We start from the raw sequence: 71,424 nt of genomic DNA, 5'->3' as shown, positions 1-71,424 counted from the left end.
CCTTTCGTCCAGGGACAGCAACTGTTACCCTGCACATGCCTGATCTTGTCTGATCTTGGAAGCTAAGCAGGGTCCGGCCTGGTTAGTACTTGGATGGGAGACCACCTGGGAATACCGGGGTGCTGTAGGCTTATACCATGATCTTGGAAGCTAAGCAGGGTCCGGCCTGGTTAGTACTTGGATGGGAGACCGCCTGGGAATACCAGGGTGCTGTAGGCTTGTACCATAGTCTTTCGAGACTGAAGGTTGCCAACCATGATGGTTCTCTCAACTATAAATGTCTGAGTGGGTAGGAAGACTGAGCGACATGGTCTACACTGCTGGGTTTACCACTCTTTCAGGGCCTCCTTGCAGGTGAAATAGGGATGTGGCTGTACCTTGGTGATGTTGTCCAGGAAGCCAGAGGCAATTTAGTCCCAGTTGACTCATGTGGAGGACAATAATTTGGAATAAGAAAATTGCAACCCTATAGTTGAGTGGTTCTCAAAATTTTTTAGAAGCCCTGGAGACTGCTGCCTGATTTATAAATGCCAAGGAGTGTGGCTATAATGGTGATTGGGCAGCAGTGCTCCCCCTTAAGTAGCAGTTTGTTGCACCCTTGAGGGCGCAGTCCTAACCAACTTTTCAGCACCGAGGTAAGTGCAGCTCTGAGGTAAGGCAACAAACATTGTCTTACCTTGAGGAAGCTTCCATGGCTGCCCCCCCTCCCCCGCAACTGCAGAATGCAGAATTTGCCCCTCTGGCACAGCTGCGCCAATACTGGAAAATTGGTTAGGATTGTGCCCTGACGCACATAGCCTAATCTGCCCTGTCAATTTTGCAAACCGCCAAACTTTGGGTCAGGACCCGTTGGTGGATTCTGGACCTGCTGCTTTTTTGGTCATGCAATGAGACATGATAGCATGCTCAGAGATTGATAATACAGATAATTGAATGTTCTGTGGTGTCTCATTGTAGGCCAAAAGCATAAGTGGGGGTGAAGGGCAACAATTTAATATACTCGGGACAGGATAAAGGTACTTCATGCCGGCCTGGCTTTGAGGGAGCTCTGCCCAGGGATCTGAGCGCAACCCCTTGCTATGGAAGCATGTCATAGTAGAACTCTGGGGTTCCAAAGGCCAGGGACAAAAAACCCCTCTTAACAGTTTCTTTGGGGGTTGGATATATAAACATTTCTATAAACATTTTGAACGTTTCTTGTTGTATAAGTTAAAGACCCTTACATGCTGCTTCATAAAATGAGTGTGTGTTTTCCTGCTATTTCAGATGCTGGAGGCCCTGGTTGTGAACTGGCCTGAGCAAAAGCGAACTCTTGGAGGTGCTGGCATGAAGCGACTCTGCAGAGAGGTGAAGCAGGAGGAAGCTCAAGTGCTGGGTAAGGACTTGCCACTTTAGGACACAAAAAGCATGGGCACAAATGTCCAGTACCGGGACATAGTTGTCCTGTCATTTATTAAAACAGCTGTTAAAACTGGCAGCTAAAATCTTTAAAAGACCTGGCAGCAAAAAGTGCTTATAATACAGACCAAGACATTGATGAATTGGTGAGTTTTCATTAGTAGCATCCTGCATGTTTTTTGCTGGAATGGGTCCTGGATGATGTTCTGTTGTTAAGAGTTTTCACTGGCAAGGGATGGTGACAAGGGTAAGAACATAAGAACAGCCCCACTGGATCAGGCCATAGGCCCATCTAGTCCAGCTTCCTGTATCTCACAGCGGCCCACCAAACGCCCCAGGGAGCACACCAGATAACAAGAGACCTGCAAGGCTTCCTGGGAATTGTAGTTAAGAACATAAGAACAGCCCCACTGGATCAAGCCATAGGCCCATCTAGTCCAGCTTCCTGTATCTCACAGTGGCCCACCAAATGCCCCAGGGAGCACACCAGATAACAAGAGACCTGCAAGGCTTCCTGGGAATTGTAGTTAAGAACATAAGAACAGCCCCACTGGATCAGGCCATAGGCCCATCTAGTCCAGCTTCCTGTATCTCACAGCGGCCCACCAAATGCCCCAGGGAGCTCACCAGATAACCTCATTCTGGTGTCCTCCCTTGCATCTGGCCTTCTGACATAGCCCATTTCTAAAATCAGGAGGTTGCGCATACACATCATGGCTTGTACCTCGTAATGGATTTTTCCTCCAGAAACGTGTCCAATCCCCTTTTAAAGGCGTCCAGGCCAGATGCCGTCGCCACATGTTGGCAAGGGATGTGAGGGGTGGGATTCTTATGAAATGGGTAGCAAAATGACACATGTACACAGTCCCATGTGCATGCAAAACGGTGGGATGCAAAGTGAAATGAATAAAATTTCCCGGCCTAGCCCTCTCTTCTCTCAACCTTATTGCACGTGTGTACGTTTCTCTCCAATTGCCCCCCCCCCCAAACTCTTAGCATTCTCTGTAACCAAGGTTGGCTCTCATTGAGGTGGTGAGCATGCTTTTGGACTGTACCACTTCAGATTGCAAAGTGGGGTCACACAATGCTAAATGCCTGTTGATGGCCATAGAAAATACAACCTAGGGGAGAAACACACAGAAAATTAGCATGTCGGAAAGAAGGCTAGACTAATAAGGGGGAATATTTGTCATGTAGATGCATTCAGTCGTGTGAGTCTCCAGCTGTGATCTGAACAGCTATGGCTCAAGTCTGCTCTGTCCCTGAAGTATGGAGTTTCTTGCTGCCCCCCTCTTTTTGAGGCATACCCATCCCCTGTCACTTTCTGTGCATGTCCTGACCATCGCCTCTTTCTTCCTCCTTTCCAGGTATCACCCAGCCTTTTTCACTCTCTGCCTGCCTCACCCTGCTAGAAATGAGAGCTGAGCCAAAGAAGGAGAAGATCACAATGGTGATCATCCATCCTTCAGCCACTTCACTCTGCATTGATTGCTCTTCAGACTCTGGAGAAGATCCTCCAGACAACTGAAGAGACTTCTGGAGTTTCTTCTGTCACTGCAGCCACCATCCTTTTTCCCCGTCCAATTACTTTTCATGTTCTGGAAGTGATTGAGAGGGGGAAGGGATGGAGGTTGTGGCCCACCTGAGGCCAGATGAGAAGCCAGGCAGCTGGCCTAGGGAGATGATGGGTAGATACAGGCTTACATAACCTGCCAGTCGTCTGCTTCCTGAAGTGGCTCCTTCATCCTGCCTCGTGGGCAGGTAGGCCAGACCTGAGTCAAAGTTCAACCAGACGTCCACCCCACTAAGAACTAGGCTGTTGTATAGAGACCTGGTGAGTATTTGGTGTTGGGAGACGGTTCTCAGGCCTGTTTGTTCTATGCTGTGAAAGGGCCCACTGCATGTAAGTATTTTTTGTGTGGTGCATCTTATGAGATGCAAAAGTTGCACTTGGAAACTTCAGTTCTTTTTTCTTCTGTTTCAGACATTGGTAGCTCCAGCAGTGACCATCCCGAGAGTATAGCAAACCGAGGTTCAGAGAATGGGTTGAAGGGTCCTATCAGAAGCCATCCAGGGTACCGGAGCTTCCAGAGTCCTAATAGTAGGAAGAGTTTCCACCCAAGCCAAGTCCTCATTAAACACCAGAAAAACCATGTGACAGAGAGTCCCCATCAGTGTCCCGACTGTGGGAAGCGCTTTACTCAACGCTCAAGCCTCACTATCCACCGGAGAATCCACACAGGAGAGAAGCCTTATCCTTGCCCCCAATGCGGGAAATGCTTCCGCCAGAGTTCAAACCTTCTCAAACATCAGAGAATCCACTCGGGAGAGAAGCCGCACCAGTGCCTGGAGTGCGGGAAATGCTTTGCCCAGCGCTCAAACCTCCTCATCCACCAGAGAACCCACACAGGGGAGATGCCCTACGTGTGCTCCGAGTGCGGGGCATGCTTTAGCCAGCATCGAGGCCTCGTCACTCACCAGAGGATCCACATGGAAGAGATGCCCTATGGATATGGATGCCCAGACTGTGGGAAATGTTTCCAGCAGAACTCAGACCTCACTAAACACCTGCGAGTCCACACAGGCGAGAAGCCATACAGCTGCCCAGAGTGTGGGAAGAGCTTTAGTTACAGCTCAAATCTCAGCAAGCACCAGAGGATCCACACAGGGGAGAAGCCTTACCTCTGCAACGTGTGTGGGAAAAGTTTCAGCCACTTGTCGACCCGGAACACGCATCAGAGAGTCCACACGGGAGAGAGGCCATATGGCTGCTCTGAGTGCGGGAAAAGATTCATTTCGAGCTCCAAACTCACTCGGCACCTGAGAACCCACACAGGACATACCCCTTATATCTGCAATGAGTGTGGGAGGAGCTTCAGCTCCCATGGCACTCTGACGACACATCAGAAGGTCCACTCTGCTGAGAGTTACAGCATGGGAGATTCTTGGGAAATTGCTGAGCAGGGTCCCAGTAGCCTTTTGGGCAGGGTATCACCTTTGTGATTCATGCCTATCCTGGTCATATAGGTCCATTGTGACTCTTACAGGAAGGATGCTGGTCCCTAAAGTGTTCAAATTTGCAGACCTGCACAGTGTAGGCAGGAAGTGAGAACAGGGAAAGATATAGAATTAGTTTGGTGGTTTGGGAAATAGAGGTAGGCTGAAAATAGGATAGTCAGAGGGCTGGAAGGTAAAACTGCAGACTTATATTGCCAATGTAATTGTAGGATCGCATTAAAACCTAGCTCCAAACAGTAATGCCCAGATTTTGTCATAGCCTCTCCGGAGCACAAAAGCAATGGTTTTGAGCCTCCCTTCGCAGAGCATGCCTCACTGACAGTTTAGTGATGTGATCCTTAAATAGAACCTCCAGGTTCAGTGGAAGTTTATCTCAGAGGACTAGGTGCTTGGCGCAAACAGAGTAAAGCTGTTACCTTCAAGTCCTGCTTGTGAGCTTTCTGGAAGTATCAGACTGGTTCTGCTATAAACTGAGTGCTGAGCTGGATAGATGCGATTCGGGAAAGTAACTCTGGTCTCTTCAGGGGAGAGTTGTGCCCAATCCTATCCGACTTTCCAGCACCGACGCAGCCCCAAGGTAAGGGCAGAAATTTTTTTTTACCTTGGAGGGGCCTCCATGACTTCCTTCCCAACTCAGGATACAGTGCATGACCTGTTGGCATTGCTGCATCAGCGCTGGAAAGTTGGATAGGATTAGGCCCACAGTCACAAATGCCCTGAGCAATGTCCAGGAAGTGCTTGTGTCACATGTGTCATCAGTGTATGAGCCGGCAGAGAACTCTTGGAATAAAGTGTGCATTTTTTCTGTGAGTTCTCTGAAGAAAGCTTGTAAGTTCCGAGCCAATTCTGGATAGAACCTTGTGGAATCTGCTAATTATAACCAGGGCAGATTTGCCATTCCTAAACTGCAAATTGTACTGCAAGGGGAAAAGAGCACACTATCCCAGCAACACAAGTGTGTACTTGAGGGAAGCTGTGCAGGCAGACCCATGTGCATTTAGTGTGCACTGAATGTGCACCAGAGGGATCTGGTTGAAAATGTCTGAATGCGCTGGCAGTATGCAGAGGTCTGACAGGAATTCTCCCAGGGTAGTGAGTAAAAGCGGGTTTCCCAGGAGCATATTTGCTGCTCTGCAACACCTGTTTGCATATTCAGCAGAATGAGGTAGTGGAATGGCCCACCTGATCCTTCCCCTAGGTCAGGGGTGTCCAAAGTTTTTGGCAGGAGGGCCACATCATCTCTCTGACACTGTGTCCGGGGCCGGGGAAGAAAAAAATTAATTTACATTTAAAATTTGAATAAATTTACATAAGTTTACATAAATGAATATATTAAAGATGAACTTATATGAATGAATGAAGGTCTTACAATAGCTCAAGGCCTATAAAAGGCCTTGCACAAAGCAAGGCTGGCCTTTCCTTTGCTGCCGATACTGCATCACATATGTGAAACAGCAAGCAGTGGAGGGAGCCCTCATCCCATGCGAGAGGTCAAACAGTCGCCCTCACGCTGAGAGCAGTTGTGTCAGGCCAATGCGGGCTCCAACAAATCTCCAGAGGGCCAGAGGCTCATTGGAGACTGGGGCTCCCTGAGGGCCGCATCGAGAGGCCTTGAGGGGGCCGCAAGTGGCCCCAGGGCTGGGGTTTGGGCACCCCTGCCCTAGGTAAACAGAGCTTACTGTTCCACCCGGGAGCCCCTCCATTTTGCCGCAGATCACCCCCCAATCTTTGCAGTGGCCAGCTGCACATGCTGGCTGCCACAAAGGTCAGGGGTGACTTACGACAGAATAGAGAGGCCCCGGGGCAGAACAGTAATCTCTGTCCATGCTAGAGAAGCCTTTCCTGGCGCACAATGGTCTTCACTTTGGAGACTGCTGGTCCAGCCCATTCCTCACACTTGGGATTTGATCCTCTCACTTGTATACTAGGCCTCTGCTTCTGTTGGAACTGTGGTAACTCTCTTTTTTGGGAGGAGGTAGACACCCTCTCCTACAAGCCTCTTACAGCTGAAGCTTCATGGAAGCAAATGTACAGGATCTAGAGCTTGTCACAGGGCTCGTGCTCACAAGAGTAGTTTTGGCTGAAAATCTTGATTGGGTGCAAAAGGCAGTTTCAGCCCATCCAGAGGCCAGCTGAGGCCGCATAGAAGAGGGTGTCTACCTCCATATGTCCACTTGTCTCTACTATTCTTCCTCCCACTTCCTGTATTGGAACAGGAAGAAGAGGATAGAATGAAAGAGAATGTGTGGATGAGAGTTGTGGGCTAGAGCATCCAGCACTCTGTCCCACCGCTCTCCCTTTCCTTATCTTTTCTCTCCTGTTCTATTCCCTCTTCCTTTTCCAGTCCAAGAAGTAGCCTGTTCTTTATCACTAGGTTTATCACTCGGTTAACAAAGGGGCCATCGTGTATTCTGTTACTGACCACAAATTAAGAACCAAGATTTACAGCAAACTAATCAATGGAGGATAAGTCCATCACTGACTGTGTTCCCCTTTGCCTCACCAGTGAAGGCCTAAACGGAGCCTCCATTCTCCAGCCACAGGCTACTGTTTCCTAGGAAACAACTGCAGAAGTAGGGCTATTGCCTTTCTCTCTAGCTTGTGGGCTTTTCAAAAGCATCTTGATGGCTGCTGTGGGCAATGTGATGCGGGATTAGGTGGGCCTTTAGAGTGTTTCCGGAAGGGCTCTTTCATTCTTAAGATGGGGCTGGGTAGGTGAAGAAGGTTCAATTCTCAGCGATGGGCGGCATCTCTAACTTGACCCTATGGGCTTCTTAAAAAAAAAAAATTGAAGTGATTACTTCTTGGTCCTGAGAGGCAAAATAAACTATTGCATGATGGAGGCACTGTGGAAGGAGGACCAATCCTGTCTTCTGTCCCTGATAATAGGGAATGGCTCACAGAGTGGAGGAGAGCTGACAGGTGTCTGTACACAGAATTGTATTGCTAAGGGTTCTTGCAGTGTCCCAGCTTACCCTTCGCTCCCTCCCACCCATCCATGTACCTTGTCTGTTATACTGACCTACTTTTCTAGTAGTTTATTAATATGACCTATTGAGTTGCAAGGGTTAAGAAGGGTGAAGGATTTAGCTGTAGTGAAGCAGGCTAGTTTTTAAGATTCCTTCCCACAGGAGGGGGTGCCAGTGGGTGAACCTCTGTTCTCTAGTTCTGAACTCCATAGTGACAACCCCTGGATGAAGAGAAGACTGTCGGTTACTTATGTTGTGCTTTGAAAGAAATAAAATGAAATCTGCATCAAGAGCTGGTGGGTGTGAGGCCCTGGTTAAATGATTCAAATTAAGGAAATTAATATACGTGCTTGCTTTGTAGATTTTTATTCTGGTTTTTGCTTGCCCTGGTGAGGAGGCACTGACGTTTTCATTAACCACCTTTGGTTTCTCCCTCTGACACCGGGGGTTTTAGCAGGAATTGCCCACATGCCTCAAACCTTGAAGGCTTGGAGCTTGTTTGGGTTGGGGGAGAATGAAGGTTGATATTCTCAGGACACTGGATCCTATGCCCACTGCCAATCTCTGCAGATGCTTTCAGCACAAATTGCAGAAGGTATGTGGGCAGAGCTCAGATCAAGGCTCACCCAGGATTTAGTCTGGAAATGAGATGCATTTCTGGATCCAGGTATTGTCTCCCTGTAACAGATTCCTGATGGGGTCTGTAGGTTCTCTCTTCTCTATTTTGATAGCATTAAAGCAGGTTTCTGGTGTTGTCCCTCCCCCTTCCTTATGGCGTGGAGTCTTGTAGCACTGAATAAAATGTTTGTGTTTATTTACTTATTTTACGAATTTTCATCTGGTCTTATCTCAATCCTCAAGGTAACCAAGAATCAATATTTATATAGTGTCAATTGTGTACATGGTGCTTTACACAGAATAGAGAACAGATCATAGCAATAGACATCAATGAAACATTAAACATGATTTGAATGATCATGTTTATAATAATGAATGTAAATAATTAACTTTTTAATAATGATAGGGATTATGATTAATATGCATTAATTACTGAAACAGAGACACCTGCGTTGGCTCAGTCATGTTGTGAGAATGGATGATGTCCGGATCCCAAAGGATCTCCTCTATGGAGAACTCGTGCAAGGAAAGCGCCCTACAGGTAGACCACAGCTGCGATACAAGGACATCTGCAAGAGGGATCTGAAGGCCTTAGGAGTGGACCTCAACAGGTGGGAAACCCTGGCCTCTGAGCAGCCCGCTTGGAGGCAGGCTGTGCAGCATGGCCTTTCCCAGTTTGAAGAGACACTTGGCCAACAGTCTGAGGCAGAGGCAAAGAAGGAAGGCCCATAGCCAGGGAGACAGACCAGGGACAGACTGCACTTGCTCCCGGTGTGGAAGGGACTGTCACTCCCGAATCGGCCTTTTCAGCCACACTAGACGCTGTGCCAGAACCACCATTCAGAGCACGATACCATAGTCTTTCGAGACTGAAGGTTGCCAACATGAAATTACTGTATCCCATTTTATTCCAAGTCTGGCATTCCAAGTCTTTGGAGGGGAACAGAGTGCTGAGCTAGAATACTACAGAGTGGGAGGGGCAGAAGCTGGCACATCATTGGGTAAAAATGGTAGCATTAGGCATGCAGCCTGCTATGTCAGAATGCCAGATGCAAGGGAGGGCACGAGGATGCAGGTCTCTTGTTATCTGGGGTGCTCCCTGGGGCATTTGGTGGGCTGCTGTGAGATACAGGAAGCTGGACTAGATGGGCCTATGGCCTGATCCAGTGGGGCTGTTCTTATGTTCTGACCCTGTTCAAAAGTTGCAATACGGTGATATCTGAATATCACGATTAGTGCGTGGGTTGAACCCTGGCAATGAAAAGCTGACCCAGAGCTAAGCTTCAGTAACTCTTGCCTCAAATGAAATCATTTCACAGTAAACGCTTCCATAGAGGAGTGGAGGGGGGCAGTGAAAATAGTGGAACTGAATTCCAGAGGAAGTTATTGGGGTGCAGCATTGAGTTTGGTCACAAGATGGCAGCAGGAAACCAGTTTCAGAAAGCTGTAAGTCTGACTTCATTTCTGTGTTGTACTTTGAGGAGGAACCCACATGGGCATAACGGAAACCTGGTGGAATGCGGAAAATCAGTGGGATACCGCAATCCCGGGCTATAAACTCTACAGGAGGGACAGGCAGGGGCGTGTTGGAGGTGGGGTGGCCCTTTATGTTAAGGAAGGGATAGAATCCAGCAAAGTAGAGATTGAAGGTGGGTCCGACTCCACCGTAGAATCTCTGTGGGTTAAATTACCAGGCTTGTGCAGCAATGTAATACTGGGGGCGTGCTATCGTCCTCCAGACCAGAAATCTGATGGGGACCTTGAAATGAGGAAACAGATCAGGGAGGTGACAAGGAAGGACAGGGTTGTAATCATGGGGGACTTCAATTATCCTCATATTGACTGGGTCAATTTGTGTTCTGGTCACGATAAGGAAACCGGATTTCTTGACATGCTAAATGACTGTGGCTTAGATCAGCTAGTCAAGGAGCCCACCAGAGGACAGGTGACTCTGGATTTAATTTTGTGCGGTACGCAGGACCTGGTTAGAGATGTAAACGTTACTGAGCCATTGGGGAACAGTGATCATGCTGCGATCCGTTTTGACGTGCACGTTGGGGGAAGAATACCAGGCAAATCTCTAACAAAAACCCTTGACTTCCGACGGGCGGACTTCCCTCAAATGAGGAGGCTGGTTAGAAGGAGGTTGAAAGGGAGGGTAAAAAGAGTCCAGTCTCTCCAGAGTGCATGGAGGCTGCTTAAAACAACAGTAATAGAGGCCCAGCAGAGGTGTATACCGCAAAGAAAGAAGGGTTCCACTAAATCCAGGAGAGTGCCCGCATGGCTAACCAGCCAAGTTAGAGAGGCTGTGAAGGGCAAGGAAGCTTCCTTCCGTAAATGGAAGTCTTGCCCTGATGAAGAGAATAAAAAGGAACATAAACTGTGGCAAAAGAAATGTAAGAAGGTGATAGGGGAGGCCAAGCGAGACTATGAGGAACGCATGGCCAGCAACATTAAGGGGAATAATAAAAGCTTCTTCAAATATGTTAGAAGCAGGAAACCCGCCAGAGAAGCGGTTGGCCCTCTGGATGGTGAGGGAGGGAAAGGGGAGATAAAAGGAGACTTAGAGATGGCAGAGAAATTAAATGAGTTCTTTGCATCTGTCTTCACGGCAGAAGACCTCGGGCAGATACCGCTGCCCGAACGGCCCCTCCTAACCGAGGAGTTAAGTCAGATAGAGGTTAAAAGAGAAGATGTTTCAGACCTCATTGATAAATTAAAGATCAATAAGTCACCGGGCCCTGATGGCATACACCCAAGGGTTATTAAGGAATTGAAGAATGAAGTTGCAGATCTCTTGACTAAGGTATGCAACTTGTCCCTCAAAACGGCCACGGTACCAGAAGATTGGAGGATAGCAAATGTCACGCCTATTTTTAAAAAGGGAAAGAGGGGGGACCCGGGAAACTATAGGCCGGTCAGCCTAACATCCATACCGGGTAAGATGGTGGAATGCCTCATCAAAGATAGGATCTCAAAACACATAGATGAACAGGCCTTGCTGAGGGAGAGTCAGCATGGCTTCTGTAAGGGTAAGTCTTGCCTCACAAACCTTATAGAATTCTTTGAAAAGGTCAACAGGCATGTGGATGCGGGAGAACCCGTGGACATTATATATCTGGACTTTCAGAAGGCATTTGACACGGTCCCTCACCAAAGGCTACTGAAAAAACTCCACAGTCAGGGAATTAGAGGACAGGTCCTCTCCTGGATTGAGAACTGGTTGGAGGCCAGGAAGCAGAGAGTGGGTGTCAATGGGCAATTTTCACAATGGAGAGAGGTGAAAAGCGGTGTGCCCCAAGGATCTGTCCTGGGACCGGTGCTTTTCAACCTCTTCATAAATGACCTGGAGACAGGGTTGAGCAGTGAAGTGGCTAAGTTTGCAGACGACACCAAACTTTTCCGAGTGGTGAAGACCAGAAGTGATTGTGAGGAGCTCCAGAAGGATCTCTCCAGACTGGCAGAATGGGCAGCAAAATGGCAGATGCGCTTCAATGTCAGTAAGTGTAAAGTCATGCACATTGGGGCAAAAAATCAAAACTTTAGATATAGGCTGATGGGTTCTGAGCTGTCTGTGACAGATCAGCAGAGAGATCTTGGGGTGGTGGTGGACAGGTCGATGAAAGTGTCGACCCAATGTGCGGCGGCAGTGAAGAAGGCCAATTCTATGCTTGGGATCATTAGGAAGGGTATTGAGAACAAAACGGCTAATATTATAATGCCGTTGTACAAATCGATGGTAAGGCCACACCTGGAGTATTGTGTCCAGTTCTGGTCGCCGCATCTCAAAAAAGACATAGTGGAAATGGAAAAGGTGCAAAAGAGAGCGACTAAGCTGATTACGGGGCTGGGGCACCTTCCTTATGAGGAAAGGCTACGGCGTTTGGGCCTCTTCAGCCTAGAAAAGAGACGCTTGAGGGGGGACATGATTGAGACATACAAAATTATGCAGGGGATGGACAGAGTAGATAGGGAGATGCTCTTTACACTCTCACATAATACCAGAACCAGGGGACATCCACTAAAATTGAGTGTTGGGCGGGTTAGGACAGACAAAAGAAAATATTTCTTTACTCAGCGTGTGGTCAGTCTGTGGAACTCCTTGCCACAGGATGTGGTGCTGGCGTCTAGCCTAGACGCCTTTAAAAGGGGATTGGACGAGTTTCTGGAGGAAAAATCCATTATGGGGTACAAGCCATGATGTGTATGCGCAACCTCCTGATTTTAGGAATGGGTTAAGTCAGAATGCCAGATGTAGGGGAGAGCACCAGGACGAGGTCTCTTGTTATCTGGTGTGCTCCCTGGGGCATTTGGTGGGCCGCTGTGAGATACAGGAAGCTGGACTAGATGGGCCTATGGCCTGATCCAGTGGGGCTGTTCTTATGTTCTTATGTTCTTATGGTGAAGATTCAGGTGGAGGCTGGAGTATGCCAAGTATCTTCCAGCGGGTGGGCTATAAGTTCAATCCTGGATGTCTTCCAACTGGTGGAAGGCATGATTAAAGATAAAATTAGTTAGCATCTGTAGCAGCAATTTTCAATAGCACACAGGAGACAGGCTGTGCAGCATGGCCTTTCCCAGTTTGAAGAGACACTTGGCCAACAATCTGAGGCAAAGAGGCAAAGAAGGAAGGCCCATAGCCAGGGAGACAGACCAGGGACAGACTGCACTTGCTCCCAGTGTGGAAGGGATTGTCACTCCCGAATCGGCCTTTTCAGCCACACTAGACGCTGTGCCAGAACCACCTTTCAGAGCGCAATACCATAGTCTTTCAAGACTGAAGGTTGCCAACATTCACTGAACTCTCTGGTCTTCGCCTCTTGTGATGGCACTTCCTGCTTCCAGGAGACATTTCCAGGTTCTGGTGCTCTTTTTTTAGGGCAACCGTTAGTAGTAACAACCTGTTCTTCTGTGCTAGATCAAGAAGGTACATCTTGTCCAGCATCCGGTTGGTCCATCAGAAGCTTCTAGGAAGCCCATCAGGCAGGCCTCAACTGCTTTTGCTCCCCAGAGTTTATATTCAGAGATACCCTGTCTTTCAGTATAGCTAATACCGGTTGATGATCCATTATTCTGACTAATTTCCTTTTTAAAGTCACCAAATTGCTGCTGTTGTGACACTTCTTACTCCAAGGAGCTCTGAAAGGCACACGAAGGTTTTATTATCTCCTCATCTTCACAACAACCCAGGGAAGAGGACTAGTTCGTGAAATGGCAAGTAGCTCAGGATCACCCCGTGAGCACCCATGGCTGAATGGGGCTTTGAGCCTTCATTGCTTTCATCCTAATCTGACAGTGAATGGCTGCGGTCACCGTCACCACATCTTGTGGCAGTGAGTTCCACCTGTTAATGATGGGCTGTGTGAAGCGGAGCTATTGTCTGTCCTGAATTTACTGCTCCAAGGCAATTAAGTTCCATTGGGTGACGCCAAAGTCAAGAATTATGCAAGAGGAAGAAAAAAATAATCTTTTCTCTTTCTCAGCAGTGTGCCTCATTTTAGAATGCTTTATTCTGGGTGAGTCGTTCCTTTCTAGGTTCTAGTAGCTGCAAGGAGGGAAGAGAGTCGAAGGGCATCCATTTTCTCTAGGCCCCACCCACACTTCATGTGCGTGCTTGTGTGTGTCATTTAGGCAAACATCCTGAATCTGAAACCACCAGTGTGGAGGGCAGAACCATCAGTGATGAGAACCCACTTAGCACATAAATCAAGAACAGCCCTCCTTTTTCCATAAACAGCCTCGTTATCTCAGTAACTGTGTAATTGATGTGGACTGCACAAACGAAAAAAATGACACTAACAAATATGAATGGCTGTTTTTGGAAGGTACTTTCCTTTTTGGAACTGAGATTGCACGCAAAGGCTGGAAGAAAATAACGTACATAAGAACATAAGAACAGCCCCACTGGATCAGGCCATAGGCCCATCTAGTCCAGCTTCCTGTATCTCACAGCGGCCCACCAAATGCCCCAGGGAGCACACCAGATAACAAGAGACCACATCCTGGTGCCCTCCCTTGCATCTGGCATTCTGACATAACCCATTTCTAAAATCAGGAGGTTGCGCATACACATCATGGCTTGTACCCCGTAATGGATTTTTCCTCCAGAAACTTGTCCAATACCCTTTTAAATGCGCCTAGGCTAGACGCCAGCACCACATCCTGTGGCAAGGAGTTCCACAGACCGACCACACGCTGAGTAAAGAAATATTCTCTTTTGTCTGTCCTAACCCACCCAACACTCAATTTTAGTGGATGTCCCCTGGTTCTGGTATTATGTGAGAGTGTAAAGAGCATCTCCCTATCCACTCTGTCCATCCCCTGCATAATTTTGTATGTCTCAATCATGTCCCCCCTCAGGCGTCTCTTTTCTAGGCTGAAGAGGCCCAAACGCCGTAGCCTTTCCTCATAAGGAAGGTGCCCCAGCCCCGTAATCATCTGCAAAAGTAATCATGTCCAATCCCCTTTTAAATGCGCCTAGGCTAGACACCATCAGCACATCCTGTGGCAAGGAGTTCCACAGACCGACCACACGCTGAGTAAAGAAATATTTTCTTTTGTCTGTTCTAACTCTCCCAACACTCAATTTTAGTGGATGTCCCCTGGTTCTGGTGTTATGTGAGAGTGTAAAGAGCATATCTTTACACATAGTACCTTGCATCTAGTTTTCTTTCAAGGCATTCAGTGACAGCTTACATGGGGGGGCGGGGTGAAGTTGCCATCTTATTTTTACAACCACCCTGTGCAATTTGACAGAAAAAGACAAAACGTCCTGTTGAAACAAAAAAGCAAGTTTTGAGTTCTTGTGGCCAGGCTGGGTAAAACCTGAGAATGGAGAATATGATACTATTAAAATTTCAGTTCTTCTCCATCACTGCAGGTCATCTTGGGGGGAAAACTGCACCTGTAGAATTTCTGCCCTCCTATTGAAGGCATTTGATCCCATGAGACTGCCTTATACTAAGAAAAGCCTTTATTCCACCTTACTCTCCAGGGTTTGTTTTTTTCCCCCCAGCCAGCCCTGACCTGATCACCATCCTGGAACCAGGTCTCACTGGTGCTGCAAAGTATGTGCAAAGTATGTCATGAATTGTTTTCCTCTGCCACTCCCTTCCAGCTTATCTCCCTCAGCCACTCTATCCTTCTGCTTCCCATTCTGTACCATCTCAAAGGGACAGAGAAGAAGAGTTTAGTCTGGTAGATTTTTGAAATGGTAGGGAGTGGCAAAGGAGGGTGGCAGCTCTTGCACCACCACAATACCATCAGCTAAGGTGGCCGAGCCCTCAAAAGTATCACTATGGTCTCACTATGGCTCTTGGGGGGGGGGCTGGCCATGTTACCAGGGGAAACCAGGAATTGAACCCGGGACCTTCTGCCTGCCAACCAGATGCTCGGTCCTGAGCTGCAGTCCCTCCCTGGGACTCTGACAATCAAGGCAAGCATACTGTTCCTAGACCTAGACCAAATCGATGGCTCAGATCACAAGAGACCAGATTATGCAAGGCAAGGTGCTCTAGCAGGTAAGCCTGTGTTTGTTGGTCTGATTGTGGAACAGGAGTTTCCTCAGCATCCAGCTGCCCTAGACCCAGGTGATGGACGTCTGGTGAGCGTGGTGAATGAGTGATACACACTCAGGCCTGGCAGGGAACATAGATGTCTAACATCAGCTCCTCTGATAAGCTGGCAGTTTAGAGACTTCTGGATTGGCCAAGCAAGCTATTATTACCACGATTCTGGTTTTCTCTTTTAGCCTGGCCAGTAGAGGCCAAATGTCCTGCCTGCTACTCTGTGGCCTTCCAGTTCTTCAACTTCAGCCAAGCACTTGCAGTCTCAACATGGCCTCAACCTTGTCCAGCCATGATTGTTTTCCTCCAAACCATTTGTTTCCTTTCTACAGGAAATCTGACCTCAAGGTGACACTTGGAAATTAAAAAAATTAGAAAAATGGCAACCAATTTAAAAATGAGAAACAAGCAAAGTGGAGCAGAACCAAGGAGCAGTAGTAACAAAGGAATGTTAGACAGCTCTTGGGACATCCTGCAAGAATGGGCTCGGAACTCCAGGATCTCATAGAGTCTTTCTCAGCCCTCCTTGGCAGAGCAAGTTTTGTAAGACCCTTTGGAGCAGTGGTGGACGTTTTCAAATGCGGTCCTTTGTGGTGGTTCCCTGGACTGTGGAAAAGCAGGATAGGAAAGCAGCTAATGACCTCATGCTGGGACTGTTAAAATGCATCTTCATTACAGAGTCATCAGGAAGGAGTTTTCATTTCTTTCCGACACGCCAGCGAATTGTTTCCCGAAAATGTAAATATTAAGAGACACAGATCGAGTGTGCATCTATCCCACAGTTTTGGGAGCGCATGACGCAAGTCCGGATAATGGATGCAGTTGGCGCTCCTGCCCGGTTGCCGGGCCTTTTGATCTCGGTGCAATGGCCGGGCTGCGGACTGTGTGACACGGCAGTGGGGATTCAGGTGGAATGGCCATCAGCGGTGACTCAGCAAGCATGAGGAGCGACCGTGAGCACCGCAGTGAAGTCATGTTCTGTCAGGATTGGAAGCAGATGTGGGCCGTGAATGGCTGCAGCTGTGCACGAGACGATGGGATCCAGATGTGGCGCCTGGGCCCGGATGGAGGACGGAGACAGCCGAAGGAGACAGACACACCGAGGCTGGAGGCCGGCAGTGCGCTCCTTCTCCTTCTCACCCCTTGACTCCTAGAGTGATACTGTCTGATAGGGGCCTCCTTGTCTAAATAAACTAGACACACAAGAGACACTCCTGTGTTTCTTTCCTTCCAGGCTGAGTAGAGGACATGGCTGGGAAGCCTGGACTGGGTGGGGAGAGTCTAGTGGTTAGAGAAGAGGAGGACTGGAGGCAAAGGCTTTGATTCTTTTGGTGTTTATGAGTGGTTTTCATGACTCTGGGGGGTTCCAACCAATGGGAGGGGGAAACAGCCAGGTCGTAGCAACCCCAGACCCTGTCCCAGGCCTCAGCTGCTGGAGCCTGGGCTTTGGCTCACCACCCAGGAGATCCTGAAGGCAGAGACTCCACAACGAAAGAATCCAGAACTGGCACACTCAGTTCCAGATCTTTTCAAGGAACCAGCCTCACCAGCGATCTTCTGAGTCTGAGCCGGTACCTCAGCACTGGCAGTGGGCTGGAACGAGTTCAGGGCTCCAGGACAGACAGCTGCCCCTTTGGCATTCTCCACAATCCAGCCAGGCAAGGAGGCCAAGAGGTGCTCTGGCAGCACAAGCCAGGGCATGGCTGCTCAGAAGTGTCATATATATTGTTTTCACTCTCTTGCATGGCAATCCTAACCCCCCCTTACCTGGGAGTAAGCCCCTTTGACAACAACGGGGCTTACTTCTGAGTTGACATGCGCAGGATTGGGCTCTTAGGATTGGGCTATTAACAAGAAATAATTTGATATATAGACCTTCATGGATGCTTAAAACCTGGTTTTTTTGTTTCCGCTTTTGATGGGAGGGGGAGTGAGAGTCGTAGGAGTGATGGGGTAACTAGGATGGTCCTCAGTTTGCATTTTTACCTTTACATTCTGTGCTCATGTATGCGTGTAAGGGGGCTTGACAAATTTGCCCCCACCGTGATTCTGAAGTCGTTTTCTTTAGAAATGGCACATTGCTGAGTGAGTGAGTGAGTGAGTGATCAGGATTAGAATTGCAACAAGGCCAAAACACTATTAAAACCCCTAAGTCAGGGCTGGCCCATCCATGGGGCCAATTGAGGCAATTGCCTCAGTAGCACAATGGTGGGGGCACCACCTTCTGTCCATCCACATGCCTCAACTCTTCCTCCTGGACTGGAAAAGGAAGAGGGAACTGGAGCTCTGCCTTCCTTTTCCAGTCCAGGATGTGAGAGTAACTGGCACAGTACTAGCTCAGGGGGGAGGGGGACAGCATTTGGCCTGTCACTTCAGCAGTGGGGTCTCTTGGGCCTGCCTTGCCCCATCCCCTGTCTGGCTTTGGACTGTCACACTGCATGGACAACTTTCTGATTTAAAAATTTAGAAAAACAATATGGAAATAAACTTTACATATAGGCTGATGGGTTCTGAGCTGTCTGTGACAGATCTTGGGGTGGTGGTGGTCGATGAAAGTGTCGACGCAGTGTGCGGCGGCAGTGAAGAGGGCTAATTCCATGCTCGGGATCATTAGAAAAGCTGTTGAAAACAAAACAGCTAATATTATAATGCCGTTGTACAAATCGATGGTAAGGCCACACCTGGAGTATTGAGTCCAGTTCTGATCGCCGCATCTCAAAAAAGACATAGTGGAAATGGAAAAGGTGCAAAAGAGAGCGACTAAGATGATTACTGGGCTGGGGCACCTTCCTTATGAGGAAAGGCTACGGCGTTTGGGCCTCTTCAGCCTAAAAAAGAGGCGCCTGAGGGGGGTCATGATTGAGACATACAAAATTATGTAAGGGATGGACAGAGTGGATAGAGAGATGCTCTTTACACTCTCACATAATACCAGAACCAGGGGACATCCACTAAAATTGAGTGTTGGGAGAGTTAGGACAGAAAAGAGAAAATATTTCTTTACTCCGCGTGTGGTTGGTCTGTGGAACTCCTTGCTGCAGGATGTGGTGATGGCATCTGGCCTGGACGCCTTTAAAAGGGGTTTGGACAAGTTTCTGGAGGAAAAATCCATTACGGGGTACAAGCCATGATGGTATGCACAAGCTCCTGATTTTAGAAATGGGCTATGTCAGAATGCCAATGCAAAGGAGGGCACCAGGATGAGGTCTCTTGTTATCTGGTGTGCTCCCTGGGGCATTTGGTGGGCCGCTGTGAGATACAGGAAGCTGGACTAGATGGGCCTATGGCCTGATCCAGTGGGGCTGTTCTTATGTTCTTATTGTTATAGTTTGGCCCTTAATTTGACCCTTAAGAAAAAGCCCAACTGGGCACACTAGGGCTGACTTCTGGAGCAGGAAGTCTACCAACCAACCAACCTACCAGCAATCCAACTTAAGACTGTTCCAAACTACAAACTTTGAGGTTTCAACTTCAGGCCCAAGTTTTTCTTCTCCATGCCCCGACTTTTTTGCTCAACAGCCAGGACTCCTGGGTTCTCTGGGAGGGGAATGGGGGTTTGACAAATAACAGCCAAGGAGTTCAAACTCACAAGTTTCATTCAGCCCCTCGCTTGTGTCCAGCGCCAGCCCAGTCCAGTGTTACAAAGCGCAGCTGGCGTCCGTGAGGGGATGTTAAGTGGATTGATGAATATTTCAATGGGCAAAGTGTAAGGGGGGGAGACCTTGGGATTTTGTCTTGTTTATTCCTCAGTCGACTCACGTCAGTCCCCCCCCCCACCCACTCAAGCCTTCTTGTTCCTGTCAAAGCACCCTTGAATTTATAGCTTCTTAATAAATACAAGGAATTCTGTGCTGGAAAGGAGTGTGAAAATAAAGGGGAGGGGAACATAGAGAAGCAGAAATCTCCCAGGATTTAGAACGGAGGGGAAAATATGTTTCCAGTGACCTCAGCCTCATCGCATCAGATGAAACTGACCAGCACCTGTTTGTTTCCTAAGACTGTTTGGCAAAGTGGGTCCCTCCAGATCAAAACCCCCCCCACACACACACACATTGATTGCCGTCCTTTGGGGAGAGGGCATATGGGGGCAATGGGTCCACATGGTTTCCTGCTAAACCGATTTGTGAAATTCTTCATTGAAAGGTGAGATATATGTTCAAATGAAAAAAAGAAGTGATCGATGCTGTAAGGGAGGCCCACCTGGCTTTATATTATGATCACGCTGAGTCATTTTAGGCTACTGTCCTATCATGGCCGGCCCATCCATGAGGCCAATTGAAGTGGTTGTCATAGGCAGCAGATTGATGTGGGGTGCCCATCTCTGTCGAGGGCAAAGCCGAATGGGAGACTCCCTACTTCACAGCATGTTGTTGGCAACCTTCAGTCTCGAAAGACTCTGGTATCGCGCTCTGAATGGTGGTTCTGGCACAGCGTCTAGTGTGGCTGAAAAGGCCAATTCGGGAGTGACAATCCCTTCCACACCGGGAGCAAGTGCAGTCTGTCCCTGGTCTGTCTCCCTGGCTATGGGCCTTCCTTCTTTGCCTCTTAGCCTCAGACTGTTGGCCAAGTGTCTCTTCAAACTGGGAAAGGCCATGCTGCACAGCCTGCCTCCAAGCGGGCTGCTCAGAGGCCAGGGTTTCCCACTTGTTGAGGTCCACTCCTAAGGCCTTCAGATCCCTCATGCAGATGTCCTTGCTCTGGTCTACCTGTAGGGTGCTTTCCTTGCACGAGTTCGCCATAGAGGAGATCCTTTGGGATCCGGCCATCATCCATTCTCATGACATGACCGAGCCAATGCAGGCGTCTCTGTTTCAGCACTGCATACATGCTAGGGATTCCAGCACGTTCCAGGACTGTGTTCTTTGGAACTTTGTCCTGCCAGGTGATGCCGAGAATGCGTCGGAGGCAGCGCATGTGGAAAGCGTTCAGTTTCCTCTCCTGTTGTGAGCGAAGAGTCCATGACTCGCTGCAGTACAGAAATGTACTCAGGACACAAGTTCTGTAGACCTGGATCTTGGTATCTCCCATCAGCTTCTTGTTGGACCAGACTCTCTTTGTGAGCCTGGAAAACGTGGTAGCTGCTTTACCGATGCGTTTGTTTAGCTCAGTATCGAGAGAAAGAGTGTCGGAGATCGTTGAGCCAAGGTACACAAAGTCATGGACAATCTCCAGTTCGTGCGCAGAGATTGTAATGCAGGGAGGTGAGTCCACATCCTGAACCATGACCTGTGTTTTCTTCAGGCTGATTGTCAGTCCAAAATCTTGGCAGGCCTTGCTAAAACGATCCATGAGCTGCTTCACAGCATAGATCTCTACTTACACACCCATCCTATTGGGTTGCCCTGCTGGCAGAACCCACCAGTGCTGGCAGCTGTCAAGCACTAGCAACGGAGCAGCAGTGGGAGGCCCACCTGGTCCAGTACACAAACTCCTTGTTTGGTCTTTTTGGCCCCAAATTTTGGCTTACTCCAGCAGGGTTCGTCTTAGGGCAATTTGGCCAAATTGGGCCCCACACCAGGGTGGTAAGCAGAGTGCCTTGTCTGCAGCCACAGCCAGCACCTAGCTCTGTTGGTGATGCTCCAGCATGGAATGTTCCAAGCCAGGTGTCGCGTGAAGAGCATTTCTGTTGGACAGCCCTCCTGCCCGCCCACCCCTGGGGCTGATTGACTTGGAATTGGGCCCCAAGAAGCAGTTGTTGGTGACACAGCTGCCGGGTGCCTCGCCACTGCTGCTCATCCTGGTGAGTAGGGGGGGACCAGTGGGGGTGAGGACGTAGCTCCTAAGGTTGGCCCTGTGTGCAAGCTTCTGCTCCTACCATTCTCCAATGTTCTAGCACAGTACTCTCCACATTTTTTTCTTCCTCTACATTGCCCTCTTCTCAAGGGAGTGGAAGCAGAAGGAGGAGCAGTGGAGACAATTAGGCGGACACACACGGGTGCCCCCACCAGTCTGCGGCCTGCCTGGGCTGAGATGGGCTGGCCCTGATGTATGACTGGGCTCATAGATGGGTCACCCTGTGCACCAGGCAGCAACTGTTACCCTGCACATGCCCGATCTTGTCTGATCTCGGAAGCTAAGCAGGGTCAGGCCTGGTTAGTACTTGGATGGGAGACCGCCTGGGAATACCGGGTGCTGTAGGCTTATACCATAGTCTTTCGAGACTGAAGGTTGCCAACCACTTGAACACAATGAGAGTACAAATTACCCCCTTTACCCCCCTTTCCTAGGTCCTGTCTCCCAGCACCACACTGGTAGCAACTGTTACCCTGCACATGCCCGATCTTGTCTGATCTCGGAAGCTAAGCAGGGTCAGGCCTGGTTAGTACTTGGATGGGAGACCGCCTGGGAATACCAGGTGCTGTAGGCTTATACCATAGTCTTTCGAGACTGAAGGTTGCCAACCAACCTGTGCACCATGATGGAAGAAAGGGAGGATATAGATACAATAGAAGGGAAAAAATCTTTGGGGTTCCAGTGGGAAGGTCACTGAAGATGGCTGCTGGGGATGCTGTGAAAGTGAAAATAACAATTAGGAGAGGGAATTGTAAATAAAGTAGCAAGCATCATCCTGCGATTACATAAACCTGTCATGTGGTCCCGCTGAGAACAGTGCGTGCAGTTCTGGGTGCCCCGTCTCAAGCATGATGTCATCAGGCTGGAGAGCAGGCAAGGGAGGTCAGCAGAGAGGAGTTAAAGGGAGCAAGTCCCTTCCTTACAGGGAGAGAAGCGGTGGCGTTTTTAGCATGGAGGAAAAAACGACCTCGTGAGGTCATGAGCATGAGAGATGTTTACAAAATTAGGAATTGTGTGTGGAGAGAGTGCACAAAGGGATGCTTCTCCCTCTCTTGGATGGCCAGAGCACCGTGTCAGCCAATGGAATTCACTGGCAATCGGTCAGGGATAGGCGAGAAGGAAATTCTTCCTCATCCAAGGCACAAATTAGCTAATGGAATTAATTAGGACAAGATGAAGTGATGGCCTACTAGGTCCGGAAAGGTGTTAGCCAAATTCACGGCGGACTGGCTTCCCCGTTACTTTTATCAAGGACAGTGAATGGATGGCATGAGCCTGAGGGCCAAACTGGACCCGAATGATGTGGGGGATGTGGGAACAGGATGCCGGCTTCTCAGAAGAATGGACGCTGCAGTCACACAAGCTCCTGACTGGGGCCAGAACTGCAACAGCAGGGCTGGGCCAAGACCTCACAGCTCCTGTGGTGAAGGCAAAACATCAGGTGCTCTAGCCCAGGGGTGCTCAAACCCTGGCCCAGGGGCCACATGCGGCCCTCAGGGGCTCCCAATCAGGCCCGCGGGGAGCCCCCAGTCTCCAATGAGCCTCTGGCCCTCTGGAAACTTGCTAGAGCCTGTGCTGACCCAACACAACTGCTTTTAGCATGAGGATGACTGTTCAACCTTTCACCTGAGCTGTGGGATGAGGGCTCCCTCCACTACTTGCTGTTTCACGTCTGTGATGCAGCAGTGGCAGCAAAGGAAAGGCTGGCCTTGCTTTGTGCAAGGCCTTGAGCTACTGCAAGACCTTCATTCATTCATATAAGTTCCATCTCTAATTAATTCATTTATGTACATTTATTCAAATTTAAAAGGTTAATTAATTCTTTTTTCCCCCAGCCCCTGACACAGTGTTAGAGAGATGCTGTGGCCCTCCTGCCAAAATGTTTGGACATCCCTGCTCCAGCCCACCGCTCGCCTCTCCTCCTCACTTTCTCTTCTGCTCTGTCCCCCTCTCCCTGTCTCAGGATAGGGAGTGGGGAAGAGGAGCAACACCAGCAGTGGAGGCATGTAGGCAGATGGAGATGGTGCCCCCAACCAACCTCTTTGCTTGAGGCAGCTGTCTCAGTTGGCCTCATGGACAAGCCACCCTGGGCAACTGTATGCGTTTGTGTGCATTTATATAAACTCTTCTCTCCTGCCTCATTTTCTTGATTAAAGTGGATTCAGAGCTGGCTCCAGATTTGTAGGGTCCCTTGGTGACGAGTCCCTTGTGGCGTCCCCTCCTGTGTGCCCCCAAGTTTATGCTGAAGTTTACCTTAGTAGGAGGAATTGGGGGGGGGGGGGGAGGACAGAAGGACTTTCTCAGTTGAGGGAGTTACTTTTTCCCTACTTACTTCATGTCCACCCAGCCTGTCCACCCAGGCTCCTCAGCATCATCAGATCTTTCCACAAGGACATGAAGGGCACTGTTGTCTTTGATGGCTCCACATCAGACCCTTTTGACATCCGAAGCGGAGTGAAGCAGGGCTGTGTTCTTGCACCAACCTTGTTTGGGATTTTCTTCGCTGTCCTGCTGAAGCAGGCCTTTGGAACTGCAACAGAAGGCATCTATCTCCGGACCAGATCAGACGGAAAGCTCTTCAACCTCTCCAGACTGAGAGCAAAATCCAAAGTCCAGCTGAAATGTCTGCGTGACTTCCTCTTTGCCGACGATGCAGCTGTCACTACCCACTCTGCCAAAGATCTCCAGCAGCTCATGGATCGTTTTAGCAAGGCCTGCCAAGATTTTGGACTGACAATCAGCCTGAAGAAAACACAGGTTATGGTTCAGGATGTGGACTCACCTCCCTGCATTACAATCTCTGAGCATGAACTGGAGGTTGTCCATGACTTTGTGTACCTTGGCTCAACGATCTCCGACACTTTTTCTCTCGATACCGAGCTAAACAAACGCATCGGTAAAGCAGCTACCACGTTTTCCAGACTCACAAAGAGAGTCTGGTCCAACAAGAAGCTGACGGAACATACCAAGATCCAGGTCTACAGAGCTTGCGTCCTGAGTACACTTCTGTACTGCAGCGAGTCATGGACTCTTCACTCACAACAGGAGAGGAAACTGAGCGCTTTCCACATGCGCTGCCTCCGACGCATCCTCGGCATCACCTGGCAGGACAAAGTTCCAAACAACACAGTCCTGGAACGTGCTGGAATCCCTAGCATGTATTCACTGCTGAAACAGAGATGCCTGCGTTGGCTTGGTCATGTCGTGAGAATGGATGATGGCCGGATCCCAAAGGATCTCCTCTATGGAGAACTCGTGCAAGGAAAGCGCCCTACAGGTAGACCACAGCTGCGATACAAGGACATCTGCAAGAGGGATCTGAAGGCCTTAGGGATGGACCTCAACAAGTGGGAAACCCTGGCCTCTGAGCGGCCCGCTTGGAGGCAGGCTGTGCAGCATGGCCTTTCCCAGTTTGAAGAGACACTTGGCCAACAGACCGAGGCAAAGAGGCAGAGAAGGAAGGCCCATAGCCAGGGAGACAGACCAGGGACAGACTGCACTTGCTCCCGGTGTGGAAGGGATTGTCACTCCCGGATTGGCCTTTTCAGCCACACTAGACGCTGTGCCAGAACCACCTTTCAGAGCACGATACCATAGTCTTTCGAGACTGAAGGTTGCCAATACAAATACTTACTTCATGCAGCCTCCCCGCTCCACACCAACCAGTGGGAGCTTTGCCTCTGGAGGAACATAAGAACAGCCCCACTGGATCAGGCCATAGGCCCATCTAGTCCAGCTTCCTGTATCTCACAGCAGCCCACCAAATGCCCCAGGGAGCACACCAGATCACAAGAGACCTGCAAGGCATTCTGGGAATTGTAGTTAAGAACATAAGAACAGCCCCACTGGATCAGGCCATAGGCCCATCTAGTCCAGCTTCCTGTATCTCACAGCGGCCCACCAAATGCCCCAGGAAGATTCCCGAGGAAGATTCCTGATTGAGGATAGGACGGGAGTGGAAAGGCGACGATGGGGAGTGACTCATTCACCACACATAGAGGTTATGGATGGACACAGAGGTGGCCTCAGAGATTGGCAGGGGTGCTTCTAGTGACCCTGGCCACTGGGCTGCAGTTCAACAATGCTGAGTTCTGATGCAGGGGGGAAATGGTTGAACCCCTCCCCTGTTGCTGCAGTCCCAGTCTGAATCCTTCCTCACAGCTGCTGTTCATTTTCTTTGGAAAGGCAGGAGTTCCAATTGATGGAGCTTCCACACTTGGGATAGCCTAGCTTGACCCCACGCGTCAGGTATGCAGAAGATCAGCAACAGGGGGTGGAGATTCCCAGGGAGATCTGGCTGGCCACTGGTGACAAAATCCTGGCGAAGAAGGATCTGTAGATTAAAACAAGTCTTGAGGTCTTTGAGGAGGTCAACTCACAAGTTCAAACTGTAATGATTTTATGCTTTGGGGAATTTCTAGGGCTCTTGGGACAGTTTCCATCTCTCAGATTAAACTACCTCACAGGGCTGTTGTGCAGATACAAGGATGAGGTGAAAGGGCCCTTTGTACACCTCTCTGAGTAAGTCAGTATGGTGTGGTGACTAAATGCTGGACTGGGAGCAGGGGGGAGACGCGTTCAGATTGCCATGATCCTTACTATATTACCCTGAGCCAATCACCACCTCTCAGCCTAGCCCATCTTACAGGGTTGTTGTGAAGATTAAAATTGGGGGGTGGAGGAGAGAACCTTATTATGAAACTAATAACAAAAAGCTGAAAAGCTCAAGCTGTAATGTTTTTTCCCTAGGTTGTATTGCTTCAGGACGCAGGTGGTGATGGTGCTGTGCCCATTTTCATGACCCGCATGAAAATAATTCCAGGGCCATAGAAAACTAGCATGTCAGAGAGAACTTTACAGCTGCCAACTGAGCAGAAAAAAACAGGTCTTGCCTGATCTTGTGTCTTTAAAAGAAGTTTGTTGTGCACAAATCAGCAGTTGACACTTTTTCCCCACCTGGTGATGAATGTGATCTCCTGCAGTGCACATCAAGATGCTGAACCCGGGCAGTTACAGCAGAAATTACTGCCACCTTTTTTCCCTGGCCCTGCTCTTGTATTTTTAATGACAATCCGGCACACAAATGTTTGGGAGGTAAAGCATCTTCCTGGCACAGAGATAAGTGGTGGCAGAACAAACATCATTATGTTTTTAACTGTTTTAACCTTGTTTTGTAAGCCGCCTTGAGTCCCTTCGGGGAGAAAGGCGGGGTAAAAATAAAGTATAATAATAATATTATAATAGTTTACTAAATTTTGATCTAACTGCTATTAAAAGCAGATGAGCTGGGCCAATGAAAAAGGTTCTCTCTCTCTGTCTCTCTGCCACACACCACCCATGAGCCGGAACCATGACAGTTAAAAAAATGTTCAACAAATGAGTTTTCTGCCGCAAAATCAACCTATAACAAAATTAGACTACAGGGCATCTTTGTTCCAACCTGAAATAAATTTGAAGGGGAAAAATTACTTCCAATAGTTAGAATGGACATCATTCAAATTTCATTTTCCCCACGGCATTCTGTGTCTTAGATTCTATTGGCTTATAGAATTTCTTTGTTTGTTTGTTTGTTTGTAGCTGGGACCATTCATGGAGATTACCCCAGCTGTGTTCAACGTGCATTGCTTATCTGTTTGTTTTCGGGCCCAATTCAAGATGCTGGTTCTTAAAAGTAAGGCTGGCTCATCCGTGAGGCCAACTGAGGTAGTCGCCTCAGGCAACAGTTTGAGCCTCTGCCATCTGCCCACTTGCTTCCATTGCTCATCCTTCCCTCGATTCTGAATTGGAGAAGAAAGAAGGGACAGAGTGGAAGCAGGAAGGAGAGGAGAGTGGTGGGCTAGAGCATTGGAGACCCTCTAGCCCACTACTCTCCTTTCTTCTGCACTTCTACTTCAGCTCCATCCCCCCCACCCCCGCTTCCTCTTCCAGGCTAGGGAGTGGGAGGAACAGAGGCTGGTCATTAAGAGGCTGGTCATCATGAAGTAAAGGGGAAAAGGATTTGGCATGCCACCTTGGGGCCTGGGAAATGTAGGACTGACCCTGTTTTAAAGTCCTTCACATTTTGCCATCTGCATAACTGAAGGCAGGACTTTTCAGTTTTGTTTTTGCCTGCAAGTCCCACCTTCTCAGCTTCCTCTCTGCCACTGGAGATGGCAGCTGACTGCAGTAGCAAACAGCTCACCCCATCAGTGTCCCTGCAGCAAGAAGAAGCTTCTCCAGCTGCCTGCTCCTTCTCCTGATCTCCTGACCGGCCCAACCCACAGCTCTTCCAAAAGAGTCAAGCCCCATTTCAAACAACTGAACTAGAAATCATTCTGACCGTTTGCCATTTGGGGAGGAAGGAGATGGGCAATCATTTGTGTGAAATTTTTTTCTCCCTTCCCCAGTACCATTTTGGATTGCACAGGAGGCTCATAAGAGCAGAAAACAAATCAAGTATCACAAGCTGGTTATTATATTAGCAGTATGGGAGAGAAATTTGGAAAGTGCGCTAGAGGGAGCATCCAGTGCAAGATGGAAAAAGCATTTGAAACATGGGAGGTGTGCAGTTTAACCCTTAAGACACTCTTTCACTCTTGTTCACAAGTCATTAAAAGCTGATTCTCACAATGAACTTTTAATCGGAGCCAGCTGGTAGGTACCACCAGATGTGGCATTGGCAACGGGCGAAGGCCAGGCTATATGTGATGTGAGAGACACCTGGAGTGTCCCCTGATACTTTTGTTTTCTTCTTCAATGAAAGCACAGCAGATTTCGGCTTTGATCAGAGCAGAGACCAGGGTACAGGACAGAGACTTTGTGCCAAAATCACCCTCCCTGAGCTGAATTTTGCCTTGCGCCGGAAAAAGCATGAGGACCTGGCACCTTCCTCACTGCAGAAAAAAAAGAAGTTGGAGATGTAAATGCTTTTCTCAGGGAAACATACCATGAGTAAACAGTTGGACAACAAGCACCCCTTCCTGCTGCTACTGCTGTGTTCAATTGGCAGCCATTCCCAGCTGTCATGCAGGAAAAACAACACAGTTGGTAGACCTGGAGTGAAAAATTCTTCCTACGGGCTTCTTCATTGGTAGACTTGGTAGACTCTTCATGTATTTTCTTTATCACACCTACAACCCACAGTAGCTGTTTTAGAGCTGCCACAATGAGTGCTCAGGCAGTGTACAAAACCAGAAGGCCACCAGAGTGGGGAAAGAAGCTGAGTTGGCAGGAGGTGGAATGGGGCAGGGGAGGGTGGAGCTGGGGGGAGTGTGGGAGTTGTGTCAGAGTTTGCATCACTTGGTGCGGGAAGTCACCCCCATGATGGACACCCTTGTCTGAAAAGGTCCCAGAGGGATGAAAGGATTCCATACAAGCCATGATGTGTATGCGCAACCTCCTGATTTTAGAAATGGGTTATGTCAGAATGCCAGATGCAAGGGAGGGCACCAGGATGAGGTCTCTTGTTATCTGGTGTGCTCCCTGGGGCATCTGGTGGGCGCTGTGAGATACATGAAGCTGGACTAGATGGGCCTATGGCCTGATCCAGTGGGGCTGTTCTTATGTTCATACCACACCATCCATTTCATTTTCTCTGCTCTGGTTTGCCCTTCATTTCACTCCTCCTCAACTGCAAGTATAAGCACCAGAATTTATAAAATGAGCTCTGAGACTGTAGTATGTGCAGCCCCCTGCAGCTTTCACTCCTTTTGCATTTTCCTCCCACTCCATGTTATCAAAAATGTGCAAAAAAACTGAAGATTACATCAATGTTCTTTGGAAGAGGTCTTTTACTGGTGCTCCTATGTGTTCTCGCCCATCAGTAAAATGCCACACAAAAAGAATCTAGATACCACCATGTGTATGTACAATCACCAGTTTGCGTTTTTGGCAGTGTTTTATCAACACTTACAATCTGCATACACATCAGTAAAAATGCTTCACAGACAAAAAAAAATCTTCATGCCACCACATTTATCAACTCAAGATGGCTTTTTGGTTGTGTTTTATTGAGTTTATTCACAACATTTATTGTGTTTTATTGAGTATTAAGTGTATGTTTCTTGGTCCTAATACTTGAAATCAATGTACCTCGCTTTCATGGTGGTTGCGTGTAAAGAGTATTTGGTGCATCCGAGGAAAAGGAAGGGGGGTTGTAGGGAAGGCTTTTTGGGGTCCCTGCTCTGCCAACCCCAGTTGCTAACTAAAGATGGGGAGAGAAGGGGAGAGAAAGGGGGAGAGAAGGGAAAGAGTTCCAGTTGCAAGATAGTTACCTTTCCTGTAGAGCCAGTTGAGGGGGGGGGGGAAAGTCCTGGGACACAACACAGATGTGTTGGTCCTTGGAGAGAGAGAGAGCATGTGAGAGGAAGCCCTCACTTAAAAGGGGGTTCGGAGACAGTGCTGAGCTGGATGGTAACTTGATTACTGCTACACAGCAGGATGCTTGGAGTATGTAAAACATTGAAAGATGATCAGGATGTCAGTTATCAGCAAAGTTCAAAGAGGCAGTACATCACACTGGTTATCACCTTTAAAGCCTTCAGTGGTGTGGAACCAGAATATCTGTGAGCGTACATCCCTTTCTATGAATCTCTCCATCTACTGAGGTCTGCTGGAGAGATCCTTACCACCACATGAAGTTTGGTTGGTAGGAAGAAAAGAAGGGACTTCTCGGTCATGGTGCCCCAGTTGCAGAATTTCCCAAGGGATCCATTTGCCCCCTTGGTTAGAATCTTTTTTTTGGGGGGGGGATCATTTTTAGCCGATTATTTTGTTTTGGTCATTGGCCTAGTTGTAGTTTGGTTTCCTTGACTCCTGTTGGAGTTTCTTGTTTGTTTCTCTGCTGATGCTTTTACTGTTTGACAGTGATTAATTGTGTTACTTTTGGTGTAATCTTACTATGTATCCCGCCTTGAGTGCTTCTTTGACATGGAAAGTGCAGGGTAAAAGTCTTAGGAATAAATAAATGTAGATATGGATGACCTCCAGAAGGAGACCCTAATTGGTTGTGGCTGCCTGCCACCTGAATCCATTAGGCTAATGTCTTTGGCCTTACACAGATGAGCACCCCTGGAAGGAAGAGAAAGCCAGGCCTTTGTCTACGAAGCGCCGCTCCATAGGGAAACTTTTGTACCATTTTAGGAAAAAGACGGTCCCATGTTGTTGTCAGCTGTCACAATGGCTTCCTCTACCAGCAGTGTGAGCCAAACCTTGCAACTGGTTGTACAAACAAGCCTGCCAGCAGAAAAGCTGTCAGTTAGAAAACTGAGTTTGCAGAATGGACAATGGAAGTTCTCCAGCTCTTTGAGGAATAGGACTTTGGCACAAACAGTGTAGCTGTCCAGCTGCAGCAGCAATGGCCCTAAGTGCCTGTGCGAAAGACACTTGCTAACAATCTGTCCCACGCTCCCAGCATTCCATCACACTTTAGGGTGACCAAGGGCCAAACTAGATGCAATGGCGGGAAATCCGCGATCAAGTCGTAGGCGCAGCTCCACCACCCTCACCCATTTGGAAGTCTGTTCCCTCAAATGACTCTGTCCTTTCTCTCTTGCATGGATGGCGCTAGAAATAAACAAAGATGTAAATAAAGATATCCTGTGAATTTTTCAAGGAGCATATGTGGCCACCCTAATTAGTATTAGAGATTCCGCACTGGAGGGGGTGTAGTGGTTTGGGAGGCGGACTTAGACCTGGAAGATCTAAGCTCAGATCCCTTAGCCATGAAGCTACCTGGGTGATCTTGGGCCAGTTTCTATCTCTCAGCCTCACCTACCTCACAGGGTTGTTGTAGGAGAAAAGGAGGGGAACAGCTGTGTGCACTGCCCTGACCTCTTTGGAAGAAGAGCGGTATAAAAATGTGAAAAATAAAATAAATTGACCCCTTTCCCCATGGCGTCATATCTGAATTGGATCCTCTCTGAAACTATTTGTCCCACAACAAATAACAAGCACCATTTTCTTCCAAAACAATTAATGACATCCATTCTCGTACATGGGGGAAAGTAAAGAGGTCTATTCATTGGGGTACATGCAAGCGTGTTGGGGGAATACATCTATTCCCCAGCAATGGAGGCAGCAGTCCATCCTATTAACACAGAAGGCCTCTCTGGGCTGTTTCTTGGTTACATCAAAGTGAGTTTGATGGGACAGGATTGGGACAGGATGTCATTTGGGATGGGATGCTAGCCATAGACTTTTATATAGAGACAAATAATTAGATACGTTGCTGCTGCAGCTGCATTAAAGCACATTTGTGCCAAATTTTGATTCCTCAGATGACTGGAGAACATTGTCCAATCTCCAAACTAAATTTATTAACTGACTCTCCATGTCTGCTTGTTTTTGTAACTGCGTTGCAATCATAAATCTTATTTCCATTTGGCTTGCGGCTTTCCTCCTAAAACGATTTGCCTTGAAACACAGTGATAGGAGCTTTCTCAGGAGCAACCAGCACTATTGTGAACATTCCATGACATCACAGATGGTCAGGAATGGCTAGGAAGGGCTGCGGGCAACAAGCAACAAGTAGTTCTTGGCCCCATACCAGAGATCTAGACCAAACAGGATGGTCTATTAAAGGAGTTGGCAACCTACAGCCTGCAGACTGAATCTGGCCCACCAGCCAAAGTCATACAGCCTGCTAGCTGAAGTGTGGCCCATACAAAGCTCGGCTTGGGAGGCTTTGCCCATGTTGCCATGCACTGGAGAAGGAATGGCAGAGCTGCCCACCTAAGTGGGTGGCTCTGCCAGTCCCTTTCCAATGTGTGGCAAACTGGGCAGGAAGCAAAGCCTTCCAAGCTGTGCTCTGTGTGGGCTGCTTCCAAGTGCTTGGCAACCTGGAAGTCTGACGGCGACATGATGAAATCACCGCCAAGTGCCTGGTCCTCCCCCCCTTTTTTTTCTTTTTTCTTTAAAAAGGAAGTTGTCAACCCCTGGTCTAGTAGCTACAATCAGCTAAGTCAGTGGTTCTAGAACTTTCCCGGCTCGTGCCTCCCCTGATCCTTGTAGTCATTGGCCAGGGCTCCCCCATTACAACACCTCACCTCAGTTACCCCCAAAATGGGGATGAAGGTGTTATAATTATACACTAGAAACAAGGCTGCCAGCACTCTGGGAGGCTGCAATCCTAACCACACTTACCTGAGAGTAAGCCCCATTGAACAAAATAGGACTTACTTCTGAGTAGACCTGGTTAGGATTGTGCCCTGAGTTTGATAGCAGCACACCTGGAGGGGAGGGTTTTGGAAAGGGGGGGGAAAGTGATGAATTTGCTGGGGGACGGGAAGACTTTGTTTTGTGTGCATCTGCTAGTTGCAAACTGAGACCAAGAGGCTGTTTGGCTGGAATCCTAACCCCACTTTCCCGGGAGCTGCTCACACACATACACCCAGCATGCAGATGCCACCCCTGTTCCCCCCCCCGGCAAGACGGAGGGATGCAGGCTGGGGCATTTGGACACCCCCCACTAGGAGCAGGCTGGCTCCTTCCTTCCCAAGCAACCTTGACCAATCCCAGGATGCCCAGGTGAGGGGCACACTGGGAAATGCAGTCCTTGGGGTGAGGTTGCACATGGAGAGAGCTCCATGATGAGATGCAGCACCTCCGCTGCTGCCCAGCCAGCCTTGTCTCCCGCCTTCCCCCACCATGTTTCACCGCCCTCCCAGCCTCAGGCTGCCCCACCATCTTGTTCACAGCTGCAGAAAAGCAGCAAGTCAGGAGGCAGCACATGCAGCTGAGCAGAGCAGCCTCGCCTCCCCTCCCCCCGATGCCTGGTGACACCCCTGGAGGCTAGTCCTACCTCCCTAGGGAGGCGGGACGCACAGATTGAATACCGCAGAGCTAAGTGATAGTTTTTAATGTAGTTCACACCACTTCTGTCATGGGTTCATTGCCTTGCCTTGGGCAAATCTTTTAGCCCCCATTGTCCATCTGTAAAATGAAAAAAACTCTTGATATTGTGAAGAGAATCCAGAAAAATGCATTTTGCAAGTATAACCACCATCCACTTTTGTGGAACTCTTTGCCACAGGAAGTAGTGATGGCTTCTTGCCTGGATGCCCTTAAGAGGGGATTGGACAAATTTCTGGAGGAGAAGTTCATTACGGGTTACAAGCCACAGTAGGTATGTGCAAGCTCTTGGTTTTAGAGGCAGGCTGCCTCTGATTGCCAGATGCAGGGGGGACTCTGATTGTGCCTGTTGTCTTGTGTGCTCCCTGGGGCTTTTGGTGGGCCACTGTGAGATACAGGAAGCTGGACTAGATGGGCCTTTGGCCTGATCCAGCAGGGCTCTTCTTATGTTCTTATCCTATTTCCCAAGTTTTGGACTGGAGTTTGTCTCACAAATCCAGTAGAACCCTAAGCAGGGTTGACAAGTTCTGGACTGGTTCCTGTAGCTGTGCTATTGCAAGGTACCTGATGTGTAGATACATAAGAACTGTTCTTATAGGCCACAGGCCCATCTAGTCCAGCTTCCTGTATCTCACAGTGGCCCACCAAATGCCCCAGGGAGCACACCACGTAACAAGAGATCTGCATCCTGGTGCCCTCCCATGTTAGCATTAGCAAGTGGTAATGTTGAACTATGAAAAACTTTTCATGTCAGTTTAAAAACATACATGTCAATTTAAAATCATACAAGGAACCCTGCTAGATTAGACTCATGCAGGCAGCTCAGTATCCTGCTTCCCAAAGCAGCCAGTCAGCTGCCTCTGGGGAACACCGGCATGTCGCCAAATAGCCCTCTCCCATTGCTGCTGCTCAGCCACAGGCCAGCCTATTATTTTCTGATTAGTTGGCAACCACATTCTTCTCTCTCAATGACCCCAACAGTCGTGATTTCACCTTTCTGCACAATGACTCCAGTCTCACGGGGGGGGGGGGGGTTAATTGACCAGGTCTGCTTAACTACCATAATTTGTGCATCCTATGCCTTCAGACCATGCTCAAACAACATGCCAGGCAGTCGTTCAACTGGTAAACCTTTTTCAGTAGGAATGTGCAGAACTGGGCAAAACTTCACCTGTGGAATATCTGCCTGCTGTGTATCCATGAGGCTGGCCAGAGACGTAGGTTGCAACATTCATGTTCACGTCACTCTGACTCGCCTCCCGGAGAGCCTTGGTTCCTCCACTCCTGTCCCACCCTATCCGCCCTCCAATTACTAAACAACTCGGGAATCCTCTTTTTAATTTCTTTTTTAATTTCTGCGGCAGCACTCCTTCGAAGCACATGGAACTTGTCTGTGTTGTTAGAGAAACAACAAACAAGCAATTGAGGATGTGTGTGAAGACTCGGCCAAAGGTTGACTCACTGGGTCCCGCTGCTCCTCTCCACCTCTGTCTCTCTTTCCGTCTGACTATCTCTTTTCCTCTGAGGGTCACAGTAGAAAAATAGTCAGACAGTACAGCCCGTTCTTCCAAGACACATTCGTCCCCTTTGGGGAGGCAACGTTAACACTTCCCCTGGGGGAGATGGGGCCCAAACAGAAGCTGGACGGATAATATTAGACAACCAGCTGGCGAAACTTGTGTCTTCAGGCTAGACTTGTCCGAGGGACTGGTCTATGTCTTTGTCATGTAAAGGTCACAGAGGTTTGGGCCTGGCCTACACAGGCAACAGGATGAGGACGTTGTGGAGGTGGTAGCATGGACTGTACCCCTTCACAATGCAGGAACGGGGTACCATTTTTGCATGCTCCCCATGAACCAAGGTAGCTCCCTGCAAGTAGAACATTGACCTCTAAGGCCAAGAGCTGAGCAAGTACCTTTCTCCCCTAGTTTTCTATCTGCAGGGAGTTTTGGTGTTTCTTTGTTTCAGCATGAGGCAATTATCTGTTATTGTTATCACCTATCTGGTTAGAATAACTAGATGTTCCTTTCATTGTTTGATGGAGTTAGCCAAGGTGTCAAACAAAGTCAGCTGTATTACACAATCAATCTAGGAGTGATATGTGAGTCTTTGGAAAGAAGGCTTTGGAAATGTGGGAAAACATAAAAAGGACTCTGTGCTTTCCCAAGCATTGCGTGTTACTTCTAGGAATTCTATAGGTGGGACTGCTATTACTTATGGTGATGGCATCAATGTTCATGAAAATGCATGTCAAGACAAATTAAACACTCTGCACTAATAATATTTAATGCTATTTTTATTATAGCAACAATTTGTAATTAAATTACAGTTTACCATTTACAATTATAGTGTAATTAAATTACAATTAAATTAAATTTATTTGTGATCATGGCTGAAGCAAAGACTAATATACTATTTGTTGTTGGCAACCTTCAGTCTCGGAAGACAATGGTATCGCGCGTGGTTCTGGAATAACGTCTAGTGTGGCTGAAAAGGCTGATTCGGGAGTGACAATCCCTTCCACACTGGGAGCAAGTGCAGTCTGTCCCTGGTCTGTCTCCCTGGCTATGGGCCTTCCTTCTTTGCCTCTTTGCCTCAGACTGTTGGCCAAGTGTCTCTTCAAACTGGGAAAGGCCATGCTGCACAGCCTGCCTCCAAGCGGGCCGCTCAGAGGCCAGGGTTTCCCACTTGTTGAGGTCCACTCCTAAGGCCTTCAGATCCCTCTTGCAGATGTCCTTGTATCGCAGCTGTGGTCTACCTGTAGGGCGCTTTCCTTGCACGAGTTCTCCATAGAGGAGATCCTTTGGGATCAGGAACCGGACTCTTTGTAGCCCCTTTACAATTTACAAGCAATTAAGGAGTCTGGGTGTGTAACTCAAACACAAAGAGCATGCAGCCTGGGTTGGACTTTAAAATCTTCGCACCCAATCCGGATTGTCCCCCTCCAGCCATTGCCCCCCAATGGCACCACAGGGAGCTTTTCTTTGGGAGCAACTGCAACTGCCTCCACTCTCTAGTCTGTGGAGGCAAAGGGGTAAAGCCCCTCTTTGCTCCCAGGCCTGATTAGGATTGGCCCCTTCTAGAAAATACATGGTATAAAAATCAGGTACAAAGGCCCCAATTATTTGATAGGTGCATATGTTTGGCCCTCAGGCAATAGGATTGTGTAAATCTTAAAGCTGAGAGGACCTGATCTACCCCTGCCCTGAGCTGCTTAGGGAAAAGGAAGGATCTCGATGTGACAGATCGATCCTAGATATTAATGGCAAAAATCACCAGTGGCACCAAAGAGTGTGACGTATTCAGCTGAGAGACCAAACTGGGACAATCCAAGGTTTGTAGTACGAAAAGGGGTCCTGCACCAGACAGCCAAGAGCAAGCGGAGTACAAAGGCACAAGATGCCCATCAGAAAAGCCTTGCTTGGTGGCTCCTGCCACAGAACAATAAGACCCAATGACCAAACTAGAAGTTCCTTATGCTGTCTCGTTGAAACATGTCTTTGGGATGGTGGACTGTTGTTGTTAACCCAATGAAACACATGGGCCAATAGCAGCTTCAGCAGAGTGTGTGTGTGTGTGTGTGTGTAAGGTAATTTTCAGTGGAATATTGTACAGGACAAATGGCTGGCACCCCACTCCCACTACAGTATTTGTACTGGGGCCCCACAGCTCCCCAACTATAAACAAAAGCTGGGAAACCCATGAACAAGATTCTTGGTGCATGTCCAGTGTTTGGGCCATATGAGTCCCTAGAAGACCACTGACAATTGGCTGATGGGTAGTGATGGAGCACTGAATCAATGCCAACAAAATTCTTCATTGGTGGTAGTAGTCTCAGTGATAGACCATGCGCTATCTATACCAGCAAACGTCAACGTTTTTCTTCTCGTGGCACACTGACCTCTATGGTCATATCTCTGGTCTTCACCTTTTGTGATGTCACATCCAGCTTCCAGGGGATTCTTCCAGGGTTCTGCAGCTCTGTTTCTAGGGCAACTGACTGTAACTGGTCTATACAGAAGGTTTCCAGTTAGGGCTGGGAAAGACCTTTGTCCAAATCGCCAGCAAGCTACTGACAATCAGCACAGAAACCCTGAACTTCATGGACCAGAGGTCTGACTATGAGATAGCTTCATTTGTTCATCATAAATAAAGATTATTATTATTAATTATTAATTATTAACAGTATTTATATACCGCTTTTCAACTAAAAGTTCACAAAGCGGTTTATAGAGAAAAATCAAATAACTAAATGGCTCCCTGTCCCAAAAGGGCTCACAATCTAAAAAGATGCAAATGAATACCAGCAGACAGCCACTAGAACAGACACTGCTGGGGTGAGATGGGCCAGTTACTCTCCCCCTGCTAACAAAAGGAGCACCCACTTGAAAAAGTGCCTCTTACCCAATTAGAGATGCTTCTAAAACTATCCTCTTTCAAATTTATCTTGGGATTTTGGAGCTACCTATACTGTTGCCAAAGAATAATGCATTTTGACCCTAGTTGGCATCTTTCAGTCTCGGAAGACTATGGTATTGCGCTCTGAATGGTGGTTCTGGAACAGAGTGTCCTCTCCAGTGTGCAACGCCTGGGTAGAGTAGATATGGAGGATAGACTGTTACCCATGCAGCAAATCCCCCCTCTCCACGCCGCTGAAATGGTCCAATGGAAAGGCGGAAGCCAATACAGTTGGTTCCAGTGGCATCGCAGGAGTTGCCAGAACGTGACTGTGTTCAGCCATGAACTGCCTCAGGGACTCTGGCTCCGGATTTTGCCTCGAGGTTGACCCCTGAAGCCTTTTCCATAACTGGATGTAGCCCCAAGGCAGTGGACGTTTGGGATCAGACTTTTCCTTCTCTCAGATGAGCTGCCTTCCCAGGCTGACGAGTCCCACCTACCCAGTGGCTGTTTAGTTGCCTCTTACAACAAGTACAGCCAAACTGAGGGCCTATTCTTATCCCCCAGCCCCCATTTTGAGCCTATGTACTAAGAATTTTCCATTGCTCTTCAACCTTTTTCATCTCATGGCGCACTGACAAGGCACTAAAATTGTCAAGGCACACCTTCAGTTTTTGGACAATTGACAAGGCACACCGCACTGCTGGTGGGGGGCTCACATCTCCCAATGGCCCTACTAATAACAACTGACCCACCCCCAAACGCTTGTGGCAAACCAGTAGACCGTTCACGGTACACCAATATACTGTGAGGCACTTGTTAAAAATCATTCTGTCTCTTTAAGTGTTTCTGATGCACTCTGATATACATTCTGATGAATGTACGGAAAGCCAGGCCAGACCTATAAAATAACACCCCCTTCCCAACATGCAGCCATTCATTCTATGCAGATGCATTGTGGGAGCAGAGTGAGTGTGCTGGAGGATCTGAGATGTCAGGGTTTGAAGAGTCCCTTCTCAGCTGTGAAGCAGACTGGGTGGCCTTGGATGAGACTTTCTGTCGCCAATCGACCCTGCAGGGTTGCTGTGTATTCCCCCTCAAGCTCTTCAGAAGAAAGGCAGGATAAAAATGCGAGAACTATGCAATTAAATCCCAACCATGTGACTCAACATGCTGTTATTTATGGCAAAAGCTGGAAGGGACGATTCATGTTTGACTAGAGCCAAATACTTGACTGTTTGTTTCCAATGTGAGCCTCTGCCATCTCACACCACCTGGCACTGGGCAGTGTTCATCTCTTGCTCAGCCTCTCCTCCCTTCCCTAGTGCCCGCTCACACAAACTTCCTTTCTCAAACCTCCCCTAATGTTTGTCTCTTCTTTGAGATCTTGTTGATCCTCCAGAGTGCCTCCCTTTCTGTGGACTTCTGCTTAGAATGGAAAAGACCTTGCGTGGTCCCCTGAGCTTCTTGGAGGGAGGGTTGGAGAACTGGTTGGCAACCTTCAGTCTCGAAAGACTATGGCATAAGCCTACAGCACCCAGTATTCCCAGGTGGTCTCCCATCCAAGTACTAACCAGGCCTGACCCTGCTTAGCTTCTGAGAGCAGACGAGATCAGGCATGTGCAGGGTAACAGTTGCTGTAAGGGAATTATAACTACACTTAGCATTTGCATAGCAATTGATTATCTTTTTAAAATCCTTACGACCACCCTGTAAAATGAGAATCATTGTCCCCATATTATAGATGGTGGCTTCCCTAAGGCCACCGAATGAGTTCATGGAAGAAGGAAGATTCAATCCTATGATTCAGTGGCATCACTAGCGTTGGTGTCACCCTCTGCGGTAAATCATGGTGTCACCCCATGCTGCATCAGCCCCAGAGCTCTCGACACACCTGATCTGCCTGGCCAGCCATCTCCTATCCTCTGATGCCACTGCCATGACTTCCTCAGCCAATGCTCAGGTTCTTAGCCGCTGCAGGCAACTCCACCTCTAGGTAGCTGTGTGTCAACACCACCACCAGATATGCAGATGGTTAACTTAGGGCCCAGTACCTAAACTGGCCCAGCGCTGGCACTGAGCCCTACCGCCGGTGCTGCGTGCTGTAAACGTGCCATAAAGCACGTTTACAACACGTGGTGAGCAGGGAGAGCTGGCTCTGGGCCCTGCGCCAGTCGGTTCCTGGGTCTTGGCAGGAAGAGGGGTAAGTGCAAGCGCTGGGTAGTGGTGCAGGCTCTGAGGGGTGGGGGGAGGAGCGGGCTGGGAGGGGTGGGATCGGCCGAGCTCTGGAACTCTATGTTCAAAATAGCTGGCACAGACTTGAGGAGCCCTATGGCAGGGTTTGGGGCTTTCCCCCTGGAGGGGCCTGGAGCAGGCTTGTTCCACCCCCAGGGAGGCCTCAGATTGGCTGGAGGGGAAGAGGGTTCCAGCACCCTTGTCCTCCTCCCTAGCAGAGCTGCCAAACCTGGCCTAGGAGCAGGGGCTGTTGACTTCACAGCTCCCTGCTTCACACTGACTGCCTCTCATCCCTGGCCTCCCTGTTTTATGGAGCAAGCCCACCCCCTTTGGCCCCGCCCCTTCCTCCAGGTGGGGCAGAAAAGGCCTTTCCTGTTCCTGACTTGTTTCCTGTAGTGTTCCTTGTTGGCCCTGCCAGCCCCCACTGGCTGGTTGGGGTGAGCCAACCTGCTTTGCCCCCTTCAAGGGCAGTGAAGCCTCCCCACCCTGGGCATGGGGTGCTTGCTCCAGGGTAATTCGGGGGTCAGGGCATCTGGGAGGGGCCCCGACACCCCCAAAAGTTCCCTTCCCCCAAGGAGACTTTCAGCTGTTTCCTCGCACCTGCTGGATACAGCGGTAGCCACTTTGGCGCTGCTACTCCGAGAAGTTCAGGATTGGGTTGGTACTTAAGTTAACTAAAAGTTACTTTTACAAACGCCCCAATATATAGAGTCAAACCAGTGACTTTATTGTAACCAGAGCAAAGGTTGCCTTGGCACTTGCCCAAACATAATGCACAACAATTTTCAATCAGTCAACAACCTTTAATGGCATCACACAGAATAAATAAATACAATCACATATGGCCCAAGCTACAATTTATTTGTTCGTTTGTTTAATACTCACTTTTCAAGAGAATGCACAAAGCGGCTAAAACTGCAGCACAGTAAATTGACATGATACCAACACCAATGAAACTATAATATAAAAACACAATAAAATTGCTCCAACAATTAATCAGATCAGAACTCCATGCAACACCAGTATAGAACCCCACTCATAAGTGACAGCAGCAAAACATTCACATCTACAAGCAGCAGTCCCGACATTATTCACCAAATCAAAGACAGCACAAATAGAACTCCCCGGGAGTAGCAATAAAAGTATCTCATAAAAATATCACATGAAAGAACCAGTACGCAGACCATAAAAGCCACCAAGCCACAAACTCAACACCCCACCCACCCTGAAATGCTAATCTGAATTTAAAAATATTCAGTCTGTACCAGAATATCTCTCAGGAGGAGGTAGTTCTTAAACCATAAGGGAGTTCTGTAATTGCGGTGCCACTAACAAAAGGCCCTGCTTCTTGCCATTGCTCCCTAAGTTCTAAGAGCAGTGGAATTCTGATAGGGCCCTATCAGATGATCTTAAGGGATGTGTTGGACTATATGGAAGCAGAGAGTCCCTCAAGAACCCTTATCCCAGGCTCTATAAAGCTTTAAAGGTTAGCAACAGCACCTTAAATTGGACCTGGAAACAACCAATGCAGCCGCTGAAAAGCAGCACAAGACAGTCAAACCACTGACTCCTGGGACCACACAAGTGCCCACATTCCACAGTGGTTGCAGTTTCCAGACCTCTTCAGGGGCAGCCCCATGTAAAGCGCATTACAGTTGTTTAATCCAGATGTCACCAAAGGCGTAGATCGCCATGTTCAGTTCTGACTGACTCAGGCCTGGCTGCGGTTGGCACACCAGCCAACGTTGGGCAAAAGCTCTCTGGACTCTCTGGTGCTCCTCCATCACCTGGTGGCAGCTGTGACCTAAGGACATCAACAGACGTGGAATCAAAGTCGTGATGGATGTGAGTGACGGTATCCGTGATGCATCAAGCAAATCTTTATATGACTTTCCCTGATCTGTACCATTTACACAAGTTCCTATGGCAGCGAAAATATTTTTATTTTTGCTCCTCACCCCTCCTCACCCCAGCAGTGGCTAGTGGCTGTCCACCGGTGTTGCATCTTTTCAGAGTGTGAGCCTTTTTGGGACAGGGAGCCGTTAGTTGTTTGATTTTCTCTGTAAACCACTTTGTGAACTTTTGTTGAAAAGCGATATATAAATACTGTTGTTAATAATAATAATAATAATAATAATAATAATAATAATTTAGTTTATGTGAATTTTTACATATGCGCTGATTTTCAAGAAAATGACTACTGCATAATTCAGAGGTGCCTATAGTGGTTATGGATTCAACAGTGTCTGTGTAAACTTAAGTTTTGTAACTTAACACAACTGCTTTATGCCTTGTCATGTTGGCAACCTTCAGTCTCGAAAGACTATGGTATCGCGCTCTGAAAGGTGGTTCTGGAACATCGTCTAGTGTGGCTGAAAAGGCCGATTTGGGAGTGACAATCCCTTCCACACTGGGAGCAAGTGCAGTCTGTCCCTGGTCTGTCTCCCTGGCTGTGGGCCTTCCTTCTCTGCCTCTTTGCCTCGGTCTGTTGGCCAAGTGTCTCTTCAAACTGGGAAAGGCCATGCTGCACAGCCTGCCTCCAAGCGGGCCGCTCAGAGGCCAGGGTTTCCCACTTGTTGAGGTCCATCCCTAAGGCCTTCAGATCCCTCTTGCAGATGTCCTTGTATCGCAGCTGTGGTCTACCTGTAGGGCGCTTTCCTTGCACGAGTTCTCCATAGAGGAGATCCTTTGGGAGCCGGCCATCATCCATTCTCACGACATGACCGAGCCAACGCAGGCGTCTCTGTTTCAGTAGTGCATACATGCTAGGGATTCCAGCACGTTCCAGGACTGTGTTCTTTGGAACTTTGTCCTGCCAGGTGATGCCGAGAATACGTCGGAGGCAGCGCATGTGGAAAGCGCTCAGTTTCCTCTCCTGTTGTGAGCGAAGAGTCCATGTCTCGCTGCAGTACAGAAGTGTACTCAGGATGCAAGCTCTGTAGACCTGGATCTTGGTATGTTCCGTCAGCTTCTTGTTGGACCAGACTCTCTTTGTGAGTCTGGAAAACATGGTAGCTGCTTTACCGATGCGCTTGTTTAGCTCGGTATCGAGAGAAAGAGTGTCGGAGATCGTTGAGCCAAGGTACACAAAGTCATGGACAACCTCCAGTTCACATCCTGAACCATGACCTGTTTATGCATTTATGCCTTAAGAACCAAATAATAATCAGTTCAGTAAGGGGTCATTCAGAACATTCAAAATTGCCTAGTACAGATATTTCCCACCATGTAACAGAGATGCTTATTATTAAAATGGCCAAAGGAATTCATTACTGAGAGAAGTGGTGGGTTCTTCCCAGTGCTTTTTTTGGTAATAAATAAATAAATAAATAAATAAATAAAGGTGCAAGAACTCACAACTTGTTAATCTTTTATTTATTTATTTATTTATTTATTTTCAAACTGAACTTTGAGGAGTTTTGCAGCCTCAACTGGCCCCCCTTTTGGCAACTGGCAACCAACCTTTATATTTTGCAGCCATGGAGCACCTCCCCACCTAAAAAGAAATAAATTTATTCCTCATAGGGATTTGAACCCCCAGCCTCTGTCTCCACAGACCAGCACTTTAGCAATTGAGCCATAGGAGCTCTTAGACTCAAAGTGTTTGGAACTAATACTTGAGGCACTGATGGCCACCAGCTGGGCTCAAGACCTTATATATTAGTTCTGAGTACTTTGACTACAGGTTTTCCTATAGCCCAATGGAGAGAGTGCTGGGCTGTGGAGCACAAGGTCAGAGGTTTGAATTTCTTCCTCCAGCCCACAGTTTAAAAAAAAAAAAAGGTGGAGCACGAGGTCAGATGTTCAAATCCCTCCCTCCGTGATCTTCCTTTCTGGAGGTTCAAGCAGAGGCTTGATAATCACCTTTGGAGATGTTCTAGAGAGGATGTTCCTGCTTCAGGCAGCGGGATGATTAGGGGTGTTAAACATAAGGCCAGCAGGTCCCCAGAACCTTTAGAGCTGGCCCACATGTCATAGACGAACAAGCCTTGCTGAGGGAGAATCAGCCTGGCTTCTGTGAGGGTAAGTCTTGCCTCACAAACCTTTTAGGATTCTTTGAAAAGGTCAACAGGCATGTGGATGCAGGAGAACCTGTGGACATTATATAGCTGGGCTTTCAGAAGGTGTTCGACACGGTCCCTCACCAAAGGCTGCTGAGAAAACTCTATAGTCAGGGAATTAGAGGGCAGGTCCTCTCATGGATTGGGAACTAGCTGACTACCAGGAAACAGAGAGTGGATGTCAATGGGCGTCAATTTTCACAATGGAGAAAGGTGAAAAGTGGTGTGCCCCGAGGATCTGTTTTTGCACCAGTGCTTTTCAACATGTTCATAAATCACCTGGAGTCTGGGATCAGCAGCAGTCAGGCCTCACACTCCAGCATGTTGACTTTTGCACCAGCCAGAAAGCGCCTAGCTCGTTCTGGCAGTGCTAGGTATTGGGGCCTAAGTCTCTGCTGCCCTCGACTAACACTACCCCACAATGGCTCTCCCACACTGGTTTATGTTTTAAAAGATGCTTTTGTAAAAAATGTCAAATGCTGGCCTATTTTGGGTTGGAAACACTCTGCACATTTTCAAAGACATTTTTTTTTTCCTAAAGGCTGCCTCCTGTCAGAAGCGAAATGCATGCTGCACCTGGTCAGTGGCACTTTCTCTTCAGGTATTTTTTAAAAATTGCATGCAAAAATTCTGCACAGGACTAAAAGAGATTTGCACGTGCTCAGAGGCATTCAGTTAAGTGCCAGCATTTGTTGGCATAAAAGGTGGCAACCCCATATTTGTACAAGAGTTTACTGACTGTTTCTGCCATTAGGGAAGAGAAATGGATTTTGTTTGAGGCACTTTGGTGCATTTTTCATTTTCCTGAGAGTTTTACATGCCCTATATTTGTCTTTGCTGTCATCACGGTCTCTGCGTCAGCAACACCTTCTTCAACACGGAGCCCCAACATAGAGTCTCTTGGAGATACCCAAGATCAAAGCACTGGCACCAACTCGACCTGATTCTCACCAGACGCTCCAGCCTTCCCAGCATCAAGATCACACGCAGTTATCAGAGTGCTGCCTGCGACACTGACCACTCCCTGGTGTGCAGCAGAGTGAAACTGCAAACAAAGTGACTGTATCACACGAAAAAGGAAGGAAGACCTCACATTGACACCAGCAAGACCCGGGATCAGGGAAAAGTGGGGGAATTTGCACGAGCGCTTGAGGAATCTCTTCCAGGCCTGGCCGATGCAGATGCATCCAACAGATGGGAACATTTCAAGAATGTCATTTACAACACCGCCTTGTCCATATTCGGTAAGAAGACCAACAAGATGGCAGACTGGTCTGAAGCCCACTCTGAGGAGTTGACACCAGTCATTGAGGAGAAGAGGAGAGCTCTAGCAGCATACAAAGCCTGTCCCAGTGAGTGCAACCTTCAGGTCCTCCAAGCTGCTCAACAGATGGGAAACCTTGGCCTCTGAGCGTTCTGCTTGGAGGCAGGCTGTGCAGCATGGCCTCTTCCAGTTTGAAGAGACACTTGGCCAACAGACTGAGGCAAAGAGGCAAAGAAGGAAGGCCCATAGCTAGGGAGACAGACCAGGGACAGACCACACTTGCTCCCAGTGTGGGAGGGATTGTCACTCCCGAATTGGCCTTTTCAGCCACACTAGACGCTGTTCTAGAACCACCATTCAGAGTGCAATACCATAGTCTTTTGAGACTGAAGGGTTGCCAACATGGTTGGTCAATGTGTGTCTTTTTTTGATCCGGAAAATGCATCCCCTGCCCCTGCCCCCAAATCAGGAATAGCCCCAGGGATCGCTGTTATTCAGCCCCATTGTTGGTCCCTAAGAGATATCTATCAACGCTCCCACCAACCCCCCAGCACAGTCAGTCTCTTGGAATAATTTAAAACCAGCTAGAACAGCCATTTGCAACCACTGTGCCATGGCACACTGGTGTGCCGCAACTGGTCTCCAGGTGTGGCGTGGAAATTTGGGAGAGGGTCATTTATTAGTAGGGCCATTGGGGGATGTGACAACACAGTGTGCCTTGTTAATTGTCAAAAAACTGATGGTGTGCCTTGACCATTTTAGTGCCTTGCCAGAGTGCCATGAGATGAAAAAGGTTGAAAATCACTGAGCTAGAACTAGGGTTCCCAACTTGTGGTCCACGGAACACAGGTGGTCCGCAGGACCCTTCCAGGTGGTCCGCTAGGTCTCTGGTGAAAAGAAAGAAAAAAAACGCTCTGTGCCTTCGAGGAGAAAAAAAGCCTCTGCAGCGCCAGCAGCCAATCAGAGCCAATCAGAGTCAATCAGAGCATAGCATTTCTCCCCTCTCCTGCCTCAAACTTCCTCCCTCCCTATGTGTGAGTGCCCAGACAAGCAAAAAAGTGAAGCGCAGGCACATTGTAAGGTGTGCAGCTTTGTGGCTCAGCTGCATCCAGAGGAGAGGTGCCCTGCTGCCTCCATTCCTCAACCCCAAGCCTTCAGCTGAGCCCTGGCAGCCTGGTTTCTCAGGAGTCAGAGCAGGACTCCAGCCCAGAAAGCTCCTTTTGTGGTGAGGTGGGGGAGGAGGAATGGGAGTAATGAGGAGGAGTGGGCTCCCAAAGGCATCACGGGCTGGGGGGTAGCTCCAGATGTGGTTTCCCTGGGAGTCGGGACTCCAGCTGGTCAGGGAACATGGAGGAAGGGAGCTGGAGGTGAACATGTGTTCCAGGTAAGATGGTGGCATCAAAGACAGAATCTTAAAACACATAGATGGCCTTGAAGGTCCCAGCAGCTCTAGGATTCTGTGAAAATGTATCTATAAAAGCCTTTTCTCCAGCACAACAATCGAAGTGCTTTACACACACACACACACACACACACACAAATAAATCACAAGACATAGCATGGGGATGAGGATGCTTGCAGGGTTGTTGTCAGGACATCAAGATAAAACACATGAGCACTTGCTATTGTTACCATGTCATGAACTATGAAGTGTTAAAAACACAGAGGAAACAAGTCACTGGATCTGAGGAATCATTACATGGTCTGAATTGCAAAGTACTGATGGTGACTAGGAAATGATCCCCGCGTCTTTCTAATTGGTGCCGGCTGTTATAGCATCCTCTCTTTCCTGCTCATTTGGCCCCAATGACTCAGAACAAGGGGCAGTCACACACACCCCCCCACACACACAGCATAGATGTACATTCTGCACATCCTTCGTGCATCATAGATGTACATTCTGCTTTTATTTTCCACAGCCAACAATGCCCCATTATTCCCCACCAATAGTAGCAAAGGCACTTCATGCCATCTTTTGAATATCCTGTCCCTCCTTTCTTTCCAGTCTTTGTTTGTTTGTCTTGGTGGTGCCTCCTCAGATGATACTTTGCTTGGGGATAAGCCACAGGGGAGGGACCTTTGCTTTGACGCCCGGCTTGTGAGCTTCCCGGAGGCATCTGGCTGGCTACTGTTGGCAGAGGACAGCTGGACCCGAAGGTCTTTCTTTGGTCCGATCCAGCCAGCTCATTCTGATGTTTATTTTGCTCCAAGCTCTGAATGTTGCATCTCTGAGCTGGCAAAGTGGATGAAATTCTTTTTCCTTGACTCCCCAGAAGCTGATCTCACCTCATTTCCCTGCAGTGACTAACTTGCCCCCAAGGACCTTTTGCATGACACTAACCTTCCCCCCCAAGGCAAGACCCTGGACAAGACAATGGAAAAACTCAGCCTCCTCTTCCCTCCCCCAGCCTCTCCCACCCTGCACTTTTGCCATCAGCAGCACCTTCTGCCAGAGAGACAAGGAAGGCCTGCAGGCCACAGGCAGAAGCTGGGCGAGGCTGAGATTTTATTGCGCTGTTTTTGTTTCCTATCCCATGTTCTGTTCTGAGTCACCAGCCCTGACCCAGATTCACCTGGATCGGGAGGAGGAGGACAGCACTGAACTGCTAGAACTGAAAAACAGAGGCTGGGGCTACAGAGTGCCGGTGTGTAGCACGGTGGCTAAGCTACTACAAACCAATAAGTCTCTGGTTCAGGTTAGGCCTTGTCCCATAATGATTGGTATAGGGCCATCTATATGCATGCTGTTTTGTAAAGTGCAAGAGAATGGGTCCCTGCCCCAGTGGGTTTACAGTCTAAAGTGCAACACAGAGGTAAGGGTGTACAGGGAAGAATGTGTGATTATTTCAATTAGACGCACTATGACCAAGTTGAAAACTGTCCTGCACCCCGCATCTTGCAATCCTGCCGACTACGCCAATTTGTCCTATCCGATTTTCCCAATCCTGCCGACTACGCCAGTTTGTCCCGTCCAAATATTCCAACTCCCTTCTAATGCCCGCTTTGTGGCTAATTAACACCCCCCTTTTCCAAGAACAACAGCTGTGGTGTGCAAAGAAATGAACAGAACTCCTTATCAGTTGAGCAATTAACAAGAATTTGTTGCTACAAACACAGACACTCCTGCAAGTCCTCTTGTCCAGAGGCTTTCCCTCCCCAAAACTCCACTTAACTCCACTCCAGTGGGTGAAGGTCCAAAGTCTCCAGTCCAAATCCAACCCAGTCTAATCTCCAAAGCAAAGTCCAGTCTTCCCAATTCAGTCTTCTGCAGCAGAGTCTCTCCTCTCCAGCAGTGTCCTCACCAGCAGAGTATCTCCTCCAGCAGAGTCCTGACAGTCCCCTTCTCCCGTAAGTATGGGTCAGGTAGCCGTCTTGGTCTGGTTCCCCCTGGGTCAGGTAGCCTCTCCCTCTGGGTCAGAGTAGCCTTTGGTCTGGTAGCTTTGCTCCTTCTGAAGCTGCCTTTTATCCTGCAGCCCCTTGTTAAGTCCAAATGCAGCTCAGCTGTGAGCTACCTCCTTAGCTCATTCAAAGTCCCATCAAGGTCAAATGAAGCTCAGGTATCCATCCAGGTCTCCATTGACCTTGATTGATTACAGCTGTGGAGCCAGCCCTGCTCTGCTCAGAGCTGTCAAACAGCTGCCAAAATCACTGTCAACACTTTTAAATTAAATCGCTGTTAAATTAAATTAAAGATCAATAAGTCACCAGGCCCTGATGGCATCCACCCAAGAGTTATTTAGGAATTGAAGAATGAAGTTGCTGATCTCTTGACTAAAATATGCAACTTGTCCCTCAAAACGGCCACGGTACCAGAAGATTGGAGGATAGCAAATGTCACGCCTATTTTTAAAAAGGGAAAGAGGGAGGACCCGGGAAACTGTAGGCCAGTCAGCCTAACATCTATACCAGGTAAGATGGTGGAATGCCTCATCAAAGATGGAATCTGAAAACACATAGACGAACAGGTCTTGCTGAGGGAGAATCAGCATGGCTTCTGTAAGGGTAAGTCTTGCCTCACAAACCTTATAGAATTCTTGAAAAGGTCAACAGGCATGTGGATGCGGGAGAACCCGTAGACATTATATATCTGGACTTTCAGAAGGCGTTCGACATGGTCCCTCACCAAAGGCTACTGAAAAAACTCCACAGTCAGGGAATTAGAGGGCAGGTCCTCTCATGGATTGAGAACTGGTTGAAGACCAGGAAACAGAGAGTGGGTGTCAATGGGCAATTTTCACAATGGAGAAAAGTGAAAAGCGGTGCGCCCCAAGGATCTGTCCTGGGACCGGTGCTTTTCAACCTCTTCATAAATGACCTGGAGACAGGGTTGAACAGTGAGGTGGCTAAGTTTTCAGATGACACCAAACTTTTCTGAGTAGTGAAGACCAGAAGTGATTGTGAGGAGCTCCAGAAGGATCTCTCCAGACTGGCAGAATGGGCAGCAAAATGGCAGATGCGCTTCAATGTCAGTAAGTGTAAAGTCATGCACACTGGGGCAAAAAATCAAAACTTCAAATATAGGCTGATGATAGATCAGGAGAGAGATCTTGGGGTGGTGGTGGACAGGTTGATGAAAGTGTTGACCAATGTGCGGCGGCAGTAAAGAAGGCAAATTCTATGCTTGGGATCATTAGAAAAGGTATTGAGAACAAAACGGCTAATATTATAATGCCGTTGTACAAATCTATGGTAAGGCCACACCTGGAGTATTGTGTCCAGTTCTGGTCGCCGCATCTCAAAAAAGACACAGTGGAAATGGAAAAGGTGCAAAAGAGAGCGAGTAAGATGATTACTGGGCTGGGGCACCTTCCTTATGAGGAAAGGCTATGGCATTTGAGCCTCTTCAGCCTAAAAAAGAGGCGCCTGAGGGGGGACATGATTGAGACATACAAAATTATGTAAGGGACGGACAGAGTGGCTAGAGAGATGCTCTTTACACTTTACACTCTTTTAGGCCTCTTCAGCCTAAAAAAGAGGCGCCTGAGGGGGGACATGATTGAGACATATAAAATTATGCAGGGGATGGACAGAGTGGATAGAGAGATGCTCTTTACACTCTCACATAACACCAGAACCAGGGGACATCCACTAAAATTGAGTGTTGGGAGAGTTAGAACAGACAAAAGAAAATATTTCTTTACTGAGCGTGTGGTTGGTCTGTGGAACTCCTTGCCACAGGATGTGGTGATGGCGTCTGGCCTGGACGCCTTTAAAAGGGGATTGGACAAGTTTCTGGAGGAAAAATCCATTACGGGTTACAGGCCATGATGCGTATGCGCAACCTCCTGATTTTAGAAACGGGCTATGTCAGAATGCCAGATGCAAGGGAAGGCACCAGGATGAGGTCTCTTGTTATCTGGTGTGCTCCCTGGTGCATTTGGTGGGCCGCTGTGAGATACAGGAAGCTGGACTAGATGGGCCTATGGCCTGATCCAGTGGGGCTGTTCTTATGTTCTAACACCACATCACCCACCTGATGATCTTTTGATCTTCCATTACACTGCCCCATCCACAGGTAGTGAAAGAAAGAGTACCCAAGAGCTAGATCACAACACAGTTCCTTCACTTACTTACTTCCACTGCAAGAAAAAAATTCTTCGGTTCGGCCGTGGAACAGATTGCAGAGAGAGCTGGTGGACTCCCTCACTAGAGATATTTAAGCAGAGGCTCGACAAGCACCTGTTGGAGATGCTCTGTCTAAGAGGATTTCCTGCCTAAGGCAGGGGGTTGGACTAGATGACCTATTAGATCCCTTCCAACTCTATGATTCTATGAAATTCCCTTTTATTCCTACTCTCTCCTCCCTATTCTGCCTTTTACCAATCCATAAAAGGGCGTACCCTCTTACTCCAATGTTACTTCTTAACTTAATGTTAGGACAAAAGACATACAATGTCTTGACAAAAGACATACGATGGAATAAAAAGAGGGGGACCCATTAATTGTACAACATTTATCTTGCTTTAGACCGACTACCACTAAGGGTTTGTTTCTGGCTGAAGGCAGACAAATGATTTGAGGGTCCAGTTCAGTTCTGGTTCACTGAATGGAAAAAAAAACCCCAAAAACCTTTTTCTGAACTGGGTTTTGTTCATGTTCAATTCAACTGGTTTGGAAATCCTCATGTGCTGCTTTGTGTTCCATGATAGAAGACAGGAAGGATGCAGTTGCAATAAAATATTTTTTAGATCTGTTCATAGCCATCAGCAATCAATGGCACAACAGGCCTTTCCCAACATGAAGCAATACAGAGTTGGTCTGTGGCCATTAAACATGAACTCTACATTTGCGCTGTCAACAGGACGTTTGGATCCCGTTCAATCACGCCTCCCACCATTGCACTGATCACACCAAGAACTTGTTCCCAGAACACCTTCATCACCATGCATGATCAGAGAGCTATGAAAGAGATCTGCGTGAGAAGTCCAACCGCACCAGCACGTTTAGTTGAAGTCACCAGAAAAGGCTGCTTTTTCAAATACCATCAGTTCAAACCCTGGAAAATGGGGGAAAAAACAAACATGAGTTTCTTGGAGGAACAGGAGCAAAATGGCTGTCCAATGGGCATTCGTATTCATACAAATGGTTATTGGACAGCAGCTCCTGTCAACATGGTTGCTCCTGAGCTTAGGGAAAGCCAGGCCTTGCCTGAGATCTCCTGAGGTCTGAGGTGGTCTGAGGTGGTGTATCAAATCCCCCGCCCCCCAATTGCATGGTGATCTGCCAGCCTTTGTTCTTCTCACTGGATTAGAAGAAGAAGAGAGGGATAGAGAAGAGGGATGGAGACTCTTCTTCATACTTCCTCTTCTGCTCTGTCCTCCTCTTCCAAGCCAGGCAGTGGGAGGAGGAACAGTGGAGGTGAAAGGATTGGCAGAGGTAGGCACTCCCTCTCACCTATCCTTTACCCAAGGCAACCACCTCAGGTTGCCAACCAGCACCTCAGTTGGTTGAGTGTTGGGAGAGTTAGAACAGACAAAAGAAAATATTTCTTTACTCAGTGTGTGGTTGGTCTGTGGAACTCCTTGCCACAGGGTGTGGTGATGGCATCTGGGCCTAGATGCCTTTGAAAGGGGATTGGACAAGTTCTGGAGGAAAAATCCATTACGGGGGTACAAGCCATGATGTGTAGGCGCAACCTCCTCATTTTAGAAATGGGCTATGTCAGATGCAAGGGAGGGCACCAGGATGCAGGTCTCTTGTTATCTGGTGTGCTCCCTGGGGCATTTGGTGGGCTGCTGTGAGATACAGGAAGCTGGACTAGATGGGCCTATGGCCTGATCCAGTGGGGCTGTTCTTATGTTCTTATGGGTGTGTTGTTGTTGTTGTTGTTGGCAACCTTCAGTCTCGAAAGATTGTGCCGGCCTTGCGAAAAGCAACTGACTTTGCAAGCATTCCTTGTTAAGCCCCCATCTCCGAGGCCAATTTCCACAAGAGATACTTACGTTGGTTTTGGTATTCCCTGTGCCTTTCACTTGAATATGAATGTTTGAAGCTGTGTTACACTGAGTCAGACCATTGGCTCATCTCACCCAGCATTCTCTACTCCAGTGTTTCTCAAACTGTTTCGACCCACTATGTGGGTTGTGAGCCAATTTCGGGTGGATCCCCATTCATTTCAATGTGTATTTTATTTTTAATATCTTAGACTTGATGCTACCATGGTATGTGACTGCATTTGGGGGGACTGCAACGTGTGCTGCTGGTGCTCACACAGACTGCTGCCTGATGTCAGCTCCTGTCAACAGGGTTGTACTGGAGCCTAGCACCAAAACAGATATGTTGGCAGTATGGATAAAATGCTTGCCAGTGTTCCACAGTGCCTGATCACATATAGATGCACACAGTCAGCATCCACGCCAGGGTCACTGACCACTGGCAGTCTAACTCAACAGGCAAATGGGCTGCTCAAATAGTCTGTTTAAACTATGATTGGCACTAACATTTTCACCAACTAAAATGTGAAGTGAGTTCCTTCCAAAATGAAATGTCTGTGTTTCTCTCAAGCAAGTTACATTTGGAGGGGGAAGAGGGTGACAACTAAGGCTGCCACCAACTAACAAAATCTTACTGCTTGAATTTTATAGCCCAATCCTATTCTGCACCATGTCTGTGATGCAGCTGCACTGATGGAGAGCACATGATATTTTTTACTTACCTCTGTGAAAGCCTCCTAGCTGCCTATGAATATACTTGGAGCTAAGTCAGCAATGCAGCTGGCTTTATGAAGGGGGGGGAAGGGCCAGGAAAGAGGGGATTGAATCCTGGCCCAACTCATTGCTACCAGGTTCCACCTCCTGCCTCCCCCAAACTGCCCTGGAATTGTTTGGAAACTGGAGACATGCTTTCTTGCTTCTTAAATGATGCATGTGTTGTAACAGGTATTAACCTGGGAGAAAACTAGATGTGAATGTGACTTTGATCACATTTTTTTTTTTTTGCACTCCACTGTTGTTGTTAAGTAGCAAGTGGGAGGGGTGATCTGGATCACACCATGGTGGGGGAAGAGGATTAAATGACCTATGCCATGATCCTCATCCACGGCAGACCACTCTGTGGGTAGCATTTAGCAAAAAATAAAATAAAATCACAATACAGTCTCTCTAATCTTTCCTCGCATCCAGTCCCCTTGTCATCGACTGTTGTCTCCCTTGTGCGTATTTCTAGATTGTGAGCCTCACTAGGGGAAGGACATTCGTCTTCATTCTATGTAAAGTGCCATGTACATATATAAAATCTACTGTCCAGGTTGGACATACTTTTTTAAGTCCCTTAAAAGCTGGAAAATGAAATAATCAATAAAATGTTTCAGCCCTAGCTTAACTGTGAAAGGGGATGTGTGGAATGTTTACACCTGACTTTACCTGTGGCCACTACCAGGTCTGTTTCAACCCCTACATCATTCCCTCCATGTGGCTGCACACAGGGAGGAGAATTCCTGAGTGCACAAACAAGCCTTTGAATGTACAGTACATTCCACTGTGCAAACTTCATTTTACACCATGCTCAAGAATACCTTTCTCTCTCACCATGTTGATGGCTTGACATCCAGCCTGACGAAGAGATCTATCTGAGGAACTAGAATGCTTGTTCGCTACACTGGGGCATTTTAACTGGTCCTAATATGGAGAACTCGTGCCAGGAAAGCGCCCTACAGGTAGACCACAGCTGCGATACAAGGACATCTGTAAGAGGGATCTGAAGGCCTTAGGAGTGGACCTCAACAGGTGGGAAACCCTGGCCTCTGAGCAGCCCACTTGGAGGCAGGCTGTGCAGCATCGCCTTTCCCAGTTTGAAGAGACACTTGGCCAACAGACTGAGGCTAAGAGGCAAAGAAGGAAGGCCCATAGCCAGGGAGACAGACCAGGGACAGACTGCACTTGCTCCCAGTGTGGAAGGGATTGTCACTCCCGAATTGGCCTTTTCAGCCACACTAGACGCTGTTCCAGAACCACCATTCAGAGCGCGATACCAGAGTCTTTCGAGACTGAAGGTTGCCAACAACAAAAATAGCCCATCACAGGTTATAAGCTACGATGGGTATGTGCAACCTCCTGGTTTTAGAAGTGGGCTACCTCAGAATGCCAGATGCAAGGGGGGTACCGGGACGTAGGTCTCTTATGTTCTTATGTACTCCTGCTACATCTGCATTTTTTACCTGAATCCACCAACATGGGTACTTGCAATTTTTGTCCATTTAAAACAAACACACTTCCATTTTCCTTTCAACATGATCAAAGATATTCAAGGATTACAAGATACTCAGAGTGTCACTTGTGAAGATATCCTAATCCACCCACGGATTTCAGGAATATTCTGCAGAGTGACCAGGGGGTAGTGGAAAATCTGATCAGAAAGTGCAATGCTGGCGTGTTCTGGGGCTATTCAGTCTCCCCACTTTCCCTTTATCTTCCTCCCCCCCCCGTCTCTCCCTTCTCTTCCGTGCACTGCACATTAAATCACTATTAACTCAGGGAGTCTTTTGCGCATTGCCTCATCCCATCGCTATGGCATCTGGATGCTTCCACATCTGGAGGCACGATGCAGATGTTTGGTCGCCCCAGCAACCGACGTGCTGGTTGGTAAACAAAAGCGGGGAAACTTTTCCTTCCTTCCTATCATCTTTCCTTCCCTTTCACAGCAAAACAGACTCAGAGTTCTTGTTTCCCGGCAAGACTCCTGGCTTCAGGGAAGGAGCAAAGGTGTTCAGAGGGTGGAGTGTGGGGAAGGTGGGATAGGTGAAAGCCAAGATTCCTGGCTCTCTAGGCTCGGAATCAAGTCATATCTAGGGGCTTAAGGGAGTATGTCCGTTGTATGGCTTCTGAGTTCTGTGCATTCTTTGTTGCAGTGTGTTCAATCAACCACCAGGGTTCTGTGTTGCAAGCTTGATCCCTTGCACATGTTCCACTTAAGACCAAAGCACGCATTAGGTTAATAATGATTTATAACAGCACACTGGCCACATCTTTCCATGCAAGAAGCAGCCACGAGGGGAGGGTGTGATCCAGGCTGTAGACTGGGGGAAGGAGCTGGATTAACCCTTCCGCACTCGTAAGTACAATAAAGCACCAGGTCATAGCCCCTCCATGACTGCTTTTTGATAAGGCCAGTCGTATTCAAGAAACACGATTCACAGAATGTGCCGCTTGGCTTGCACTACTCTGTGGGGGATCTCTGCTCCTCTAGGCGTCCATATGTGGAATACACAAATGCAGTTTTTAAAGCCCTTGTATCAGGTTGAGATCATGCTTATATCAGGGTTTTTACATTCTTTTATGGTCATGAAGGAAAGTAGATCCAGTTTTTAAACTTTGGATTGTATCCGAAGAAAGATAATCATACCTAAGCACTGCTCAGAGCAATGAGTCAAGCTAGTGGACTAATTTAGGTCCTGGGGTGGCTCCACATTTGGGGTCTGGCTGGCCACAGGTCAGAGATCCATGCATACACAAGGGCCCACAGCAATCTCCAGGAATTCTTAAGTCATGCCAGGGAAAGAAAGAGGATGGTTCACAGCTGTCATCTGTGACTGTCTGCCTCCCCATTGAACTCTGCACCCCAGGCTGGTTCAGGCCTGGGGGGTGAGCAAAATCCCTGGGTCCTTGGCTTCCAGGATGTCCGGACCATGACCAAACAAATGATGCACTACAAAACACATTTTATTTAAGAAGAAATTTGGGTACCTCAATCTCAGCCTATCCAGGACTGAATTTCCACTACGGCTTTAATCTGCTCCAATGCATTCTGGAGACTAGTTTGCTAAGGGTACCATTAACAGCTCTCAGATTCCTTAACACCAGTCCCCCCAGAATGCTTTGGGGGAATAGAAGTGCATTGGAAGTGGATTAAAGCTGTAGTGGAAATGCAGCCTAGGTCTTCTCCATAAGCACCAACATTTATTAGTACAATTCGAGCATAGGAAAGTGAACATTGCACCTTCAGACCAGAATATGAGGCTCCAGCAGTAGGTCACCCAGTTCACAGAATTCCCAGGTCCCCAAAGTCAGTGCCGCCCCTTCTTGTAATTTAGTGTGTGTCCAGAACACATGGCCTTGGATCAAGTTTACGTGTGCTTTGGCATTGCTCAGAGGTGAAATTAACAGTACGGAGTACAAATATAAGGAGGGAAAAAGGCCAGGCAAGTTTATTGCACCTGGGCTTTGTTTCAAAATCATCACTTAGTGAAAGATAGTGAGATAGTGAAAGAAAGGGAGATAGTGAAAGCCAGTCCTTGGATGCCCGAGCATTATTGGAAGAAAAAGCAAATGAGGAGGACCTTGCTGAGGTGGAAGAAGAGAAACGCAGTAGCACTACTCAAAGTGAGAAATTTATCCCATTCTGATAAATGCTTTCATTTAGTTTCAATCCTGCTTATGCTAAGGTAAAAAAAAAATTTGTTTTAAAATGTGTTTTAAAACTGTATTAACATCTGATTTGTAGGAAAATTTAGGAAGAGGGGCCCAATCAAGCATCTTGCCCCAGGCCCAGTCAGTGGCGGACTTCCCCAGCCCTGCACCCGGCGCAAAGGTTTGCAATTGCACCCCCTGCGAGATGCTGCCGTCCTCCTGCACATGAACCCGTCCCCCCACTCACCGCAATGAAATGGAGCCTTGCACATGAAATGGAGCCTTGCGCACTCCAAGATGGAACTCCAAACTGGATGCACAGTTTCCAACCTCAGTAAGGCTTCTGCGTAGTCCTAGAGGCGTGTGGAACTTAAGTGCCCGGGGCATTTGCCCCTTTCAGTTAATGGCAGGTCCGCTACTGGGTCCAGTGCCAGGTCTCAGTGGCCCTAGGCTAGTTTATTAGTGTGACAGCTGCCACATACGTGTATTCTAAAGCCGGGGGGGGGTGGGGAGTTTACACCAAAAGGGACCAGCTTTGCAGGATTTTAGCCTCAGGTCGTCCCCCCCCCCCGCACTAGAGCTGACACTACGACATCTCATTACTGTCAAGGGGACAGTGCATTGTACATTTATTCTGGGTTGTTAGCCCTCTCGAGTGGTTCTGTTTTAGGACCAGAAAGGCAGAGTGTACTGTATAAAAGTTATAAGGAATGAATTTCACGATGCCAGCTGGGAATCCTGGGCAAGAGCAAAGAGACTGTTGCCTGCTCGGGAACTACTGTTGGACGTGGCTCTGTCTCCGAGGAGTTTGCACACGAACAGATGTAGCTTCTTGTTAAATTCACACTGGAGGATATTGCAGTAGGTAGTTTACTGCTGCTTCCCCCTCAGGTACTATAAAGACACCACGTGTAGAAGTTCATTCTTTTCTCCTGGCACACTTCCAGACTTCATGTGGAATTCTTTGTTCCTTCTGCACCGCAAAAAATATTGCTCATTTGGGGGGGGGGGGGAGTAGAGCACGCTCACGTTCCACCTCTTACTTGTCTTGCTTCTTTTGTTGTCTGTTTATTCTGGCCATGAGCATCTCAAAAAGAGAGAACAGCAGCGCTAACCACAGGGCTAGCCCAAGACCTCACGGTGCCTGAGGAATTGTGCCAAATGCTGCCCCCCTTACCTGCCCCGTGCTGCAAGGTAGTCTACTATCAGCCATTTCACCGCTCTCTTCCTGGTGGCCCAATCCTATTTGTTACTAGCACCAACACAGCTTGTGCTGTGCCAGCGCAAGTGTTGTTGGCATCCTTCAGTCTCGGAAGACTCTGGTATCGCGCTCTGAAAGGTGGTTCTGGCACAGCGTCTAGTGTGGCTGAAAAGGCCGATTCGGGAGTGACAATCCCTTCCACACTGGGAGCAAGTGCAGTCTGTCCCTGGCCTGTCTCCCTGGCTATGGGCCTTCCTTCTTTGCCTCTTTGCCTCAGACTCTTGGCCAAGTGTCTCTTCAAACTGGGAAAGGCCATGCTGCACAGCCTGCCTCCAAGCAGGCTGCTCAGAGGCCAGGGTTTCCCACCAGTTGAGGTCCACTCCTAAGGCCTTCAGATCCCTCTTGCAGATGTCCTTGTATCGCAGCTGTGGTCTACCTGTAGGGTGCTTTCCTTGCACGAGTTCTCCATAGAGGAGATCCTTTGGGATCCAGCCATCATCCATTCTCACAACTTGACCGAGCCAACGCCATAAATACCATAAAGCAAAAATGCCATAAAGCACTTTGTGAAAGTGCACCTGTTTTCAGCACAGGCAGGAAGGTCAGAGCCTTCCCACCGGCACCAGCTCATGGAGATGTGCCCACCGGAGGAGTTAGGTCCAGTGCTGTGCAGCACAGGGGTGGGAGAAGGTGGCGACTTGGAGAGTGGATCGGGCCTGAGAGGGGCAGGATTGGCAGTGTCAATACACACCGTGTCTTGTCCCCCTTCCTGGGACTAATCTGTCAACACAGATCAATGCGGACTTGAGCCAGCTACATAGCTGGTGCAGGTCTTAGTTGATCTGTTGTGCCTATTGGGCCTTAGCCTGGAGCAAGGGGACAAATGTCCCTTTACCTTGTGGGGACCTCCAAAATTCAAAAATTCTAAAAATTCCAAAATTCCCTTACAGGATGCAGCAGAAGCTATACCGTTGCGCCGTATACATTGGCGCAAGACCTCCCGGCTCCAGAGGCAGTATGCTGCCCTCCTACCTGGTCACATTCCAGCCTCTGATCCTCCCACTCTCTGGAATGGAAAAGGAAGAGGGAGAGAGAGTAGAAGAGGAAGTGTGGAGAAGATAAGAGTGGTAGGCTAGAGTGTTGGATGATCCCTTTTCCTTCCACTGTCCCTTTTCCTTCCAGCTGGGTGGGATCCTCTGACAGTTGTAGGCCAGTGCTCAGTCTGCTTGATCCCAGCTGCAACCCTGCATTTTGGCATCTAATGATTCTTTGCTCAGCGTACCACCCCGGTTCTGCCAATATAAAGACTACTACAGATCTCTTCAGTTCCATTCTCTGATTAGTGGATCTGATTAGTGGATCCATTCTCTGATTAGGAATCTGTGTGTTCTGGTTAGTGCTGGAGAGAGATTTTCACCACTGCTGCAGTTGAAAAAGTCTTGGGAGAAATGAAATGGTCATTTTTTGTTTCTTTGTATTATACCTACAAGCGGCAGAAGTTGGGGCTTTTCCAGAAGGTCCTGTTCTGCCCCCCCCCCCCACTCCATATTTTGGTTTTGCTCAACATCCTGCAGAAGTGTACTGGAGATCTTGATAACTTAACACATGACTTTGTGACTGTTTAGTTGGTCCTAATAGAAGCTTAGCTTATGGATTGCTGTATCATTAGGGCTGCTGTGGAAGTCACCAACATTTGGGGACAAATGAAACTCTGGGATCTGTTCTTTCCATGTAGCGGGTGCAGGTCCACATCCCCATCAGCTCATCTCTGCCAGGTTGCAAAGTCCTCAGGAGTGGCCAGCTGGGGATATTTTCCCTGTGATTTAATTCTGTTTATTTTTGTCAGCGCTCCCCAGGGCGGAGGTGGCAAGAGATCCTTTTCTTCCAAGCAGTTTTGTTGTCTGCCCTGCCAGGGCCAGGAAACTCTGAAAACTGCTTGTCATGAGCTCAACGTTTTCTATCCTGGGTGGCCTAAAAGCTCCTGAGATGTGACAGGGCGGCCACGTGCATTTTATCCACATGCCTGTCCTTTTCACTTGTAAAACTGGATGGAAGAGATCCCTGAGATCATATACAGTAGGTCCAACCACTCACACAGGCCCCTGCTGTAAAGTAGAAACAGTTTCCTTGTACAGCCTTCTTATCCATTCTTGAAGCCTTCTGGGCTTGCCTCTTGAAGAAACAGCACGCAACACTCTTCCTTTTTCTCCTGAAAAAAGGGACACCGCCACACAAAAAGGTGGTGTTGGTTGTCTGCTTGGAACAATCTTCCTTACAATGGCCTTGGTTCTGGTCCTGACCTGTTAATAGAAGGCCAATAGATAAGACCATACTGGGCTGGATGAGCCAATGGGCTGACTCAGCATAGTCATATATGACTTCAGGCCCAGTCCTATCCAATGCACCAATGCAGCTGCAATTCAGCCACTCAGCATGTGGTTGGTCTGTGGAACTCCTTGCCACAGAATGTGGTGATGGCTTCTGGTCTGGACGCCTTTGAAAGGGGATTGGACAAGTTTCTGGAGGAAAAATCCATTATGGGTTACAAGCCATGATGTGCATGTACAACCTCCTGATTTTAGAAATGGGCTATGTCAGATGCAAGGGAGGGCACCAGGATTCAGGTCTCTTGTTATCTGGTGTGCTCCCTGGGGCATTTGGTGGGCTGCTGTGAGATACAGGAAGCTGGACTAGATGGGCCTTCCAAAGACCAACCACACGCTGAGTAAAGAAATATTTTCTTTTGTCTGTCCTAACTCTCCCAACACTCAATTTTAGTGGATGTCCCCTGGTTCTGGTGTTATGTGAGAGTGTAAAGAGCATCTCTCTATCCACTCTGTCCATCCCCTGCATAATTTTGTATGTCTCAATCATGTCTCCCCTCAGGCGCCTCTTTTCTAGGCTGAAGAGGCCCAAACGCTGTAGCTTTTCCTCATAAGGAAGGTGCCTCAGCCCAGCAATCATCTTAGTTGCCCTCTTTTGCACCTTTTCCATTTCCACTATGTCTTTTTTGAGATGCGGCAACCAGAACTGGACACAATACTCCAGGTGTGGCCTTACCATCGATTTGTACAACGGCATTATAATATTAGCCGTTTTATTCTCAATACCTTTTCTAATGATCCCAAGCATAGAATTGGCCTTCTTTATTGCCGCCGCACATTGAGTCGACACTTTCATCAACCTGATCACCACCACCCCAAGATCTCTCTCCTGATCTGTCACAGACAGCTCAGAACCCATCAGCCTGTATCTAAAGTTTTGATTCTTTGCCCCAATGTGCATGACTTTACACTTACTGACATTGAAACGCATCTGCCATTTTGCTGCCCATTCTGCCAGTCTGGAGAGATCCTTCTGGAGCTCCTCACAATCACTCCTGGCCTTCACCACTTGGAAAAGTTTGGTGTCATCTGAAAACTTAGCCACCTCACTGTTCAACCCTGTCTCCAGGTCATTTATGAAGAGGTTGAAAAGCACCGGTCCCAGGACAGATCCTTGGGGCACACCGCTTTTCACCTCTCTCCATTGTGAAAATTGCCCATTGACACCCACTCTCTGTTTCCTGGTCTTCAACCAGTTCTCAATCCATGAGAGGACCTGTCCTCTAATTCCCTGACTGTGGAGTTTTTTAGTAGCCTTTGGTGAGGGACCATGTCGAACGGCTTCTGAAAGTCCAGATATATAATGTCCATGGGTTCTCCCGCATTCACATACCTGTTGACCTTTTCAAAGAATTCTAAAAGGTTTGTGAGGCAAGACTTAGTAGTATTGGCAACCTTCAGTCTCGAAAGACTATGGTATCACGCTCTGAAAGGTGGTTCTGGCACAGCGTCTAGTGTGGCTGAAAAGGCCAATCCGGGAGTGACAATCCCTTCCACACTGGGAGCAAGTGCAGTCTGTCCCTGGTCTGTCTCCCTGGCTATGGGCCTTCCTTCTTCGCCTCTTAGACTGTTGGCAAAGTGTCTCTTCAAACTGGGAAAGGCCATGCTGCACAGCCTGCCTCCAAGCGGGCCGCTCAGAGGCCAAGACTTACCCTTACAGAAGCCAGGCTGATTCTCCCTCAGGAAGGCCTGTTCGTCTTTGTGTTTTGAGATTCTATCTTTGATGAGGCATTCCACTATCTTACCTGGTATAGATGTTAGGCTAACCGGCCTATAGTTTCCCGGGCCCCCCTCTTTCCCTTTTTAAAGATCAGCATGACATTTGCTATCCTCCAATCTTCTGTCACCATGGCCATTTTGAGGGACAAGTTGCATATTTTAATCAAGAGATCAGCAACTTCATTCTTCAATTCCTTAATAACTCTTGGGTGGATGCCATCAGGGCCCGGTGACTTATTGATTTTTAATATATCAATGAGGTCTGAAACATCTTCTCTTTTAACCTCTATCTGACTTAACTCCTCGGTTAGGAGGGGCCGTTCGGGCATCTGCCCAAGGTCTTCTGCTGTGAAGACAGATGCAAAGAACTCATTTAATTTCTCTGCCATCTCTAAGTCTCCTTTTATCTCCCCTTTCCCTCCCTCACCATCCAGAGGGCCAACCGTTTCTCTGGCGGGTTTCCTGCTTCTAATATATTTGAAGAAACTTTTATTATTCCCCTTAATGCTGCTGGCCATGTGTTCCTCATAGTCTCTCTTGGCCTCCTGTATCACCTTCTTACATTTCTTTTGCCGCAGTTTATGTTCTTTTTTATTCTCCTCATTAGGGTGAGACTTCAATTTATGGAAGGAAGCTTCTTTGCCCTTTATGGCCTTGGTTGGTTAGCCATATGGGCACCCTCCTGGACTTAATCGAGCCCTTCTTCCTTTGCGGTATAAACTTCCGCTGGGCCTCTATTACTGTTGATTTGAGCAACCTCCATGCACTCTGTAGAGATTGGACTCTTTTTACCTTCCCTTTCAACCTCCTTCTAACCAGCCTCTTCATCTGAGGGGACTCCGCTCGTCAGAAGTCAAGGGTTTTTGTGAGAGATTTTCCAGGTATTCTTCCCCCGACGTGCATGTCGAAACGGATCGCGGCATGATCACTGTTCCCCAATGGCTCAGTAACATTGACATCTCTAACACTGACATTCTCTGCCAGGGAAGGCCCCTGCCTGAAGGAGCTTACATTCTACATGAAAACTGAGGGTGGAGGGAAAGAGGAAGAAGCAAGGCTAATAAGGGATGAATGCAAGCAAAATATTTAGGTTTTTTGAAAAATTATTTGTATCCTTTCTCTCCAAATGCTCAAAGATATTAGCCCAGAACTTGTCCATAACTACTTGCTGTGGAAGATAGGGGTTTTTTTTGCCCACAAAAACTAATGCACATTTCAACACTGAGTTTCTAGCCCTCATGGTCTACTGAGAAATGTCTAGAAATATGTTTCTAGAAATATCTAGGAATTCCATTCAAGAGTGGAACTTCAACTTGGAGGTGGTGGTGGGCTTCTGTTCCACACAATGGCTTCCTGAAGCTTCTGGACTCTTTTTCCTTCCCTCTCTCCAGGCTGCATTTCTTTCCTTTGTGCTCCTTCATAATTTTTGGCAGAGTTTTCTGTACTTTACCTAGGGCCAAATATTGTCGTCAGAATAAATTATGCAGTTATAAATATTGTTGTTTTTTTTAATTACATGCCTTGCATATCTTTTGGCTGAGGGCAAACACTGAAAGAGAGCCAAATTCTTCTGAAGCTTGTGAAAGGCCAAATGTCGTGACAGAATAAAATATGCATGTGGAGAAAATTTAATTATTGCTTTTAATTTCTTGCCTCCGCACATGGGCTCCCCGTGTTAGAGAAGTCCAAAATATGGATGGCTGCATCGGTGCTTTTGCACAGGTTCACCACCTCCTTCTGTGGTGCTTCTAGGCAGGTGCAATTGTGCTGGGCCAGCAAGAGCTGGATGTTTTGACCTACATACATATAACTTACATACAGATCCCTGAAATGGAAAGCCAATAGATAAGATCTACTGATCTAACTTGTATGCAAATAGGGGCTTTACGTTCCGATCCTATACCAGGCCAACACATGCTGCCCAAACGATGGCTGTCGCAAATGTGCCGTAAGGCACATTGTGGCAGCCAGAACAATGGAGGCGCAGGTGGGGAAGCCAGCATCGGAGGCCACTGGACCTCTGTACTGGTTGGGCAACTGTCAGAAGCCAGCAGGTTAAAAGTAGGGTTACGTGTAGGAGGGAATGATGTCAAAGCCAGGGGAAGTAAAGAATGCTTCTTCCTTGGGATGAGAGAAGGAAATTTGTTAAATTTCTTTGCTGCTCTTCTCCAGCGACACAATTTTCAGAACTTGGCCATTTCTACAATGGCCTCAATTTCAGTCATAAAAGTTATGGATTTCTCCCCAGTTTGACTCCTGATTCAAAAAGCAGGCAGCCTCTCGGCAAGGGAAGGCAGGGCTGTTTTCTCAATGAGCCTGTTTCACATTGTTTCAGCTGCCATGTTTCCAAACTCACACATCACACTCTGTTCCCTCAAAGCAGCAAAACACAAGAGAAGGACTAATTCCTTGAGTCTCTGTTAGAGCATTCAGCGAATGCATTGACTCTTGGCATAGAAGGAATGCCCCATCCTGAATGCTGTAACCACCACATCACCTTTAGCGCTGGGAAGAGGAAGCAGGGCACACAGTTCAGGTGTGGATTTCCTTTGCTTCAAGGCAGTGCTTATTTTTTGGCATTGCCAAAATTTTTCTTTAAAACAAAAAACAAATAAACTGATTTTTATGACCAAATTGAAGTACAGTTCTACATAATACCATTGTCAACTTATGAGTAAGTGGGGACTTACAAAGAGGGGGGGCAAACTTCCACTGTATCCACCTACCCCTAGGAGGAGGGCTCCAATCAGCCTTCAGTAGGAGTTATGTAGTGCTCTTTGCCATTTACAGGGAGGGTTCAGGAAGGGAGGGGAAAAGATAACTTTTTCTTCTTTCCCATCCACCCCCCCCCAGGTGCTCTGAAGGGCTTGGCAGAGGTCCAAAATGGTATAAAACACCAAATGAAATCCTAGTATTCAAATCCATGCTCACACGTGGATGCTCATGCCACAATTAGGACTCATGTAGAAGTTTTTGTATGAGAATGTTAGGCTCAAACATTGGGAGACTGGGGTATAAACTCACCACTCTGTTTTTCAGGTGGTGGGGAAATTACGGGTGCTTTTTCTGGTGCCTGGCAGCCACTATTTTCCTCCCAGAATTTGCCATGGCTGTATGAGCTACCCAGCAGTGGAACACTCTGCCTTGCACAGTAGTGGGCTCTGTCATTAAAGGTTATGTTTACCTGGGTGTACAAGGACAACAGGGAGTACACAATGCTAAATATGATTATATGCTACCTCCTTCTGAGAAGAACTATTGCCTTCATGTGCTACTTCTGGTCTTCCTGGTGGCATGCGGTTGCCCACCACAGGAAGCAAGGCTTTGGTGTGATCCAAAAGAACTCTTCATACTTTTGGTTTGTTTTAAACCAAATAAAACAACATAAGAACAGCCCCACTGGATCAGGCCATAGGCCCATCTAGTCCAGCTTCCTGTATCTCACAGCGGCCCACCGAATGCCCCAGGGAGCACACCAGATAACAAGAAATCTGCATCCTGGTGCCCTCCCTTGCATCTGACATAGCCCATTTCTAACATCAGGAGGTTGCACATACACATCATGGCTTGTAACCCGTAATGGATTTTTCCTCCAGAAACTTGTCTAATCCCCTTTTAAGGCATCTAGGCCAGATGCCATCACCACATCCTGTGGCAAGGAGTTCCACAGACCAACCACATGCTGAGTAAAGAAATATTTTCGTTTGTTTGTCCTAACTCTCCCAACACTCAATACTCATCTAGGCCAGATGACCTATACTACGCATAGTTTAGTACTGTCTTTACTAATTGGCAGCAGCTTTTCAAGGATTCCTCTTTCACCCAGGAATCTTGGCAGTCCTGCCTTGGAGATCACAGAATCACAGAGTGTTGCAGCTGGAAGGACCCTTGGAGGTCATATAGTCCAGTGTTTCTCAATGTGTGCTCCTAGGAACCATGCGGATCCCCAAGACCCCTTCAGGGGTTCCACAAGCACATCATAAATGGCCACCTTCTACCCCCTACCCAGTTTGCTCATCTGTCCCTCCCACTCCCCCTCCTTCTTCACTCCCCTCCCTGTTCCGGCTCTTTGCCGGTATTTGGCGTTGGGTTTAGTGCTGCACATGCGCACTGGTGCTCTGGGGCTCTCCGAGACTGCGCCAGCAGGGCTCCCCGAGACTCCTTTTAGGAATGCAAAGAGCTCCAGAGACCATAAAGTTTGAGAATTCCTGATAGTCGAACTCTCTGTTCAAGCGGAGGCAACTACAAGAGCATCTCTGACAGGGGCCTGTCCAGCCCCTTTTGAAAACTTCTAACGCTAGAGCCCACTACTGCTACAGAGCTCACACAGTTCCTCCTCATGTCTCATTTGAATTTGCGTCCCTGTAGTTTCAACCCACTGGTTCTACTCCTGCCCTAAGGAGCCACAGAGAGCAAGTCTGTGCCTTCTTTCCTGTGACAGTCCTTCAGAAGAGACGCCAGGGTATAAATCGGAGGTATTTTGCTTGCCAAGCAGGTGCAATACCACTGAATCATGGTCCCTTCTCCTGTGAAAAGAAGTCTTTGCTAGACAAAAAATTGTCAAATACCTACCTACCAAATCAGGAAAGCGCCTTGCTCAGAGGAGGTCAATGACCTGAATGAATCTTGTGCCTTTACCAGGCCTGGGGAGAGAGGATGCTGGGGGGGGGGGGGCAAAATCCAAAAGGCCAGTGCCATGACCATACAAACTATACAAATGGACAGACAGGCCCTCATATTAGTAGGGGTTCTGTTCCAGGCCCCCGGCGGATACGAAAACAGCAGGTATGGGGCTGCCTGTATGAATAGCGAGCCCACTCTCATACGCCCACTACCGTACCTTTGTTTTATGTAGAAGCACTTATAGCAACTGTTGCCCTGCACAGGCCTGATCTTGTCTGATCTTAGAAGCTAAGCAGGGTCAGGCCTGGTTAGTACTTGGATGGGAGACCACCTCGGAATACCGGGTGCTATAGGCTTATACCATAGTCTTTCGAGACTGAAGGTTGCCAACCATGCAGCGCGAGTGTTTCTGGTTTAACAGTGTTCCTTAACTGAAGAGCCCAAAGTGCAGGCAACTATCCTACATGCTGCAAAGCGAGTGACTGGAAGCAGGTCCTCACCACTAGTGAACACCATGATGGAGCTCTGATTTGAACTCAGGAGAAGCGTCTCCTGAGTCGAGCGAGGTTACCTATGCTCTTTTAGATGCATATTAGTGTGTGCCCCATCCTGATTTTGAGATGTTTGGGGTGGGTTTGGAGATTCCACACAGGATGACTAACGTCGAAAGAACTTCTCTTCCAAGAATTTATCTAATCCCCTTTTAAAAGCTTGTACAAGAACATGTCCCGGAACATGTGCGAAGTGTCTGTAGAAGGCATTCAGGACTTCCTCAGCAGACACTTTCTTTTTTTTGGAAAAATTTCCTTGAGAGTACAATATCTGTAATCCTCTTCAGTATCTTCAGTCATGCGCCTGTAACGGATCACTCTGATTGACCCATAGAGGGAGCCTCTCTCACACTTGAGTGCGTCGATTCCCACTTCACAGACACTTTTCAGTCTCTTGGGACCTAGCCAGAGAGGACGGTGCCTCCCGTGGTCTCCAGTCAGGGAATATTATCTTTCTGGCCCCACCAATTACTGGCCAGGCTCATCATTTCATACGTCCCCAAGAAATAAGCCAGGAACGTTGGCTGGAACTCCGTCCCCCTGCTGCGCTGGTATCCCCTTGAAGGGACGAGACCCTGGATTGTATACCCGGGCCAGGCCGAGACCAATAAAACACGAGCCGCCTCCTTTTTGTGCAAAAACCAAAGACGAGACTCCCACAGGGAGATGCTTTAGCTTCCAACAAGCTGACGATGAGAGAAAAAAGGTCACCCAGCAACAGCCGTCTGAATAAACAGAGGACAGCCTCGCCATCTCGTGGCCTTTGGGTTGCCACGGAAACGAGCCTGGAAATTTGTGGGCCTTGCTCGGTGACATTTGAGTGGTGGGGTTCCCCCCCCTTCCATGCACACATCCAGCTTGCTCTGACAACGGTCCCTGGTTGCAGCCAACAACTAAGCCTTCATGTAACCAGCCCGTGTTCACCAGCCCATGTTCAGCCCATGTTCACTATGTAACTAATCCTTCATGTTCACCAGCCCCAGAAGCTATTTTTCATTGCCCAAGGCTTAGCCCTGGAACTAGCATTAACAGGTAGATGCAAGGAGGACAAGACTCTCTTGGCTTTTCAGTTATCTAGAAGAGAGAATTTTAACCTGGGGCATTTGGTGGGCCGCTGTGAGATACAGGAAGCTGGACTAGATGGGCCTATGGCCTGATCCAGTGGGGCTGTTCTTATGTTCTTATGCTCTTATGTAACCAATGGTACACGTCACAGAGGAGAGAAACCCACTGCACCTGTTTTAACTGTTAAGGGCAGAGGAGCCCTGTCCTCTTTTGTGATCTGGTCACTCTGGCTGGAATGAGGCTTTAATGACAGCACCAGCAGAAACTCAAAAGCTGACACTTCTCCTGGCTGGAGGATGTGGGGCTGGGGCTCAAATCCCCACTCAGCGATGAAACACACTGGGTGACCTTGGGCTGTCAGTACCACGCTGCTTAAGCTACCTCCTAGGACTGTTGTGAGAATAAAATGCAAAAGTGGGAGAACCATACATGAAATCCTTGGAGGAAAGGTAAACTAAGAAATGTCGTAGATAAATAAAGGATTACCCGCTGACTTTCTGCCAGCCTCACAGTCCTAAAGCAGCAATTCTCAGTAGCAAAGAGAAGAATGGATAGGTGACTCAAGAAGAGTGCCTCTGAGCATGTGAAAACTGCTTTTCTGTGCTGCATTAAGTAGTCACAACCAGCCTCTACAAGTCTTCCAGGATTCAGGTGCGTTGTTGCTAGATATGCCTGAATCCTGACATCTTTGGGGGGGGGGGGGGAACCACAGTCTTGACTTGCTTTCTGTGCCCCACACCATTTGTAGTCCCCTCTCCCTTTCTTAATCCCTGACCCCCTCCCCATTGGAGTTCCAGCCTGCATTTGAACTTTTCCTTTCTCACACTCTTGTTTTCTTGCTCTCCCTGTCTCCTGAGATGCATGGACGTATTTTTATCCATGAGCTCAGCTCCTGTTGTATATTCCTGGGATCTGGAGCAGGAGAAAGTGTCCTGGGTCCAGTTGTCTTATGTCCAGCTGGATCTGTGTCCACAATGAAAAGGGAGAGAATGAAAATGAGAGAGAGAGAGAGAGAGAGAGAACGCCTGAATGGAAAGAAAGAAGCAGTAGAACAGTGTGTGGGCTGAGAATCAATAATGACTAGCTTCTCTGGAAGCCCATCGGGGTCTGGACGGGTTAGAGGGGAGAACTAGGGAACTAGACAGCAGGACTCCAGGGTTCCCTTGAAGCAGCTGCCCCCAAAAACCAGATTAAGAACAGGCACGAGGAGGAGAAATGCAGAATCAAAGAGCTTGATTCAGTCTCTTTCAACTTGGATTTGTTTCCTTGTGCTTTTGCTTTCCCCCAATAATTATCTTTGGCCTGCTAATACTACCCTCCCCTTCCCAGATTCCTCTATAGGCCCCTGTCTGGTGTGTAGCTGGGATCACAGGCCCCCAAATGTCTGTACTGACCCCCTGTCCTAGCCAAAGCAAACGCCACTCCTCTTTGAAGGGCAGTTCCTGGAAGGCCTGGCTGTGGTTATGGGGTTTCCACCACCACCACCGGGGACAGAGAGACCCTTTCTCCATTATCACTTAGGTCTTTCATCCCTGCACACTAGCCCCACAGAGAGCAGCAGTGGGAACCCAGCCAGGCCCCAACACCCAAAACCGGCCCATAGAAATGTACAAAATTGGCCTTTAAAAATGCCAGGTGTTTGACCCTGCCCCTGCTCTAAACTGCCTATAGCCAAAGTTCTGGCTTTTCAAATGTACATTTTTCAGAATAAGTGGAGGTACTCAGCACATGCTTGAGAACACTCTGTCCTGTTGCCCAACAGAATGCTGCATTTCTAAAACTGCAAAGGTGCAATATCTTGTTAATTAAATAGAGCTGAATAGAGAGAGTGGGTGTTTTTCAAGGAAAAAAAATTCACCCACTGTGAACACACCCATCTATCCCAATTCAGTGATAATTTGAACAGCCTGAGATATAGTCTCCTTAACATAAGAACAGCCCCACTGGGTCAGGCCATAGGCCCATCCAGTCCAGCTTCCTGTATCTCACAGCGGCCCACCAAATGCCCACCAAAGAGACCAAATGAGGTCTCTTGTTATCTGGTGTGCTCCCTGGGGCATTTGGTGGGGCCGCTATGAGATACAGGAAGCTGGACTGGATGGGCCTATGGCCTGATCCAGTGGGGCTGTTCTTATGTTCTTATGCCCCAGGGAGCACACCAGATAACAAGAGACCTCATTCTGGTGCCCTCCCTTGCATCTGGCATTCTGACATAGCCCATTTCTAGAATCAGGAGGTTGCACATACACATCATGGTTTGTAATCCGTAATGGATTTTTCCTCCAGAAACTTGTCCAATCCCCTTTTAAAGGCATCTAGGCCAGATGTCATCACCACATCCGGTGGCAAGGAGTTCCACAGACCAACCTCAAGCATAGAATTGGCCTTCTTTATTGCCGCCGCACATTGAGTCGACACTCATCGACTTGTCCACCCCCCCAGATCTCTCTCCTGATCTGTCACAGACAGCTCAGAACCCATCAGCCTATATGTGAAGTTTTGATTCTTGCCCCAATGTACATGACTTTACACTTATTTACATTGAAACGTATCTGCCATTTTGCTGCCAGTTTGGAGAGATCCTCACAATCACTTCTGGTCTTCACCACTCGGAAAAGTTTGGTGTTGTCTGCAAACTTAGCCACCTCACTGCTCACCCCTGTCTCCAGGTCATTTATGAAGAGGTTGAAAGCACTGGTCCCAGGACAGATCCTTGGGGCACACTGCTTTTCACCTCTCTCCATTGTGAAAATTGCCCACTCTCTCTCAGAGTGAAGGCAGGAAACATTGTCCTCACTCTGATTTGGCTTTTAGCTGTCATCCCATAGCCAATCTGATTGTCTATGTGGCAGGCTGACAGCCTCCTGCTCCCTATATGATCCCTGATTGG

General features: G+C 48.1%; 1 protein-coding gene and 4 pseudogenes across 2 annotated transcripts in view; 4 read left to right on the top strand and 1 right to left on the bottom strand.

The window, feature by feature from the left end:
• The window catches only part of LOC136640396 (zinc finger protein 397-like), a 15,937-nt gene extending 8,260 nt beyond the window's left edge, over positions 1–7,677 (top strand). For both annotated transcript variants that reach the window (XM_066615504.1, XM_066615505.1), the window contains exons 3-4: positions 1,267–1,375; positions 3,383–7,677. In XM_066615504.1, the coding sequence (XP_066471601.1) occupies positions 1,267–1,375; positions 3,383–4,401 (1,128 nt within the window). In that variant the 3' untranslated portion in view covers positions 4,402–7,677. The remainder of the gene's footprint in view (positions 1–1,266; positions 1,376–3,382) is intronic.
• A 13,915-nt stretch (positions 7,678–21,592) lies between these two features.
• LOC136643282 (5S ribosomal RNA) lies at positions 21,593–21,709 on the top strand (annotated as a pseudogene).
• A 106-nt stretch (positions 21,710–21,815) lies between these two features.
• LOC136643232 (5S ribosomal RNA) lies at positions 21,816–21,935 on the top strand (annotated as a pseudogene).
• A 17,178-nt stretch (positions 21,936–39,113) lies between these two features.
• On the bottom strand, positions 39,114–39,233 carry LOC136643102 (5S ribosomal RNA; annotated as a pseudogene).
• A 27,921-nt stretch (positions 39,234–67,154) lies between these two features.
• Positions 67,155–67,274, top strand: LOC136642925 (5S ribosomal RNA; annotated as a pseudogene).
• The last annotated feature ends 4,150 nt before the right edge of the window (positions 67,275–71,424 follow it).

This window comes from Tiliqua scincoides, chromosome 2 (genome assembly GCF_035046505.1).
Source record: "Tiliqua scincoides isolate rTilSci1 chromosome 2, rTilSci1.hap2, whole genome shotgun sequence".
Lineage (NCBI taxonomy): Eukaryota > Metazoa > Chordata > Lepidosauria > Squamata > Scincidae > Tiliqua > Tiliqua scincoides.
The sequence above is the reverse complement of the archived record's forward strand: the minus strand, read 5'-3'. Positions and strand labels throughout refer to the sequence as shown.